The sequence below is a fragment of the Triticum dicoccoides genome, chromosome 4A (genome assembly GCF_002162155.2).
Source record: "Triticum dicoccoides isolate Atlit2015 ecotype Zavitan chromosome 4A, WEW_v2.0, whole genome shotgun sequence".
Classification (NCBI taxonomy): Eukaryota; Viridiplantae; Streptophyta; class Magnoliopsida; order Poales; family Poaceae; genus Triticum; species Triticum dicoccoides.
The window spans coordinates 515,431,601-515,503,689 of NC_041386.1; positions in this window are offsets into that span (position 1 = coordinate 515,431,601).

Here is a 72,089-nt window from a genome sequence, read left to right on the forward strand (position 1 = left end):
AATAGATCAGTTCCGCTCAGGAAGGATTTGAACTACCATGTCTTAAATGCCTTGAGCGTGATAACCCTACTTCTGTTGCCGAATGTTCTACTACTGCTACTGTTGCAATATCTTCAACTTTTAATGTGGTAACTAACCCCTCTGCTGAGGATGCCACTGCTATTGCTACTGAAAATGCTAGGTTGAAGACATTGCTTGAAACAGGGATGTACAAAAGTCTCAAAGGGCATCAAACACTATGTGATGTCCTCAAAAGGCAGATTCTGAACCGAAACCCTAGGAAAGAGGGTGTTGGGTTCGAAAGGAAAATGAATGTTGATCGCTCTTACTAGAAGCCTGAGCAGTACCCCAAAACCACATGGGTTGCTGCAAAGGAACCTTCAGTGGATCCATCCACCCTATCTGGCTTCACTTGTGCTAATCCTATTGTCATTGATGAATCCTTTGATGCAAACTATAAACTGTTTAAGAATCACAATGGTGAAGTGTTTGCCAGGTATATTGGTACTAACTGCAGGAATGGATCACCTAAAAGTATGGGTGCCCAAAAGGTGTCTGGAGAATCTTCTTATGAATGTCGTCATGACACCACAAGGGAAGAAGACAAACCCCAGACCACATGCTTCATATGGTCCAAAGGCTTCATACAGACAGAGGACTCACCCGAGTCGCACTAACACAAATGTTTTGCAGGGAAATCATACCCAGGCCTATGAATATGAGCGTGTTTCATCAAACCGCCATGTTCATAAGACCAAGAACTACTCCGCTTATTCCTATGAGTATTATTCACCTCCTGCAAAACTATTTGCCAGGGCTTCAAAGACAAAGTTCTCAGATGCTGCACTTAGACTCATTGCTTCGAAGCCACCCTTGAAGATGTGGGTGGCTAAGAAAGCTTAACTCTCTTTTGGAGGGAAAGGTCTCCAGCTGAAAATCAAATGCGTCTGAAGCTATTGCGGGGGACCTAAAACATCTTGTAGGGCGCAAGATCAAATGCCCAAATGGCCTTATTATGTATTTTGCTCCTGAGTCTCTTGCTATCTGTCCTATCAGTCCTAACCTCGATCTAAGCTTTCATAATACACTTGCACGTCAAATGTTTATGCTTCACAATGCTCTTCATGAAGCCTATCCCCCTAACTGCACTGTAGGTTATGACACAAGCTGCTTTAGAATGGATTATTGATAGTGGATGTACTAATCACATGACTGGCGAGTGAAGTCTTCTCATGGACTCAACCTTAGGTTCATCTGACAAAAGTCACATCACATTTGCTGATACTGGTAAAAGCAAGGTATTGGGTCTAGGTAGAGTCGCAATCTCAAAGGATCAGCACATGGATAAAGTAATGCTTGTTGAATCCCTTGGTTTCAACTTAATGTCTGTCTCAATGCTTTGCGATTTGAACATGATTGTGATATTTGGAAAGTATTGTTGCCTTGTTCTAATGGAATCTTACAAGTCTCTAGTCTTTGAAGGGTACCGAAAAGATGATTTGTACATGGTAGATTTCTCAGCGGGACCACAGCTTGCCGTATGTCTTCTAGCAAAAGCTTCAGAGTACTGGCTCTGGCATCGGAGGCTAGGGCATGCCGGCATGAGGAACTTGCATACTCTTGCAAAGAAGAAGCACGTCATAGGCATCAAGGACGTCAAGTTCAAGAAGGATCACTTATGCGGTGCCTGCGAAGCTGGAAAGATGACGAGGGCCAAGCATCCCTCAAAGACAATCATGACAACGACTCAACCCTTCGAACTGCTACACATGGACCTCTTCGGCCCTACTCACTACTCTACCCTTACTACTACTGCTTATCTCTATGGCTTCGTCATTGTTGATGATTATTCAAGATATACATGGGTACATATAATCCTCTACAAGACTGAAGTGCAGGATATCTTCAGACGCTTCGCCAATCGAGCCATGAACAACTATGGCGTCAAGATCAAGCACATCAGAAGTGACAATGGCACTGACTTCAAGAACACCGGCCTCGACACTTATCCTGATACATTGGGCATCACTCATGAGTTCTCAGCTTCGTACACGCCGCAGCAGAATGGCATCGGGGAATGCAAGAGCAGAACACTCATTGAGATGGCTTGGATGATGCTCGATGAATACAAGACACCAAGAAAGTTCTGGCCTGAAGCTATTGATACTGCATGCCATGTAATCAACCGTGTTTATCTTCACAAGCTTCTGAAGAAAACATCTTATGAACTCCTCACTGGTAAGAGGCCAAATGTCAGTTACTTCAGAGTATTTGGTGATAGGTGCTGGGTCAAGGATCCACATCATACTTCAAAATTTGCACCGAAAGCACATGAAGGTTTTATGCTTGGTTACGGAAAGGATTCGCACTCCTACAGAGTCTTCAACCTCTTTCACTATAAAGTGGTTGAAACTACGGATGTGCGGTTCGATGAGACTAACAGCTCGCAAAGAGAGCACCTGCCAAATGTGCTAGATGAAATTCCACCCAGTGAATCCATCAAGCTTATGGGAACTAGAGAAATCATACCGTCTAAAGTACAGCATGAAGAGGAACTTATCATTTCTGAACCTAATCAGCCTGAAGACAATCCTTCAAATGATGACAATGATCAACAAGAGCAAAATCTTCGTCCAATTCATCCTTGTGTTGCAAATGAAGTACAGATTGAGAAAATAATTGATAGCATCAATGCACCCGGTCCACTCACTCGTTCAAGGGAAACACGGCTAGCAAATTTCTGTGGGCACTTTGCATTCGTCTCAATATCTGAACCCAAGAAGGTTGATGAAGCCTTCATGGAACCTGAATGGATTCAAGCTATGCAAGAAGAACTTCAATAGTTTGAGCTGAATAATGTATGGGAACTAGTCAAGTGTCCTGATCCTCGTAAACACAATATCATAGGCACTAAATGGATATATCGCAACAAGCAAGATGAGCATGGTCAAGTTGTCAAAAACAAGGCTCGTCTCGTTGCTCAAGGATACACTCAAGTTGAAAGAATTGACTTTGATGAAACATTTTCTCCTATGGCTAGGCTTGAAGCTATTCGCATACTGCTAGCCTATGCAAATCATTATAACATCCTTCTGTATCAAATGGATGTGAAGAGTACCTTTCTCAATGGCAAGATTGAAGAAGAAGTGTATGTTGCACAACCGCCTGGTTTTTAAGATCCAAAACATCCTGACATGGTTTACAAGCTCAACAAGGCACTGTATGGCCTCAAACAAGCCCCTCGTGCTTGGTATGACACACTCAAATACTTCCTGAAGAGCAAAGGCTTCAAACCTGGTTCCCTGGATCTCACACTCTTCACGAAGACATATGATGGTGAACTGTTTGTGTGCCAAATATATGTGGATGACATTATCTTCGGCTGCACTAATCAGAAATACAGCGATGAGTTTGGACACATGATGCAAGAGCAATATCAGGTGTCCATGATGGGTGAGCTGAAGTTCTTCCATGGTCTTCAAATACGGCAGCAACGCAATGGCATCTTCATATCTCAAGAGAAATACCTCAAATATTGCCTGAAGAAGTTTGGAATGCAAGACTGCAAAGGTTATACGACACCAATGCCAACCAAAAGTCATCCGGGTCCTGACTCCAATGGTAAAGAGTTCGATCAAAAGTATACCGCTCCATGATTGGTTCTTTGCTTTATTTATGTGCATCTAGGCCAGATATCATGCTTAGCGTTTGCATGTGTGCCCGACTCCAAGCGGCACGAGAGGAATCGCATCACTTAGCTGTGAAGCGAATTCTTCGATATTTGGCTTACACCCCAACACTAGGATTATGGTATCTAAAGGGCTCAGAGTTTGATCTAGTTGGATTCTCGGATGCTGATTATGCTAGTGACAAGGTGGATCGCAAGTCTACATCAGGCACATGTCACTTTCTGGGACGATCACTTGTGTGTTGGTCTTCAAAGAAGCAGAACTGTGTATCTCTCTCCACTGCTGAATCTGAATACATTGCTATTGGATCTTGCTGTGCTCAGCTTCTATGGATGAAGCAAACACTCAAAGACTATGGCATTCATCTGAAGCAAGTGCCACTCTACTACGACAATGAAAGCGCCATCATGATTGCCAACAACCCAGTTCAGCACTCGAAGACAAAGCACATTTAGATCTGTCATCACTTTCTCAGAGATCATGTCATGAAGGAAGATATTGATATCATTCACGTCGACACTGAAGAGCAACTGGCAGATATCTTCACAAAGCCCTTGGATGAGAAAAGGTTTTGCAAGTTGCGGTGTGAGCTAAATACCTTGGAATCCTCAAATGGCCTGTGATGAGGCACACATCCTAACCCTTATGCATGATTGATCACTTAGATGTGCAACACATGAACTAACATATATCTTCAATTAATGAAGACTTACACTCTGAGCGTGAATACATTAACGCGGAATTTGAGTTCGGAGCACCACGACAATTGTGCGCCATGTCTGGGTCTAATACTTCATATATGGTGGGTAAAGCCACCACCAAACTTTTGTTTGGAGTGTTTTCTGTTGGCGTTACATTTGCTATGTCTTCACATTTGGTTTGTCTTCAAATTTCAACATGCCCTCATGTTTATCTTCACTATTGAGTTAGTCTTATTCGGATATATTCATATACTAGCATTCTGTCCTCTATAGCATTCACTTATAGCTATTTCTTCTCGTTTTGAATTTTTTGAACTGAGTGAATGTGATCGGAACCTAACCTTTCTATGCTCACATCTCAAATCTATCTATTCAAATCATATGCATTCTATTGAAACTATCGAATGTCTTCTCTGCGTCCTTGTCAGCAGAAGATACAGAGACAAACATTAAATCTGTTTTAAATGCTCAATCCTTTTTGCCTGAAACCCGGAGAAGCAGGAACGACCACCCGACAATCTAGGCATGCGTGGGAACATGGAACAACCTCCAATGTGTTGCATGTTCGCCACATGTCCTTCAGATGTGAACCGCCAGGGGCACCTGCGTAATAACGTTGCGCTGTCCCTTTCCTTATAAATACAGGCCACACCCCAGTCATTATCTCTTCTTCCACTTCTCCTTCTCACACGAACCCTAGCGTTATCACTAGCTCTCGACGAGGTCGGCGACGAAGCGCTTAACTGTCGCGACCTCACCGACGCCGTCCTCACGCCGGCCGCGGGCATCGTCTTCTCCGTCGTCGCCATAGGTGTCCTCCGTCGCCAAGTTAGCACACAGAAGATCGAACTGCTCGGCCTCATCTCCTACTCTGTCTAGCAGTTCCTCGAGTGGTAAATAAAAACTCTTTTTACAGTCCTTTTTGATCCGATAGATTCATCTTTTTCAATCACAAGTGGTTTCTGTCCCAACAAATTGAATCTATCCTTTTCTGCATCTCATAACATGCCTAGTATGTTCACTTATGCTTCACAAAGTAATTAGATTCCTCGCTTCTACTTATTCGTGGATTCGTACAAATCTGGAACCAACTCTCTACATATGACTGAATGTCTTCGCACTATGAGGTCAATGTCTTCTAAACTGATTTATCTTCAAAATCTTCTGAGAATGCATATGACCTCTTCCCCTTCCCTCGCATCTCTAATGCTGTCACAGGTACATGTCTGTGGGAGAATCCCTTGGTTCTCATACTCTGCATTCATTTGCAGAGTTCTTACAGCGTCACATCAATTCTCCCGAAGCTAATTCTTGTCTGACCAGCAGAAGGAAGCCTTTGCACGTTCTGAAGCCTTTTAGTCTGAACTTCATGGCAACAGAAAAATCTGTCAGGAAGGGCGGCAGACAGCGCCGTGAAAACACTGCCAAGGACCTGCCATCGGATCTCTATGATCTATACAAGTTAGATCCAGAAGAGACCTATGGGGAACGCAAGAACCGAATCCAATGGATTCGAAGACATTGGTTAGAGGAATGGTTCAAGTATAGATTTGTCACTGACGAATATGCTGAAAAGAATGCCATCAAGGGCCCCTGGGGAGATATTATATACAAAGGTCTTCAGCCCAACTCGAAGTCCGAAGCTATTGCTCAAGGCTTCTACCCCTGCATGATCCATAGACCTCAGCCTGCTAATGCCGACCCATCCTCTCTGTTATGGTGTCGTGAGGACAATCTCTTTAAGCGCAACTTCCAGTTTGCCAAAACTTCTGCCGAAGAGAACAAGTCACTAGGGTTAGACTTCAACCCCGGTCCCTCTGCTCCTCGTGCTGACGGCACACGCGATGCTGAGCCCAATATTTTTTCCCTTCTACAACCTTGAAGGTCTCATCACTCACATTCAGGTTCAAGGGGCAACCGTGGATCACTCTGCAGATGATGCTGGTTCTGACGAAGCGCCTGCACCACCGAAGCCTGTGAAGCAAAAGAAACCAAAGGCTTCAAAGCCCTCCTCTGCACCAAAGGTCTCGCGGGAAAAGCCTCTGGCCACTGCACCTCCTGAAGACAGTGTGCAGTCTGAAGATCTCTCTCGCATCTCCAAGTCTGACAAGATGAAGAAGCCCATGCAACCAACTGGTCAAGCATTGACCCCTGCTGTCGTTCTGATGTAACAGCCCCAAAATTGGGTTACAAATTTTGGTGCTGTTATTCCTTCCTGGCACTCATCTTCAAAATTTTCTCCTGAGTTTTCTGGATGACTCTGAGAAATTTTGTCATTTCCAACCTTTCGAAACTCTGTTCATGTCTTTTTCAGTGGGCCAGCCCTCATTTGCATCAGCTCAAATCCTTTCAAACCCTAATTCCAAATTTTTGGAATTTGGATATGCCCTTTGTGCTTACAAAGGAGCCATCATTTTCCTTGATCTGTTGATCCTCCCAATTGTTCCCAGAGGTCACCCTATCTTTCTGAACTTTGGATATGCAAAAATATTGCCAAGTCCCATGCAATATTTTTGAATTATGATTTATTCCTTCTCTTGCCTTTCTGAGGGATAAAATCAAAAGGCATAGCTAGCCATCTCCTAAATTCATGAGGATTGGTGGATTTGATACTTATGCCTAATCCAAGCTCTGGTAAGTATATTGGCCATAATTAAATAAGGAAAAATTGCCTTTTCCTATTTAATGCCAATATTGCATTTCTGCCAATTTCCAAAGGAACTACTATTTTTATAGCAGAGAAAATCCCCACATAAATTGGGGAGCTTGTCCTTGCTATATAATCACTAGTTCCATCCTCATATCATGTTCCTCAGTTCAAAAATTTGGCACATGATCCAATGCAAGTTTCTACCTTCTCTGTGATTTTGCAAAGGAAGTGCTTTATTCCTAATTCCAATGGAGCTGCAATTTGGCAGGGTGATTAACGTGGATAAATAAACGAAGGATGCCAAATATGAGCTCAATCCATTCAACCTAGCTCCCTGTACAATTTGCAAAGTTTCTGACCAGAATACAAATCTGTGAAGGAAGTGCCTTCATAGAGCTTCCAAATGGGATGACACTTTTCCATACTCTCAAGTATCGCAAATCATTAGCTTCCACCCAAATTCAGTTCATTTCATTGAAATATGTGAGCACAGGAGCAAATTTTGATTTCTGTCCAATTTTTCAGTTTGTGTAGCAAGTATATTTTATCTTGCTCCATTATGGCTGAAAATATTCTCAAGTCTTCTCATATCCTTATAACCGATCTCCTCAAGATTTGGGCTCATTTGATCTAGCCAATTGCCCTGAGGATTTTTCTGAAGTTTTTGGACAGAAATGATAGCTGTGAAGGAAGTACCATTTTGGTGAGTCCACTTGCTATGAACTTTTTACAGCATCATTATATGTCCAAATCATCAAGATTTCCCCAGTTTTAGCCTAATCCATCACTCCGAGTGAGTGCTTCATCATGATTCAGTTTCTGGGTTAGATTTGGTGGTTGTGCAGCAACTATGGTAAATAGTTGTCCAAATTACCCCAAAATTTACCAGGACCGTAGTCCTTTCTACCATAAGCCTCCCAAACAACCATTTTACCTTTTACCCTCTCTGGTTTAATCTCTAGAGTGTGGTAAAGTTTGCAACAGTAAACTTGTGGAGCTTGTTTTACTCAGCTCCATTTCTCTCTACCCGATCCTTTACCATAGTAACACTTCACTCTGGAAGGACTACGCGGTAGACATGATATTACATCAGTAAAAACTCTAGAGCGCGCCATGCCAGTGGTGACTACGAGGGCAGCCAGCCAAAACGGTGGTCTAGCCACTGTTCTCGTCGGCAGCGCTGCTCCGACCGTCTCTGGCCTCGCCATTAATGTCCTACAGTTCCCCCTCGCCGTCGCCTTCCCCCTGGACCTCTGGCCCCCTTCGTTTTCTTCTCCGGCAACCGTGCCAACGCTCGAACAGTGCGTGCCCGTTGGCTCATCCTCTTCCTCGCCTGTGTCCGCTTCCTCCTCTTGTCCTCGAGCCTTGCTCGTCTCCGTGAGCCTCTGGCGCTCGTCCTCACCCTCCTCATCGCCTTCCCGTATGCCCCGTGACTACTGCGGCCGGCAGAGCCGTGGCCGGACTCGCTCGGCGATGACCGGCTCGGTGCTCCCCGCCTCGGCCTATTTATAGCCCGCCCGCGACCCTCCCCAAGCAAGCCAGCTCTCTCAAACCCCTCCCCCACCTCCCGCCAGAACACTCCAGTGCCCGTGCCCAACCAAATCCCTCGCCGGACCGCTCGGATTTCCGGCGAGCCCATCGCTCGGCCTCCGCGCCAAACCCCTCCCTCCAGCCGTCCCCTGCCCCGTCCAAGCCCTCCACTAGATACGCCACTCTCCGGTGGCCCTTCCCCAGCCCTCGCCCGTCCGTGTCCCCCACCGGAGCCCCGTGTCCACCGGAGGCTGAAGCCCCTCTCCACCGCGGGCCGGGTGGCTCCCTCACCAGTGCTCGTCGCCAGAAACGGAGACTACCCCGGGGTGCGCCTCCTCCTCCTGAACCCGTGGGTAGGTCGCCCGTCGCCTGCCGTGGCTGGACGCGCTGGCGAGCGCCGTCGGGGCTGGCGTTCCCCCTTGGCCAGGCGTGCGTCGAGCGGGAGGAGGAAGAAGCCAGGCTAGGCGGGGCCCTCCTCGCGCGGCCCCACCTGTCAGCGACCGACGGGCCTGGTCCAGTGCTACCGTGGATAAGTGGTGCGCCCCCGCCGCGCAGCCGCTTTCCGTACGCGAAAGCGTATTTCAGGAAGTGCGCTTTCAGTCGCCGAAAGCGTAGTCTTCCTCTTCTTCGGGCCAGATGCACTTTCCTCTCTGGAAAGCGTATTTCTGAGAAAGACGCGGTCTGTTTTTCTGCCAGGGCCCAGTTTGTAATGATTTTCTTTACTGATAGGCCCCTGGTAGTTAAACAGTCATATATTTTTACCCGTAGCTCCGAATCAGGTGATTCCAAAGCCCACGTCTTCGTTTCGTCGATCCCGTCTTGTTGATGTCATGTTCATAATATTTTCACCCAGTGAAAATGACCATTTTGCCCTTGCCCGTAAACAGCCCCCTCCGAGAGAGAACTGTTTCCGGCAATTCTTTCCGCAATCGTTTCCCACTTCTTCCCGGAGTATTTGTCGACCCCCAGGCAAGCCAACCTCTTATCATGAGCCCCGAACTTGCATCTTGACTTTGCTTGCACTTTGTGTGTGTAGTTGAAGTTGTTTCATATCGTTTTCATCTGTAGTTATTCCTTTGTGCCTGTCATGCATGCTTGCGTTTTCATGATATCTTTTGCCATGCTAATTAAAATGTTGTTATTGATAATGCCATGTCACTACTATACTTCATGTGCATGTCATCATCATAAAATGTTATGAGGATTGTAATGCACCGTCGATATGCTATTACTTGGTATTGTCATGTTCTTTATGCTATAGTTGTGCACTTGAGAAGTTCGATATTTTGCCATGCATTTGTATGCTACATGCTCATTGTTGCATTCATGTTAAATATGCTCATGATGATGGAGAAGTTATTAAAATGACTTAATAATAACAAACCTCCTCCGTCATCGATGGGATCAAGGCATAGTGTCGCCAAATCGAACTTTTTCAGTGCAGCCACATTTGCCTTTCCGGGAAGGCCTTAATGCGAGCTAGTGGCGTGCCTCTCACCAGTGCCTCCCACTAGGGAAGGTTACGGGCATGCTTACCCTGATCAGGTAGGTAGACATAACCTTGTGTGCCCGTTGTTAAATTTTTGGCACCGGTCCCCGTGAGGGACGTTTTGGCCACGACGGTGGTCGGAGTGTCTTTGATTGACACGGGGCCAATTGGGAGTGTGTCGGAGTGGCCGGGAGAGTGTCATGGCTGTAGGTCTATTTCGTCAGAATGCCGTTGGTCCACCCAAATGGGATGATGAGGCCATGGGTTCCGTGGTGTGGGTACAGTGTGCTACCTCTGCAGAGTGTATATTAAGTCTATCGATAGCAACAGTTCGTAGTAGGTCCCACTATCAGGTCTTGGTCGAAATTGAGGATAAACCTGAAATAATTAAGTTGGTAAATAAATATGTGATAACGGGAATATGGTGACTTGGACTATGAGATAGTCGTGAGAAGTCACGACGATGTTTTGATATGATCATAAGACGAGGTCTCGGTGAGTGCTGGAGACCAAGTGTTGGTCGTGGTTGTGATTGCCGGAAAGATCACCGTTCGGTTGAGAGGCAACCCGTTGGTAAGAGAGTCCGCGGGACTCGGTGTACAAGTTGAGTTGCACTGCATGAGTAATATGTTGCATTTAAAAACCAAGGCAGAACAAAAGATGATTGTATAAGGTTAACATGCTATGTCTGCAATTGAATATTATTGGTAGTTTATTTTTAGCATAATTTCATGATGCTATGCCATGCTTTGATTGATACGTTAATTTATGCCATGATTGAGATGATATGATATGTTTTGCCTTTGCCATGTTAGAAGCATGATCTGATATGCCATGTTATTGTCATGTTAGTAGATGCTATGATTTTTGTTCATGCTTAGTTGATCTTTATCATGCCATGTTTAGTAATTGATATGAGATAGGATGTTACATGCGCTCGGTTCTTTCTTTGTCTTCTACTTGTTTGGATGCTATATATTTGGTTGTCTTGCAAGTATATTCAATGTACTGACCTGGCGTGTCATGCCAGTTTTGTAGGTCGTACCCGTATTGTTCGCTTGATCCGTCGTGCTAGGCCGTAACCTTGCCAGTCATGTGAGTTGTGGAGCCTAGCCAGAGTTGTTATGCAGCCAAATCAAGACTTCTGCCGCCATTTTTAATAGACTTCCGCTGCCATTTAAATAGTCGTAGGGCTATGCCAGATGATTGTATTCATCAATGATGTAAGCATATGCACATGTATTTGATGAATATTAATGTACCTGGAATGCTGTATTATGGACATGTCGTGCGTTAGGTGTTATCCTGGGCTGACATACGAAGGCTCCCTGCTCCATGTGGATCAGGGTGCCATAGGCACGGTATCAGAGCAGCCAGGCTGGCATAGGTTATCCTAGTCTTAGATTACCGCTACCAGTAAACCGTAATTACCTAAGGGATTTGACTCAACCCTGGCATCCGGCATGGCCACTGTTAATCCACAAGTGGCGCAGTCGGGACCGACATGTCCTCACCCCGCTGTCCCCGCCTAGTTATCCATGGAGCAAGTAGCAGCCACATCCTTTCTGGTCGGCCGCACCGCTTGCCCTTCGCTATTAAGGGAAAGGGGCCACACCATGCAGGCATGTCCCGCATAGCTGCCTATAAAAGCCCCCTTTTCCGCTCGCCGTATCGCTCACTCCTCATTTAGCCATGTCCCTGCAGAGAAGCCTAGCTAGTAACACTCCAGTCATGACTAGCACCCTCAAAACTACTAAGTTCCACAGCCGCACCAGCGCCGTCAACCATGTTGGATTTCCACCCCTTCTTGCTGAGATGCTCACCCAAGCCTTTGGCTATGATGCTAGCCCCGACTACCTGCTGTTCCAGTCAACACCCGTTCCTCACCTTCATCGCTATGATGCAAGGGTGCACATCAGCCCCGGTCTCACAGGAGATGGCCAGCCATTGGTTTTTCAGGGTAGAGCCATGCCTACCACTGATTTGGCCATTCAGGCCGCTGCTGTGGAGGCGATCATATACCTCCGAACCAAGTTCCCGCAAGTGGCAGATCGAAGGGAGTTCTGTTTCTTCCCCATTGTTTCAGCGTCAGGAATTCAACCACCCCCCTCTATCCAAGGGAATGACCCCGCAATCGTTCGCCTGGTGTAGTATATTACTGCCCAGGGAATGATGATTTCAAAGATGCTTGCCGAATTCAGAACTTTGGACAACGATGCGGTGCGAGTTGTCAAGGAAGCTTACCGTGAGGCTCGTAAGTTCGCATCTCAAGCGGTTCACCCAACGCTCTCCGAGCCTGTGCTATCCTCTCAGCCGGTGTTATGGCCTCGGCCAAACATCATCACCCTTGACAAGGCTCTTTTCCGGATCCACCAACAGCATATGCTTGGATCAATTTCAGCCACACCTCTAGTAGCCGAACCCCAACCCATAGTGATCTCGGATGATGAAGATGGAGATTGGCTCAGTCTTCGTCCGCCCGGAGAGCCCCAACAAGGCAAGTCCTCTGCATGACCTTAGTCAAGTAGAGAGATGTGCAGTCTGCTGGTTCGTCCCCGGTATGAGGATAGAACTATGTACCCCGGTATGAGTAGTTTCATTTAGCGCGTAGAGCGCTTGTGCTTGGTTGTATGCTTGCACTGTTGTAACTCGTATGATGTGTTATTGCTTGCTTTCTTGCTTTTGATTGTTGTGTTGGTTTGTCTCTCTGTCAAACAGAGATGCTTGATAGGGTTGGCAATGTGAGTTAACAAGATTTTATTCAGCAGAGCACCTACACTAAAAACAACATTGACTCATCCCGAGTCTTTAATCAAATGCACGCTGGTTTAGGTATATATATACCAGGATTATATATATACCCACTAGCATTAAAACACCTTAGAATGATTTGTCTGCTGTGTTTTTCATTGCATGATTATTGGGTCTGTCTGTTTGTTAGTTTAGATTACTGCATATTACACGCATACCCAGTTCACCCACGAGTACCTTCGGGCAGTACTCGGAGGAATGCAAAGTCACTTATCCCTCTCTATCCGTGCATACCCCGTGTGTCGGAGTTTCAAATCCAGAACCCCGCAGAGGCATTTCCTCCAGGAAATTCCTCGTCTTAAATTCTTTTTCCCGATTTCATTTCCGGAGAAACACTGCCAACTTTATTTCCCTTGATCCAGTACATCTACCCGGATACAGATTTCAACTCCGATTCTACCTCGACACCAACTTTTCGTGGAGCAATCCGCGAAATTTTTCCCGTACCCCAGTGTGCTTCCGGAGCTGGCGCAGCCACCTCTCCTACACCTGGACCCCACCCCCACCATCTTCTGTGCCTTGCGTGGCGCAGGCAAGTCACCACCCGCTTCACCGCCGCCCACGATTACTCCGCCAGTGTAAGGCGACGGAGGATCAAGCGTGGAGGAGGACCACGCAGTGCACCACCTTCTCCCACATCTCGAGCACCCGCACCCAGCCCCGCGTTCTCCCGAGCCCGATCATTCCTGATGAGTATCAGCAGGAGGATCGACGAGCCGATGAGCGTTCCCAGCAGCGCCGCGAGGAACAACCGCAACGCCGCCAAGAACATTTCTTCGCCGAAGGAGCTCGGCTCAATCTCGTCCAAACCAAAGAGGTAGTAGAGTGGCATTGTATTGGTATGCTGGAGGAGAGTCGCGCTGCCATCTTTTATAGCCCAACCCCGATGTACGGTGAGCGAGGTCCAGGAGAACCGCTCGTCGCTTGATCACCGGCGTCCAGCAGGCGAATCCACGAGCAGTGCCGACAAGGTGCTGGCCCGCGACGTGAGTGCTCGCTGCACCGGCACCGTGCACGCCGCGCACAATGGCACTAGGGTCCTCATTGCCCTAGGAGCTAGATGCGTGTTGCGCTACGCTGCACGCGGAGCAGCGACGAAGAAGAAGCAGCAAGCTGGAGGTAGAAGAAGGAGGCTGCCAGTGGGCCCTGGACCCACGTGTCAGCAGGTGAAACCACTGTTCATTGGGTGCATCTAGTATTTTTTGTGAGTCTGATCTCGAGTGTCCCTAGCGGTGGATATATCCAGGTTTGCCATATTCCTCCCCGGGTGTACCAATTACCGGTGCCCCAACTCGTTTGAATTTGACCAAAGGGTTAAAAAATTAACCCAGAGGTTTTTCCCTGGAATGGTTATTCTTTCATTTGTGTTGTAACCCTAGAAACCTCGAGGACGAGATTCTTTTAAGGGGGGAAGAGTTGTAACAGCCCCAAAATTGGGTTATCAATTTTTGTGCTGTTATTCCTTCCTGGCACTCATCTTCAAAATTTTCTCCTAAGTTTGCTGGATGACTCTGAGAAATTTTGTCATTTCCAACCTTTCAAAACTTTGTTCATGTCTTTTTCAGTGGGCAAGCCCTCATTTGCATCAGCTCAAATCCTTTCAAACCCTAATTCCAAATTTTTGGAATTTGGATATGCCCTTTGTGCTTACAAAGGAGCCATCATTTTCCTTGATCTGTTGATCCTCCCAAATGTTCCCAGAGATCACCCTATCTTTCTGAACCTTGGATATGCAAAAATATTGCCAAGTCCCATGCAATATTTTTGAATTATGATTTAATCCTTTTCTTGCCTTTCTGAGGAATAAAATCCAAAGGCATAGCTAGACATCTCCTAAATTCATGAGGATTGGTGGATTTGATACTTATGCCTAATCCAAGCTCTGGCAAGTATATTGGCCATAATTAAATAAGGAAAGATTGCCTTTTCTTATTTAATGCCAATATTGCATTTTTGCCAATTTCCAAAGGAACTACTATTTTTATAACATAGAAAATCCCCACATAAATTGTGGAGCTTTTACTTGATATATAATCACTAGTTCCATCCTCATCTCATGTTCCTCAGTTCAAAAATTTGGCACATGATCCAATGCAAGTTTCTACCTTTTTTGAAATTTTGCAAAGGAAGTGCTTTATTCCTAATTCTAATGGAGCTGCAATTTGGCAGGGTGGTTAACATGGATATATAACCCAAGGATGCCAAATATGAGCTCAATCCATTCAACCTAGCTCCCTGTGCAATTTTTCAACGTTCCTGACCAGAATACAAATCTGTGAAGGAAGTACCTTCATAGGGCTTTCAAATGGGATGAAACTTTTCCATCCTCTCAAGTATATCAAATAATTAGCCTACACCCAAATTTAGTTCATTTCATTGAACTATGTGAGCACGGGAGCAAATCTTGCTTTCTGTCCAATTTTTCAGTTTGTGAAGCAAGTGTATATTATCTTGCTCCATTATGGCTGAACATATTCTCAGGTATTCTCATATCCTTATAACCTATCTCCCCAATATTTGGGCTCATTTCCTCTAGCCAATTGCCCTGAGGATTTTTCTGAAGTTTTTGGACAGAAATGATAGCTGTGAAGGAAGTACCATTTTGGTGAGTCCATTTGCTATGAAATTTTTACAGTATCATTGTATGTCCAAATCATAAAGATTTACCAAGTTTTAGCCTAATCCATCACTCCTAGTGAGTGCTTCATCATGATTCAGTTTCTGGGTCAGATTTGGTGGTTGTGCAGCAACTATGGTAAATAGTTGTCCAAATTACCTCAAAATTTCCCAGGACCGTAGTCCTTGCTACCATAAGCCTCCCAGACAACCATTTTACCTTTTATCCTCTCTGGTTTAATCTCTAGAGTGTGGTAAAGTTTGCAGGAGTAAACTTGTGGAGCTTGGTTTACTCAGCTCCATTTGTCTCTACCCGATCCTTTACCTAAGTAACACTTCACTCTTGAAACACTACGCGGTAGACATGATATTACATCAGTAAAAACTCCAAAGCGCGCCATGCCAGTGGTGACTACGAGGGCAGCCAGCCAAAATGGTGGTCTAGCCACTGTTCTCGTCGGCAGCGTTGCTCCGACCGTCTCTGGCCTCGCCATTAATGTCCTACAGTTCCCCCTCGCCGTCGCCTTCCCCCTGAACCTCTACCCCCCTTCGTTTTCTTCTCCGGCGAGTCGTGCCAACACTCGAACAGTGCATGCCCGTGGGCTCGTCCTCTTCCTCGCCGGTGTCCGCTTACTCCTCTTGTCCTCGAGCCTTGCTCGTCTCCGTGAGCCTCTGGCGCTCGTCCTCACCCTCCTCGTCGCCTTCCCGTGCGCCCTCGTGACTGCTGCGGCCGTCAGAGCCGTGGCCGGACTCGCTCGGCGGTGACCGGCTCGGTGCTCCCCGCCTCGGCTATTTATAGCCCGTCCGCGACCCTCCACAAGCAAGCCAGCTCTCTCAAACCCCTCCCCCCTCCCGCCAGAACACTCCAGTGCCCGAGCCAGACCAAATCCCTCGCCAGAGCGCTTGGATTTCCGGCGAGCCCATCGCTCGGCCTCCGCACCAAACCCCTCCCTCCAGCGATCCCCTGCCCCATCCGAGCCCTCCACAAGATGCGCCACTCTCCGGCGGCCCTTCCCGACCCCTCGCCCGTCCGTGTCCCCCACAGGAGCCCCGTGTCCACCGGAGGCCGAAGCTCCTCTCCGCCGCGGGCCGGGTGGCTCCCTGTCCAGTGCTCGTCGCCGGCAACGGAGACTACCCCGGGGGTGCACCTCCTCCTCCTGAACCCGTGGGTAGGTCGCCCGTCGCCTGCCGTGGCCGGACGCGCCGGCGAGCGCCGTCGGGGCTGGTGTTCCCCCTCGGCCAGGCGCGCGTCAAGCGGGAGGAGGAAGAAGCCAGGCCAGGCGGGCCCCTCCTCGCGCGGCCCCACCTGTCAGCGAACGACGGTCCTGGCCCAGTGCTAGCGTGGATAAGTGGCGACGCCACAGCCGCGCAACCGCTTTCCGTACGCGAAAGCGTATTCCCAGAAGTACGCTTTCAGTCGCTGAAAGCGTATTCAACTCTTCTCCGGGACCGAATACGCTTTCCTCTCCTGAAAGCCTATTTCTAAGAAAGACGTGATCTGTTTTTCTGCCAGGGCCCAGTTTGTAATGATTTTCTTTACCGATAGGTCCCTGGTAGTTAAACAGTCATATCTTTTTACCCGTAGTTCCGAATCAGGTGATTCCAAAGCACACGTCTTTGTTTCGTCGAGCCCGTTCTGTTGATGTCATGTTCATAATATTTTCACCCAGTGAAAATGACCATTTTGCCCTTTCCCGTAAACAGCCCCCTCCGAGAGAGAACTGTTTCCGGCAATTCTTTCCGCAATCGTTTCCCACTTCTTCCCGGAGTATTTGTCGACCCCCACGCAAGCCAACCTCTTATCATGAGCCCCGAACTTGCATGTTGACTTTGCTTGCACTTTTTGTGTGTAGTTGCAGTTGTTTCATATCGTTTTCATCTACAGTTATTCCTTTGTGCCTGTCATGCATGCTTGCGTTTTCATGATATCTTTTGCCATGCTAATTAAAATGTTGTTATTGATAATGCCATGTCACTACTCTACTTTGTGTGCATGTCATCATTATAAAATGTTATGAGGATTGTAATGCACCGTTGATATGCTATTACTTGGTATTGTCATGTACTTTATGCTATAGTTGTGCACTTGAGAAGTTTGATATTTTGCCATGCATTTGTATGATGCATGCTTATTGTTGCATTCAAGTTAAATATGCTCATGATGATGGAGAAGTTATTAAAATGACTTAATAATAACAAACCTCCTCCGTCATTGATGGGATCAAGGCATAGTGCCGCCAAATCGAACTTTTTCAGTGCAACCACATTTGCCTTTGCGGGAAGGCCTTAATGCGAGCTAGTGCCGTGCCTCTCCCCTGTGCCTCCCACTAGGGAAGGTTATAGGCATGCTTACCCTGATCAGGTAGGCAGACATAACCTTGTGTGCCCGTTGTTAAATTTTTGGTACCGGTCCCCGTGAGGGACGTTTTGGCCACGATGGTGGTCGGTGTGTCTTTGGTAGACACAGGGCCACCCAGGACTAGCCCAATTGGGAGTGGGTCGGAGTGGCCGGGAGAGTGTCATGGCAGTAGGTCGGTTTCGTCGGAATGCCGTTGGTCCACCCAAATGGGATGACGAGGCCATGGGTTCCGTGGTGTGGGTATAGCGTGCTACCTCTACAGAGTGTATATTAAGTCTACCGATAGCAACAGTTCGTAGTAGGTCCCACTATCAGGTCTTGGTCAAAATGGGGGACAAACCTGAAATAATTAAGTTGGTAAATAAATATGTGATAACGGGAATATGGTGACTTGGACTATGAGATAGTCGTGAGAAGTCACGATGGTGTTTTGATATGATCACGAGACGAGGTCTCGGTGAGTGTTGGAGACCATGTGTTGGTCGTGGTTGTGATCAACGGAAAGATCACCGTTCGGTTGCAAGGCAACCCGTTGGTAAGAGAGTCCGCGAGACTCGGTGTACAAGTTGAGTTGCACTACATGAGTAATATGTTGCATTTAAAAACCAAGGCAGAACAGAAGATGATTGTATAAGGTTAACATGCTATGTCTACAATTGGATATTATTGGTAGTTTATTTTCAGCATAATTTCATGATGCTATGCCATGCTTTGATTGGTACGTTAATTTATGCCATGATTGAGATGATATGATATGTTTTGCCTTTGCCATGTTAGAAGCATGATCTGATATGCCATGTTATTGTCATGTTAGTAGATGCTATGATTTTTGTTCATGCTTAGTTGATCTTTATCATGCCATGTTTAGTAATTGATATGAGATAGGATGTTGCATGCGCTCGGTTCTTGCTTTGTTTTCTACTTGTTTGGATGCTATATATTTGGTTGTCTTGCAAGTACATTCAATGTACTGACCTGGTGCGTCATGCCAGTTTTGTAGGTCGTACCCGTATTGTTCGCTTGATCCGTCGTGATAGGCCGTAACCTTGCCAGTCCTGTGAGTTGTGGAGCCCAGCCAGAGTTGTTATGCTGCCAAATCAAGTCTTCCACAGCCATTTTTAATAGACTTCCGCTGCCATTTAAATAGCCGTAGGGCTATGCCAGATGATTGTATTCATCAATGATGTAAGCTTATGCACATGTATTTGATGAATATTATTGTACCTAGAATATTGTATTATGGACCTGTCGTGCGTCAGGTGTTATCCTGGGCTGACGTACGAAGGCTCCCTGCTCCATGCGGATCGGGGTGCCACATCTGAGGAACGAGAACGAAGCCATAGATCTGTCTAGGGGCGACGATCTTGGCGATGATGCTTTTGAGCTGCTTATAAAGAGCAAGCAAGAGGCGGAAATCTTCCATGATCTTCCCCTCTTTGATGTGGAGATCCTGTACAAGTTCATTGATGAGTTGTTTGACAGCCCAGACCTAAGTTCTGATGATCTTCAGCTCCCAATTGGCCTCAGTGTCTCCTTCCATGGAGCCATTGCTCCTGAGCTGGCTCTTGCACAGAAAATTGTTGAGCTGAAGCACAAGATTGATTATGAAAAGGCTCAGTTCAAGAAGCACATGGCCAAGCTCAACGTGGAAGACGTCCAAAACTTCAAGGTCATGTTGCATGAGCTCAAGGAGGCGTTCCACAAGAAACATGAAGAAGCTAAAGGTTCTCGAGAGTGCATGAAACACCTGGCTGCCAAATGTGTTCAAGGCTACAATGAAGCTGAAAAGCGCAAGGCTTGGGGGCGACCAGGCATCGACCCCAGAATGGCTGCCAAGAAAAAGAAGAAGCCTGCTGTGACCCAACCAGAAGCATCAAGACAGGAAGAACCTCGCATTGTCTTCCCGTCCAGTATGACAGGCTCGAAGCCTGAAGTCCCCACAGTGGCTTCAGAGCTCAAGAAAACAAGGGCAACTGAAGCCGAAGCCCGAAAGTGCAATACCAAGGCCACCACTGATGATGCTCCATCGACCAAGAAGAGAAAAACCAAGAAGAAAGATCGAGCTGCTCCCACAGAGCCCCTTGTCGTCGAGCCAATCTCAGTTGCTCATCCTGCCTCTGAACACCATGAGCGCCAATTGATAGTTCATGAGCCTGCTTCCACAGAGGCTCCAGAAGTTGAAGACATTCCAGCTGTTTAACCCACCGCAGCTGAAGACATTGGTCATCAATACAATGTTGAAGATGATGAAGTCCTTCCTCAGATCGAACATAATGTGGTATCATCGCCTGTTCTCACGAACAGCAAACTCATCAGCATTGGTCGTCCATTGACACCAATTGCTCAGGATGACTCATGGGCTGATCACCCACAAGGCTCCTCCCGTCGAGAAGAATCACCAAGTACTCCCCCACCTCAAGTTACCTCTTCGGTGCTTGAATACAATGACTTTGTGGCCCAGCCAACTCCCTCTCCAAAGGCGTCTCCCGCACTCCGCAGGCTTCGCAAAGGACCAAGGCCACAGGCCAGTCAGTCAAGTGTTCCAGAAGGAGAGAGTGCCAATCCATTTCACGCCAAGTCTTTCCTGAAGCCTCTCCTAGTGAGACCATCCCCGAGTCTGAAGCCAAAGTGGCTGAAGATATTCCGGCTGCATCAGCCGATGAACAAGAAGAACCAAGCCATGAAGAAGAACGTGTTGCTACACCCCCAACCAACCCTGAAGATGTTCTCGAGGAGAACGTGTCCGACCCTCCAGCTGCTCGAGTGGAGGTTGAAGACTCTGAGGCGGCCACTAACACCAACACTGAAGCCAATGACATTGTCATGGCCGAGGCTAGTGTGGCACCTGAAGTTAATGTGGTGCCAGAAGTGATTACACCTGAAGCCAATCTACAGCCCGAAGACAATGCCACTGCTCCTGTACCGCCTCCGCGGCCACACACCCTTGAGCAAGCATTCTATCAAGGCTAACTCACCACCGTCCGCTGGCCTATTTTGGATCCTCCACCTGCTGCCGGTCCGCAATGTGACTATCATGTGGAGCACAAGCCTCAGGACCAGAAGCCAAAGCCTAGGCTGGCAAGGTTTCCAGGTACTACAACTTCACCAGGATCGTTTAATCTGAATGGCTTCAAGGCACACAACACATTCTTTGACAGTGCAAAGAACCCCTACACAAGGCCAAGAATCTCATCAGATCGATTCTGGAGTTATCAGAAGCTTGGCTACTATTCCTGCATCTTATACAATCAGGGGCGCATTTTCCCTCATATACGTCTGGACAGCGAAGTCATGGCTGGCCTGCCCTGCCTATAAGAAGCCCTTGACTGCTTCAGAGATGCTGGCCTTCTACAATTTGTGACTGCCAAAGAACACTGGAATGAAGAGCTTTTGCTACAATTTTACGCTACCCTTCACATTCGCGGCTACAACAGGGATCCGAAGACTTGGATCCTTGAGTGGATGACATGCGATGTACACCATGAAGCTAAAGCCCAAGACATCGTTGAGCTCACTGCCCTGCCCACTCCTGGCGAACATTATGAACCAGGTTGTCAGCTACACCAGAATGCGTTGGAAAGCATCTTCCAGAAGCCAGAGCCAAACACGAGCCAAATGCTGAGCATGATGAAGCCACTGCCACAAGACACTAACTATCCTAAGGAGTTCTTTGTTGAAGACCAAGAGTATCTGCCCCACACTATTTATCATATTATCAGGCGAGCTCTCTGGCCAGTCAAAGGACATTCTCCTGCAGCGAAGCTTGAAGGAGCAATGAAGACTTTGGTCTTCTGTATCTTCAATGGCATCAGCTTCAATGCTCAAGACTTCTTCATCAGACAATTGGCTGCATCTGGCTCCGATATCTTTGGTCTGAAGTTCTATGCTCCATGGGTAATGCGCCTCATCAAGCTTCACTCTGCTATCAACTATCAGCCATCTGCACACAATCATCTTATATTCTTGCCAGAGGTTGATCAGTCTGTCGAAGCCATTAACCCAGAGCCTGCAAAGGAGCCAATTTATCTTCACAATGTCGATCATCAAGGCTTCACCCAGCCCATTGAATGAGTTTAGGACGTTTCTCGTGTTTATCCCTTGGCTGGCAATACACGTGCTCCTCGCACCCATACTGAAGCCACTGCAAGTACCATCGCCCAAAGACCTCGGAAGCGATCTCGCGTTCTCAATGACCGAGAGCTTCTTGTCGCTCTACATCAGAAACAGGATAAGCATCATGACTGGCTTAAGCGTCAGATGCAAAGCCTCTTGGTGGACGTCAATCGCATCCGCAATCTTGCCACCAAGAATGCCTTTGTTACACATGAAACCTGTCGGAGGTCATGCAAGAGCTTGACATTGCTGAGTGTTGAAGCTGATCTTCAAGACGATGGCTTCACAGAGAGATTCAAGTTTGACTCAACTCCTCCAAGGAATGCTCACTTGCGTCGGACTCCCTCACTCGAAGACTCTGACTATTCCTCCTCAGCTGCAACGGTGAATGCCAGATTCATAGATGATCAAGATGATGCTACTTCACCACCTCCAACTTCAGCACGTGTCGACACTACACCAAGTTCTTATGCACCACCGAACCTCAACGACGACCCTGCTGCATCACCTATTCCTCATGAGAACGTGTAGAAGCTCAATGTCTTCTAACCTTTTTGGTCATTACTGACAAAAGGGGGAGAAGCATATGAGTTGATAGTCTTCAAGCGGGTCCATATGGGTGGTTGCTATACTTATGCTATATTTGCCAAGTGCTTACAACTCTCGCTTTTGATACATTTGGTTCGATTTGAGTTGTAACACTTAAACTTGATGGTCGTCTGCTACCTTTTCGTCAACTATGTGATGCGATGATAAATTCCGCATGTGTGACGATAAATTCCGCACGTAGTCATTTTGCAGACGTCCATTTTTCATTATGCATGTCATTATCTTCATTATATCCTTTCATGCATGATGAATTGTCTTCATAAGTAGAAGAGGAGGTCCGCAAGTACAACCTGCCATGTGCATTTGCATTCAAAAGCAAAATACTTATATGAACATCTTCATGGGGAGCCTTTCTGCTACTTATGAAGACAATACCTAAATCCTTTACAATTTCACATACTTTTATCCCCGTTGAAAACTTCAACCAGTTTGTCAGCAATCACCAAAAAGGGGGAGATTGTAAGTGCATCTAGTGCCAGCCCTAGTTGGTTTTGGAGTATTGACGACAAACCTGGTTGAGGGACTAATGTGTTTGTGAGAATTGCAGGATAACACAGGTAGTAGTCCCTCATTGATTCGATTTACCTACCGGAGATGACCCCTAAAAATGTATGAAGAAATTGAAGACAAAGGTGGTATGTGAAGATATTCACATTGAAGACTATGACAAGAGAAGACATCGCGTGAAGACTATGGAGCGCAAAGACTTAGTTGTTTCCTTGTTTCCTTTTCTTCTTTGTTGAGTCATAGGAACCACCGTACTGTTAAGTGGGGTCCTAGTGAACAAAGTCAGAGTAACTGAAGTGATGCTTAACCAAAATCCTATGTCTTCGAGCGAAGAAAATGAGAGCAAAACTTATCCAGAGTTGGATAAGTCAGCTTTACTTGTAGCCCAAGTAAAGTTGCCGCATGTGTTTGAAATCTGACCGTTGGAACACGTGTCAGTTCCTTAGTGACCTAGGGTCATTTCGGACAAATCAGGTCTGGTTGCCTAGTAGCTATAAATAGCCCACCCCCTACACCATAAATTGGTGGCTGCTCAAAGTTAGTGCACGGTTTTTCTCATTTGAGAGCAACCCACCTCGAAGCCTTTGAGAGAGAAATCCTTGCGAGGACAAAGCCCTAAACACCCAGAGCCAAAGAGTGTTAGGCATCACTGAAGTCTTCCTGTCTGTGTGATCTAAAGACTTGTTAGACTTCAGGACTGTGAATCCTCCAGCCGATTAGGCGTCGCGTTCTGAGCATCCAAGAGTCATTGTGGATCGCCGGTGAACGAAGTCTGTGAAGGTTTGGAAGTCTACCTTTGTAACACCCACGATGCGGCTATATCTCCCATGTGTCGGAGCACGACTTGGAGGCATAACCGCATAGTAGGCATGTCGCAAGAGGGGTAATCTTTACACATCCCATGTACTGAATAAGAAAGAGATAAAGAGTTGGCTTACAATCGCCACTTCACACAATACATAAATATAGCATTACATTATCCAGAATACAATCAAGGTCCGACTACAGAACCAACATAAATAAAGACAACCCCAAATGCATAGATCCCCGATCGCCCCAACTGGGCTCCCCTACTGATCGTCCGGAAAAGACACATAGTAACGTCCCGAATCCTCATCGAACTCCCACTTGAGTTCGGTCGCGTCCCCTGCACTGGCATCGTCGGAACCTGCATCTGGTTTTGGAAGTAATTTATGAGCCACGGGGACTCAGCAATCTCACACCCTCGCGATCAAGACTATTTAAGCTTATGGGTAGGAAAAGGTAGTGAGGTGGATCTGCAGCAAGCACTAGCATATATGGAGGCTAACTTACGCAAATAAGAGAGACAAGAGAAGCAAATCTCGGTCGAGAAGCTATAATGATCAAGAAGTGATCCTAAAACTACTTACGTTCAAGCATAACACGAGACTGTGTTCTCTTCCCGGACTCCGCCAAAAAGAGACCCTCACGGCTACACACGTGGTTGATTCATTTTAATTAAGTTAAGTTTCAAGTTCTCTACAACCGGACATTAACAAATTCCCATCTTGTCGGGGATATACCCCGCGGTGTAACCCGATTGGATGTATGACCCGGATGGATCTTGGTGACTCACTGGTGACCCGACCGGAGCTTGGCGACTCATGGGTAACCCGCCCGATCTTGGCGGCTCATTAGTGACCCGGCGGGTGTTTCAGATGGATGACAAGGCCCAAGGCCCAGAAGACCATCTCATGTTATGGTGGGCTGGCTTAAGAGGAAAGACATAAGGAATATTCTCCTACAAAGGAAGCAAGACTAGGATTCCACTTGTAATAGAGTAATCCTAATCCTACTAGGACTAGTCATGTAACCTGCCCCTCCAACATATATAAGGAGGGGCAGGGCTCCCCAAAGAGGGACAAGCAAGAAGAAACAATCTCTAGGGCTAGACACAAAGAGCAGGCTTCCGGCGACTCTCTCATCAGCATAATGAGATCTAGCCAGAAACAGAATGTAGGGTTATTACCGGATGATGTTTCCCGGGGCCCGAAGATGTCTAAATCCTTGTCTGATGTTGCGTCTCTCGATTCCGCTCAACCCCTCTCAAGCTACCACATAGATGTGTTGTCCTCGCGATTAAGTCCTGACACTAAGGACATATGTTGTGACAATTCCACGACAATTGGCGTCCACCGTGGGACTCGCGCACGGTGGTGTTGAGTTCTTGGAGGGATCTCTCATATGGATCGAGAAGCTCGCGGTTGACTAGATGAAGAAGAAGAAAAGGCTCGCAGGATAACTCGGCATAATATAACTTTGAGAAGAGCCGGTAAAGTTCATCGTTGAGTCGGGATTAAATTTTTGAGTGGGTAGCACAAGGTTAAAGTTCAAGAAAAATTAGGATCGCTGGGCTTATGTGTGTTCGCTGCCGCCGTCCTATGATCTGCCGAGACCGACAAGTGTTTGTTCCCTGTACAATTAAGATATCTAAGCCAAGTCGATCTTGTGGTTCTGCTGCAAGGCGCCAGGAGCAAAGACCAAGACCAAAAGAGATGAGATCAGACAAAAAAATACGTCAACAGATGCAAGCCACGCTTGAGATGACGAGACATGGAAGAAAAAACCTACAGCGACCTGGACCTCGTCTCGGCCTCGTTTTTTGCTGCACCGTGGACAGCTCTCAGCAGCCTCAAATACTGGGTTGGCTAATATTATTAAATTAGATCTAGGGCGAACTACTGTTGGAGCAACACAGGGATTAGTTTGGTCTGATTTTATTAAACTAGATTTACCTTGTTCTCCTCTGGACCGAGGGTCACACGGAAGATGCTGGTCCTCTGGACCGACCCGTACAATTAGCCAGTCGCCAGGGCCTTTTCTTTTTTCCTTGGTGCTACCGATGATACATCTCCTGATTGGAAGGATCGCTGCTACAACCGTTTGGAAGAGTCAAAGGTCATCATTAGAGAAAGTCCTAAAAAAACATCCGATGGAAATCATGCCTTATCATGAGGCTCAAGCATACAAGTCAAGGAAAGAAAGAAGGGAACGGCTTTGACCCGGCTTCAGGATTCGGTCACGACCCGGGCTATGCTTGGTTGCCGAGTCACCCGCAGCGTGCAAGTCTCTGTCGAGATTACCAAGCCGCCGAGACAGTTAATTTCTACTGTGATACACTGTTTTGCTGATTTAAAACCCCCAGGCGTCAACTCACAAGCTGCTGGTGCTACGACATTTTGGGTAAAGGCTGAGGATGATTTCATCAACCACAAGTACTACTTGGTGCTCACGAGGAGTACTAGTACTAGTTGACTAATCTGGTATTAATTGCTGTGAACTGCTACGGCCACTCCACGATACTACGAGGTGCTATCCTTCTTATATATTTTATTAGCACATGTTATTTTTATCAAAGAACAATTATTCTGATCTGTGATATTTTTTCGCAGGACTATTGTTTATTACAAAAGGTGTCGCACAAGAGGCGCGCACTAGCATTATTTTTGCACTAGCACCTGTCCGTGTCGTGCTGCTTGACGAGTACGTGCGCAAGTCGCCGCCCCTGCTACATCAACATGACGCGGCTGACTCGGCCGTCCGCACGACTTACCGCGCCTGTGATTGACTCGCCCGTCCGCACGGCTTACCGCGCCTGCGATTGACTTGTTGTTCGCTCGGTTTACCGCGCCTGCAATTCATTCGCCATCTGCACAGGCTTACACGCCACAGCCGACTCTCCCCGTCCGCACCGGTTTACACGCCACAACCGACTCATCTGTCTAAGCTGCCTCTGATGCTGCAGTCATTTTACTGTCCGCCCTGTGGTCCGGCCTATTCAAAGTACCGGGTTGACTAACGAACTTTACGCACATATCATCTGTCATTCACAAACATCAGGTGATATCCATCTAAATTTATCTTATTGACACTTTTTTTTGTTAAAAGAACAATTACTCTGCCCTATAATATTTTTACACAGGACAATTTTTTATGCTATTATACCATGGATACAGAGTGCATGCACTAGCATTCGTCCATGCCACGCTGCTTGACAGACATGCGTGCAAGCCACCGTTCCCGTGGTCCAGTCCGCATCAACTCGTCTGGACCGTGCGAATTGCCCAATAAAGCACGCACAGGCTGCCGTCCCCCGCAGTCTGGTCTACATCAACATACGGTTGACTCGCCTGTCCGTGTCAGCTCACAATGCCGGTGCTGACTCTCCTCGTCCACACCGGCTTACAACGCCGCGATCGATTCATCTGTCTGCTCCGACTCGTCCATAATTGATTTCAGCTTCACCATGGTGATCATCAACTCCGCGGTGGATATTTTCTGGCCTAACATATCAGGTGAAATCCATCCATTATATTTTTGCATTATACATTGCTTTCTTTAAAAGAGCAATTACTCTGGCTTGTAAGTTTTCCAATGCAGGAAAAATTGTCTACTTCAAAAAGGGATTATTATATCATTGCGTTGTTGAAGGACTCATACCGGTTTATATCACGGTCAAGTATGGAGAGTCTCAAGCCAACTCCTCGAGTAGTCTTAAGACTTGGGGGCTACAATGACATGACTCGGGAACTCCGGGTCATTGGAGGGAATGATAACCCGGTTCCGGAGGACACCGCCATATTGATGAAAATGTAAAGACCGTCAGAAAATTGTCGGTTCAAAATAAAGATTCCGGTTTAAAATCCGGTTCAAGAGATATCTCTCTCCTTCAAAGCTTTGAAGCTCTCAAATCCGGTTCAAACATCCGGCTCAAGGTAAATTTGTCTCTCACAAAGTTTTTAAGCTCTCAAATCCGGTTCAAACATCCGACTTAAGGACAATCTATCTCCCACAAAGTTTTGAAAGCTTTCAAATCCGCTTCAAAGTTCCGGTTCAAAAAGAATTAATCTCTCGCAAGATTCGAGTTCATAGAAAAATTAAAGGTTGCCAAAGAGAACTTACTGCCATGATGTGCGGTTCAAACATGGATCTCTTGCCTTACGGCTTACCTTATTATGGTCACTTGGGGGCTTCCTGTTCAAACATAGGTCGTATTCGAACCAAAGAGAACATAGCTGTCGTAACCCCTTTGATCGGCGCAAAGCCAAACTCACTAGGGGGCTTCTTGATCGTATCCGAATCATAGCTTAACCCTTTTTGGGTCCGACTTGGATCGTATTCGAATCAGGGTCGTTAAAAATCTCTCAGGGTCATTTGGGGGCTTCCTGTTCAAACATAGGTCGTATTCGAACCAAAGAAAACATAGCTGTCGGTATCCTCTTGATCGGCGCAATGCCAAAGCCACTGGGGGCTACATGATCATATTCGAATCCTAGCTTAACCCCTTTGGAATGGTTTACTGATCGTATTCAAATCAGAAACCTCGATTTTTATTTGGTTTAACTTTTTGCAAACAATCTTTTGGGTTCTGAGACTTTTTGCTCATATCTGAAGCATATAAGTGTGGTTTTGTTTAAACCCGGCTTGGCTTTGGACGATAAGTCGCCATCATGTGTCAATCATCATATATTTGGAAGTATTGGCTTCTAAGGATTGGGTTATCACCCTTACTACACAGGTCATGTAAACCGGCAGTACAAATTAAATATCACAATGGTTATATGTGGGATATTATGATCCGCCCTGCGGTAAACCACCAAGGGATCTTGTGATTTACTTATGTGCAGGATAAGACTACATTTGAGTGGTTACCCGCCCTGGATTTTGACGTTAAGTCACCAGGGCATATGTTGTTTAAACTCTGTGCAGGATTTACAGAGATATGACTTACATAAATGATTAAGTTCTAGCCCATCATCAAAGATTGAAATTGGTGTCTCAAAAGGGTTATCAATTCTTGATTTTCTCAAAGGCTATAAGCCGCTGGGTTATAAAAATTCCGGCTTACAATGGAGGCATATTAAATCGCCATTGGCCAAGAGCCATCGGGCATTTAAACTCCGGATTTACTTGTCAACAGATAAGGTATTCAAAGTTGCTTTGGAGCAATGGCTATTATTTTATCAATGGATATGATTTATTCTACAATGGTAAGAATAGTCTCGAGTTGTTGCAGGCTTCCAACCCGGCACTTGGGGGCTACATTATTCAGTTTGAGATTATATCAAATATGCAAGTCCCATGTCACTGCCAGCATGCACCATGGCACTTGGGGGCTAATGCAAAGACAATTTTACTGGCCTTATTGAAGACCCGACTCATCACATCATAATGAGCCGGCTCTTGGGGGCTACCAATTGCTCCTGTCAACAATTCAAGGTACACAAGTTTTATTCCATTATATTAAAGGGTCCACTACTCAGTTGGTAAAGCACAAAGATCTTAACCTTGTGGACGTGGGTTCAAGCCCCATGATGGGGGTTACATCATATGATGTTCTTTTCAAAAGAAGTATATATAAAGTCCCAGCTCAATATTATCTTACTGAGCCGGCCCTTGGGGGCTACACGTTGTTGTTCAAGTCCATATGATCATATTTATAAAGTCCCTGCTCATTATTGGATAATGACCCGGCCCTTGGGGGCTACACTGGTTGAATTTTTTTATGAGTATAAGGCAATTACAAGTCCCAGGTTGTTGCAAGCATGACAACCTGGCACTTGGGGGCTACATATATGGAGTATTCAGTCTTTACTAGTGACTAAGATGAACAACATGGATTTCTTCAAAGTGGCAGTATTTATATTGAAGCAATTCTTAAGTCATCACTTTGTTTCTGCTCATGACTTGGGGGCTACAGGTAATATGGATATAAGGGAGAAAAATCTTCAAATTCTCAGTTTTGAGTAAACCAGATTGACCCGGCGTCACCAATAACTATGACCCGGCATCGGCAACAATTATGACCCGGTGCTATCAATATTTACAAACCGGATATTTTGGCAATGTTAAACCGGCAAGTTCTACAAGCCGGCTGAAAGTCAGATGAGTTTTTCAAGACCAATATTTTTTAAGCCGGTGCTTTGGAAGCCGATTCAAGTGGATTATTTCTTACAATATTTCTCTATAAGATACCAATGTCTGCAAATTGACTCTGAAGCTGGCCTATTGACCCGGGTTTCTCAAAAGAAGTATCTAGATTTTTTACATTGACAAAATTAAAACATATCTTCTAAGGAAGATTTGCTATGAGATCATGGACATGTATATATCAACAAGGAAATGACAAGGTCTTAAGGATGATCAGGTGCCGGCTTACAAAATATTTAACCCGGAGCAGAACCTGTCAAATTTGTTCTTGTGTTTATATCACAGATTAGTTTAACATGGATAAATCCAAATTAAACTGGGGGCTAATGTTGGGGATATACCCCGTGGTGTAACCCGACTGGATGTATGACCCGGATGGATCTTGGTGACTCACTGGTGACCCGCCCGGAGCTTGGTGACTCACAGGTAACCCGCCCGATCTTGGCGGCTCATTAGTGACCCGGCGGGTGTTTCAGATGGATGATAAGGCCCAAGGCCCAGAAGACCATCTCATGTTATGGTGGGCTGGCTTAAGAGGAAAGGCATAAGGAATATTCTCCTATAAAGGAAACAAGACTAGGACTCCACTTGTAATAGAGTAATCCTAATCCTACTAGGACTAGTCATGTACCCCGCCCCTTCAACATATATAAGGAGGGGCAGGGCTCCCCAAAGAGGGACAAGCAAGATGAAACAATCTCTAGGGCTAGACACAAAGAGTCAGCTTACCGACGACTCTCTCATGAGCATAATGAGATCTAGACACAAACAGCATGTAGGGTTATTACGGGATGATGTTTCCCGGGGCCCGAAGCTGTCTAAATCCTTGTCTTATGTTGCTTCTCTCGATTCCGCTCAACCCCTCTCAAGCTACCACATAGATGCGTTGGCCTCGCGACTAAGTCCTGACACTAAGGACATCTGCCGTGACAATTCCATGAACATCTGCCCATAACCGCGGGCACGGCTTTCGAAAGTTCAAAACCCTGCAGGGGTGTCCCAACTTAGCCCATCACAAGCTCTCACGGTCAACTAAGGATATTCCTTCTAGCAGGAAGACCTGATCAGTCTCGGAATCCCGATTACAAGACATTTCGACAATGGTAAAACAAGACCAGCAAAGCCACCCGATGTGCCAACAAATCCCGATAGGAGTCGCACGTATCTCGTTCTCAGGGCACACCGGATAGGTCAAGCTACGAGTAAAACCAACCCTCAAGTTGCCTCGAGGTGGCCCCGCAGGTCGCCCGTTTCGGACCAACACTCAGAGGAGCACTGGCCCGGGGGGGGGGGGGTTTAAAATAAGATGACCCTCGAGTCTGCAGAACCCAAGGGAAGGTATATGGTGGTAGGTAGGCAAATGGTAAAACCAAGTTTGGGCCTTACTGGAGGAGTTTTATTCAAAGCGAACTGTCAAGGGGTTCCATATATAACACCCAACCGCGTAAGGAACGCAAAATCAAGGAACATAACACCGGTATGACGGAAACTAGGGCGGCAAGAGTGGAACAAAACACCAGGCATAAGGCCGAGCATTCCACCCTTTACCAAGTATATAGATGCATTCAAGTAAACAAGATATAAAAATAATATCCCAACAATAAACATGTTCCAACAAGGAACAAACTCCATCATCAACTGCAACTAGCAACGCTATAAGAGGGGTTGAGCAAAGCGGTAACATAGCCAAATAACGGTTTGCTAGGAAAGGTGGGTTAGAGGCTTGACATGGCAATATGGGAGGCATGATATAGCAAGTGGTAGTTATCGCGGCATAGCAATAGAGCGAACAACTAGCAAGCAAAGATAGAAGTGATTTCGAGGGTATGGTCATCTTGCCTGCAAAGTTCTCCGAGTTGACGTAAGCTTGATCCTCGTAAGCATACTCAACTGGTTCCTCGATCACAAACTCGTCTCCCGGCTCTACCCAAGACAACAACACAAGCAAAGGAAACCACAATCAACCACGGTGCAATGTGAAGCAACATGATGCAAAACATGACATGACATGCGGGATGTGATATGCAATGCATATGCGTGCTTCGGAAGGAAAAGATTGAACCAGGCCTCAACTTGCCAAACCAAGTGTGCCTCTAGAAATATGAGTTGATTTTGGTCGAAATCGATATAAAGATCACCGAAATCGGATGCACGGTTTGCAAATGGCAAGTTTAACAATAATGGCACAATTCTGTGATTAACAGCACGATGCCACCTAGAATGCAACAAGAAACTAAGCTACTGCACTCCAACATAACAACAAAGCACATGGAAGTGATCTACTCAATATGCTTGACAAAAGATGAACACTGAGCTATGGCTAAATCACATAAGAGCAGGTTCAAACAAGCATGGCAAAAGGGCAAAAGATATCAACTTCACAGACTTTGTGAAAATAACATGTCAGGAAGCAATGTTTAGAGCAAGATAACAACATGCTACAGGAACATAACATAGCAAACAAAGGCATGGCATGAATCTACTCAAAGCATAGAACAAAAGTCCCTTACTGACCATAAGCCAAAAGGGCACAGAAAATATGATGGCACCCATGTAAACATAGCAAGTTTCTTTAACAGATTCAGACTTAGCAGAATCTGGACATGGCAAACAGAATTATGAAGGCATTTTTGCGAGCTCGATTCCCTCAGCACAAGGCATTGCATGACAAGATAAGCATAGCAATAGTAAGAAGACATGTTCATGAAGCTAACCATGGCAAGAACAATCTCATAGCATGCATGGATCAACTACAACAACCTTGGCAAAATTGATTAACACGTAAACAACCTGCCAGGAACATTTTATAGCAAAAGTAGAGCACGATTGAGTCATGCTAGGGCACTTCATAAATGAAAACATGGACATGGATGGATAGAGCATGGCCATATGTCCAAATCATCCTTACTGAACATACTCAAAAGAAGCATGGATCCCACTGTAGCAACATGAATACATGGCATAAAAATAACAGCAGGGAAAAGACTTAGTGAAATTCTAAGTCCCTGAAAACAGCAATATTACGAGAGCTACTTTGCATGCTTGTTTCACTCATCAAAGTACACAAAGAGACATGGCATAAATACTAGCATGTAGTAGGCAAGAAAATGAAACTAACCTTGGGACAAACACCTACATAGCATGATTGAAATAAATCACACAAAAATGACAAAACAGCCTCATGATGCAAAATGCCATGTTCATGAACTTGCACAAATGCAAAAACCAATGCTACCACTAGATTTGTGGGATTTTCTACCCCAAAAACATATATAATACGTTGGGTTCCCTGTAGAAAAATCCCCACAAATGCTCTAAGATGCCAACTGCCTAAAAAGGGAAATGACGGAAAAGGAAATAACCTAAAACAGAAAACATCCCGATCTGGACTTGCCAGATAAGGAGACGACCCGATTTGGAAAGTCCCAAAATGGCAAACTGCCCGATTGGGTTTAAAACAGGGGTGTGCAGATGACATGTGGGCCTGTGGGTCCCACGTGTCATGTGAGAGAAGGCGTGTGTGAGTGTGCGGCTAGCCAGTGGGCATTGCGGGGCGTGAGGCTAGCATGTGGGTCCGGCTTGGGGCCCACAAGGCAGTGACGCAAGCGCGCGGGAGCAGGGGAAAACAGAGGAGGGGGGTTGGCGGCGACCGAGCGCGGCGGGGGCCTCGCCGAAGTTGCTCTGGTAGCCCTGCGGCATGGCGGAGAGGCACAAAAGGATCGTGGGAAGATCCCGCGCCTGCGAGTGCTGCTAGGTGCACCGGGCGATGACAGAGTCGATGCCGGCGATGAGCTATAGAGGCGGCGACAGGCGCGGAGGAACGTGGTGAGGCGATGGGCTAACGGGTCCGCAAGAGCTAGCGCGACACTAGGAATCTCCTAGACATGGCAAAACGGCGAAGGGTGCCCAGAGCATCTCGTTTGCGCGAGGTCCGGCGGCAGTGCGATCGGGCGCGAGCAGCTAACGGCGACGGAGCGCACAAAACGAGGGGAAAAGGACGGGGAAGGAGCGCAATCTCACCACGAACACCATGGGGTGCTCGGCTTGGTGTGGAGTGGACGAAGACGGTGGTGAGGCGCAATGAACAGCCGCGGTGGCCGGAGTTGAAGATGAGTAAGAAAACGACGCAACGACGGGTACCAGCTCCACGTAGTCGACGTCGTGGACGTAGACGACGATGGGGAAGATGAAGGACACGGCAGGCGACGTCAGAGTCGATGGAGAGCATGCCGGCGACGAGGACGCGCTCTCAGATGCGCAAGGGAACGACTGGATCGGTGGATCTGGAGGGTTTGGTGGCCTGGCGGCGGCAGGGAGAGGGAAAGGGAACCCTAGGGGATTAGGTAGGACAAGGAGGGAGAGCTAAAAGGGCCCAGGGCGACGAGGCGAAGCTCGCACACTCTCGTGCTCGCGGTCCCCATGGCGACAGCGAGAGGAGAGGGAAAAGGTGGGTGCGCGCTACAGGGAGGCACTGACAGGTGGGGCTGAGGCGGGCACGTGGCAAGAGGCTAGCGAGGGTGTGCGAGCGAGCGGGTGAGAAAAAGGAGGAAGAGGGGGGCGAGTGGGCTGGCTGGCGCGGGGGCTAGCTGGGCCGGCCTGGGAGGCCAAGGCCAGTTGGGTGCTGCTGCTGCTCTGCTTCTTTTCCTTTTCCATTTTCTTCAGACAGAAAAACAAAAGGAAAAGAACAGGGGGATTGGGGACGAGGTAGAGAGGAATAAAAATATCCCCATGATCCTGAGTTTGTGTAGCATTTAATAAAATTGCTTTGGTAATTTTTAAAGGTAGAAAAATATTCCAAGTTTGAATTAGAATTCAAACTTGATGCATTTTTGAACCCAACCAAAACAATTCTAAATGAGGTGAAGTTTGGCAGGGGGGTTCAAGGCATGGTGCTAGAATTTTGGGAAAAAGATGAGCATTAAAGGAGGAGGGTAGAGGTGCACTTGCCAAAGAAAGAAAAGAGGGGAAGACGTGGTGATGAGTGAAGGGGAAAGATGATGCTTGGATTCCAAGGATCATGCCACAAAGCAACATGCTAAGATGAAGATGCACATGATGATGCCATGATGCAACAGGATGAACATGATATGAAATGCATGACAAGAACAAAAGCAAAACAAAGGCAAAAACCCAACCATGAATCTCATAACTTAAAGCCGGAAATGGCAAGAGTTGGAGTACAAATATGGTAAGTTACATCTGGGGTGTTACAACACTGTACCACTACGAAAGGATCTCGTCCCGAGATCTAGGACTGAAAGAACTCCGAATATTCAGAACGGAGGTGATCCTCGCGTTCCTAGGTGGCTTCCCGGTCGGAATGGTGTGACCACTTCAGTTTCAGGAATTTGATAGACTTTTTGCGAGTCTTGCGCTCAGTTTCTTCAGAATAGCAACGGGATGCTCATGATAAGACATGTTTTCTTGGAGATCAATCTCTTCGAAGTTGATGGTGCGGTCAGGAGTCTTGAAACAATTGCGAAGCTGAGACACGTGAAACACGTCGTGCACATTTGCAAAATGTTGGATGGAAGCTCAAGTTGATAGGCGAGGTCACATATTTTGCCAATGATCTTGAAATGACCCACGTATCTAGGGGCAAGCTTCCCTTTGATACCGAAGCGACGAGTACCTTTCATTGGAGAGACGTGGAGGTAGACATGGTCTCCGATCTCGAAAGCCAAGTCACGATGCTTGCTATCATAGTAACTCTTCTGACACGATTGCGCGGCTTTGAGATTTTCATGGATGACTTTGCACATTTCTTCAGCCTCTGTGATTAAGTCATTGCCAAGAAGTTGACATTCACCAGTCTCTGACCAATTAAGAGGGGTATGGCACTTTCTACTATAGAGAATCTCAAATGGGGCCTTGCCCGAACTTGCTTGGAAGCTGGTGTTGTAGGAGAACTCGGCATACAAAAGACAATCTTCCCACTTCATACCGAAGGAAATGACACAAGCCCTGAGCATATCTTTAAGAATTTGATTGACTTGCTCGACTTGTCCACTAGTTTGAGGATGGAAGGCTGTGCTGAACCGAATGCTGGTGCCCATGGCCTTCTGGAAGGACTCCCAGAACTTAGAAGTGAAGATGCTTCCATGATCTGAAGATATCAACTGCAGAATGCCGTGCAAGGAGACAATCCTGGAGGTATATAGCTCTGCCAACTGAGCTGCTGTGATAGATTCTTTGATAGGAAGAAAATGAGCCACTTTAGTAAGCTTGTCGATGACAACAAAGATAGCATCATTTCCATGTTTGGACTTGGGAAATCCAGTCACGAAGTCCATCTCAATATGGTCAAACTTCCATTCTGGAATGGCAAGAGGTTGGAGGAGACCAGCTGGCCGTTGGTGTTCTGCTTTCACCCTTCTGCAGACATCACATTCATTCACGAACTGAGCAATCTCGCGATTCATTCAAGTCCACCAATACGACCGCTTGAGGGCACGGTACATCTTTGTACTTCTAGGATGAATAGATAGGAGTGAATTGTGAGCCTCGTTCATAATGAATTTACGTAGATCACCCTTAGGAACCACAATTCGATCCTCGAAGAAAAGAGTATCTTTGTCATCAAGGCGATAGCACTTATACTTGGGTTGGCTCTTGGCAATCCCATTTTTCACCTTCTTCACCATTGCATAAAGAAGTTGTGCCTCACGAATTTGATCTTCCAAAGTAGGAGAGACTTGTAGGTTGGCAAGGAAACCTTGAGGAACAACTTGGAGGTTCAATTTGCAGAACGTTACGCAAATGTCCGGTTGGAAGAGCTTTAGAATTAAACTGTTGCAGTAAGCCTTCCTGCTCAAAGCATCAGCAATGACATTGGCCTTGCCTGGAGTGTATTCAATACTCAGATTATACTCTTGAATCATTTCGACCCAACGAGTCTGCCTGAGGTTGAGGTTGGGTTGAGTGAAGATGTACTTGAGGCTCTTATGATCAGTGAAGATGCCCACTTTCCTTCCCAACAAGAGATGTCTCCATGTTAAAAGAGCATGGAAAACTGCCGCCAACTCGAGGTCATGAGTGGGGTAGTTCTTTTCGTTGGGCTTCAACTGGCGAGATGTATGGGCCACAACTTTATTCTCTTGCATTAACACAGCACCGAGACCTTGTAGGGAAGCATCACAGAAAACCTCGAATGGTTTGGATTCATCAGGAGGAGTCAGAACTGGAGCTGTGACTAACTTCTATTTGAGGGTGTTGAAACCGATGTCACATTCAGGCGTCCACACATACTTCACATGCTTCTGGAGGAGGTTGGAAAGAGGCTTTGCAATCTTAGAGAAATTCTCAACGAATCTTCGACAATAGCTTGCAAGCCCAAGAAAGCTGCGGAGCTGCTTCACATTCTGAGGCGGTTCCCAATTCACAATTGCAGACACCTTCTCAGGATTAACAGCAATGCCCTTGGCGAAGATGATATGGCCAAGGTAGAGAACCTCATCGAGCCAAAACTCACACTTTGAAAACTTCGCATAGAATTGATGTTCTCTGAGTTTGTCCAGCACCAATCTCAAATGATTGGCATGATCCTCCTTGTTCTTGGAAAAGACCAAAATATCATCAAGATACACCAAGACGAAATCATTTGTGTAAGAGTTGAAGATGAAGTTCATCATGCGAGAGAATGTTGGAGGAGCATTGACAAGGCCGAAAGACATGACAGTGTATTCATAAGAACCATAGCTTGTTCTGAATGCTGTCTTGGGGATATCTTGTTCATGAATGCAAATCTGATGATAGCCCATAGGGAGGTCAAGCTTGGAGAAAACTTGAGCACCTTTAAGTTGCTCGAAAAGCTCATTGATGTTGGGAAGTGGGTACTTGTTCTTTATTGTCTTCTTGTTCAATGGACGGTAGTCGACGCAGAGTCGTTCCGTTCCATCCTTCTTCTTGATAAAGAACACCACAACCCCATGGAGAAGAACTCGGTCGGATCAGACCCATGCGCTCTTGTTCATCTAGTTGTTTCTTCAGCTCTTTCAACTCTTCTGGTCCAAGCTTGTAAGGACGTTTGCAAACAGGTTCCGTGCCAGGCTCAAGATCGATGATGAATTCAACTGGTCGGTGAGGAGGCATTCCTGGAAGCTCTTCTAGAAGGACGTCTTGATATTCATAAACGACTGGAATCTGAGAGATGGCATTCAACTCGCCCTTCTCATTGAGAGAAAACAGTCGAATGGTATCATCACGAGCAGCATAGATGATCACATCCTCAGATGAGTGTGTCAATTGAATCTGCCTGGCAGCACAATCAAGCTGAGCCTTGTGCTTAGAAAGCCAGTCCATGCCGAGAATTAGATCAATATCCGAGTCACTAAGAACAATTGGAGAAGCAAGAAATTTGTAGTCGCCCATCTTGATTGACACATCAGGAGCTATCATGTTAGAGCTCAAACGTTTACCCGGAGAAATGACAGCCATGGGTTTAACCAAAAGTGAAGTACTGAAGTCATGTTTGGCGAAAAACGGTCTTGACATGAAACAATGCGATGCACCAGTATCAAAAAGAACTTTAGCAGGAATGGAGTTAACTAGAAGGTTACCCATGATCACTTCTGAAGAGTCCTCTACCTAAGCTGCCTTCATCATGTTGACCTTGGCATGCTTGGGATTATGCTTGACCACTGCATTGCTGGCAGATCTCACAGGAGGAGGAGGAGGCGGAAGGTGCCTGTCGGTGTCAAAACCGGTGGATCTCGGGTAGGGGGTCCCGAACTGTGCGTCTAGGCCGGATGGTAACAGGAGGCAAGGGACACGAAGCTTTACCCAGGTTCCGGCCCTCTCGATGGAGGTAAAACCCTACGCCCTGCTTGATTAATATTGATGATATGGGTAGTACAAGAGTAGATCTACCACGAGATCGGAGAGGCTAAACCCTAGAAGCTAGCCTATGGTATGATTGTTGTTGTCTATGTTGTCCTACGGACTAAAACTCTCCGGTTTATATAGACATCGGAGAGGGTTAGGTTACACAAAGTCGGTTACAATGGTAGGAGATCTGCATATCCGTATCGCCAAGCTTGCCTTCCACGCCAAGGAAAGTCCCTTCCGGACACAGGACGAAGTCTTCAATCTTGTATCTTCATAGTCCGGGAATCCGGCTGAAAGTATAGTCCGGCCATCCGGACACCCCCTAATCCAGGACTCCCTCAGTAGCCCCCGAACCAGGCTTCAATGACGATGAGTCCGGCGCGCAGATTGTCTTCGGCATTGCAAGGTGGGTTCTCCCCCAAATTCCGTGTACCTGTTGAATAAAGTCCGGCTTCTTATAAATGTTGCGCTCCTCGGCTTCTACGCCCAATAATGGCCGTCTCCCACGTGTCAAATGAATATGAAAAGTCTGAGTGTTTTTACATTCACACCCCTAGCCGCGTAAATGAGCCTCCCATTTAAGGGGACGAGGATATAAATCCAAACCACACCTTCTCCCCTTCGCGAGTGTTCATCAGAGCGCATCCGACAAAGGTCCATTCCACCATGGCCAGCCATCGCAACTCCTCCTTTTGCCCTTCCAGCCCTCAGCCTGGATATTGGGAGAGATGCTCCGTCCCGCATAGCAAGCTAGTGATGCTCCAGACCAAGGGATTTCTCCCCCCGGCCTATATGATCTCGGTTCAATCCGGTCTTGCCGTCTATAACAGCGGAAAGCAAGCGGAGAGTGCCCCTAATCCCTCCAAAGGAGAGCGGGTATGCCTCGTCCCTTATTTAATAAGGGGGCTTGGGTTTCCAATCCATCCATTTCTCCGGGGGCTGCTGGAGTTCTACGGCCTCCAGCTGCACAATCTCACGCCTGCCTCCGTATTGCATATCGCGGGCTTCGTAGCCCTCTGCGAGCTGTTTTTGGGTATCGAGGCTCATTCCGGGCTATGGAAAAGGTTATTCTGCCTCGTGCCCCGCTCTAAGGAGGGGTCAATGTATCAAGTGGGTGGAGCCGAAGTGTGGCGCATCGCCGGGACCGGATATCTATCCAGAACTCCAAAGAAGGCGTCCGAAGACTAGCCTTCGGAATGGTTTTATATAGAGGATGTCCCGTTGCGGGATCCTGTTCGGATTGGCCTCCCTGAGTTCGATAGTGCTCCCTTAAAGAAGTGCCTAAGCTGGCGTCCACGGAGCCCTCAGAGGGAAAGTGACAGGTACATCATTTACCTGATGGCCCGGATAAGATTGTTAGCCCATTCCGGACTGACCATGATCGGGGTTATGGCCGAATGCATCATGCGGGGGGTGCAGCCGCTTCAGTATAGAAGCCACCCCATGTGGGACTTCAACGGGGAGGACGACGCCACCCGCTACGGCCGTAAGGGGCCGGATTCAGCTGCCGCTCTACTGAAGATCTTGTCCACTTTGTACAAGGGAGAAGAGGAGGAATTTCTCCGCGTCAACCCACAGGGTGGATTCTCTATGCACAATCCCCCAAGCTGGGTAAGCGATCGCATTTACTTGCCCATCCGTTTTGTATTCCCATTGTTAAATATTCAGTCTAACGACTTCAATGCAGGAATTGCGTCGGGCTGTTAAGGAAATAAACAGCCCTCCTCCACAACCCGAGGACCCAGGACGGTCCCTCGACCCGGCCTCTCAAGAGGATCCGGACATATCTGTGGAGATGATCGATGGAGTGTTCCATCAATTGAGCAAGGACAACGCCTTGGTGGCCATTACGGCCGATTACCCAGGGCTAATCCCGGCCTCCCAGGTAACTGAGATCGAATTCCCAGTACCCCGAATAGGTGTCCGCCCTCTCGTGCTTTCAGTTTCCTGATTACAACCGAGCTTTGCAGGGGAGCTTTTTGAGACGGGAGGCTGAACCTGTGGCGGCAAGCCAACGAGGGGCCGCAGGGCCCCGTGGGCAGAAAAGAGGCGCAGTCCGGACCAAGGTGTCAGTGCAAAGGTATGGCACGCCCCCTTATCCCAGGTGTTACACCTGCGAGGCATATTAACACTCGTGCTCTCTTCAGGACAAAGAGACCTCGCCGGACTATACCCGGAGAGGCTGCCAACCGCGCTTCCACCAGCCAGGCTCCAAAGCCTGGTCCAGAGGCGGAGGCGAACACAAGGCGCGCACCGGACGCTCCTCCGATGGAGGATGTGGACATGTTGTCTACCACCAACTCTGAGGTGGAGAGTGCCATGAACCATAGGCGTCGCCGGACAATTCTTCGTGACGCTTGTTTCTCCCAAGAGGCATTAGATGCCTTTAATTCAGGAGATGCGTACCTACGTGCCGCTCAAAATGGTCTAGCCAGAGCCACGGAGCAATATGTAAAAGACATACGGGTAAGAAAATTTTGGTAATTATATATATATATATATACCAGTAGCCCTCGAGACTTGAAACAGTTAGAATAACTGATTTAAGGATCATTTGTTATGCAGGTTCTTACAGAAAAGAATTCCCTACTGTCCAAGGAGCTGGAAGAGTGCAAAGCCCAACTTGAGGCCGCACTAGCCGCGGTAGGGGAGCCCAAGGAGACCCTCTCTGGTAATATACACTTCAAAAGATAAGTATTTTGCGAAGCACGGCATGGGTGCGAATCTGACAAATGAAATTGCAGATGGCGCCGGATTGAATCCGGAAAGGCAACACCTCCTACGCCAGCTAAAGGCTGGTGAGAAGGTGCTGACAAAGGTGAGGCGGGAGAAGAACGATCTCCAACATGCCAACACCAAGCTGGGCGTCGAGCTGAAAGATGTTCGTGCCCAGCTGTCAGACTCCGTTAAGGAGAATCAGTGGCTTCGGTGCGACATATTTAGTAAGTTGTTGAACGAACCTTTGAAAGAAAGTTCGGCGGGGAAGTCGACTAACAGAGCAATGTCTGTAGGTGTGCTAACAGGTCGTCCTACAGAGGAGATGCCCGATTCTATGGGTGACCTTCTTCCTGAGCTCTCGCAACTGCTCGATTGAGTTCGGTAGGCGATGCAAGGCGTCGCCCAGGCCCTGTGGCCATCCATCTCCATGCCCGAAGGTCTTGGAGAGCTTGCGGAGAAGCTAAAGCGAGCACGGTGGCGCTTCCGATTGTGGAAGATATCGGCCTGCCATCAAGGCGCTAGGGAGGCCTGGGCCATGGTGAAGATGCGGTACACAAAGGCTGACCCCAACCACATGGCCGAGGTCGGTCCTGTAGGGCCCGATGGGAAGGAGATCCCTGTAAGCTTAGTATACAGCCAAGTAGGGTTGGCCGCAAAGTATTCCCAGCAGGACTGTAAATTAGACAGCCTGTTAGATGGTATTAAAGAGGAATACAATCAGTCAGAATGACTATGTAATTTAATTAACATTTATAATGCCTTCTAGCCGGATTGTAGATCATTTGTCATGGCCGACCTTTTCTCTTCAGCCTCGGGACCTGACGGTCTGGAGTGTGTTCGAATTCCCATGCGGTTATATAGGAACCGGGGAATGCATGGGGACCAGGCGTAGGGGTCATTAGTGCGTGAACAGACAAGTGCCCGACTAGTTATGTTATATTACATGGTTAGTAAGAAACATCTTCCAGGGAGAATAGTTCCGTTAGGGGTTCCTTTCCCTGGGAGGCATGCCCTAAAGTGCATGTCCATGCTGTGGAAAGAAACGCAGGAAAAACATCTGGGGGCGTATAGATAAATAAAATAAAAAAAGATCATCTTTAGTTCACCGACCGAATATTCCCTTAAGAACGCTAGCTTTCGGCTTCACCCAGTCTGAGGTACACGTCCGGCTGACCCTGCAGTAACAATCGCAGAGGTGCTCCCTTTACCACCTAGCCGAACAATCGGGAACGTAGGGGTAAGCACAGGAGCCAGGCAACCCAGCTTGGCCAAAACTTAAGTCATATCGATGCATATAATGGTGAATAAAAGGTACATGCGGAAGTGTGACACATGTGTTGGGCATGAAGCCCGTATAAATAAGCTTCTGTTTAAAGAAGCCCCCAGGTTTAATGAGCGCGGATAGCGCGTCACTTTATGAGCCTTTAAAGGCTCTAAGAGAGAGAGAGAGAGAGAAGAAGAGGAATGTAAGACAGAAAGTATATAAAAAATGGACAGAGGAAGGAGACGAACACAGAGTCCGGCGCTAGGCATAGAATCTTCGGACACGGGCTGCGTTCCATGGGTTCGGCTCGAGTCGGTTATCCGATGCATCTTGCAGGCGGTACGCTCCACCAGTTAGGACTTGGTCAATTATGAAGGGACCTTCCCACTTGGGCTTGAGTTTGTCCTTTTTCTTGTCCGATAGTCGTAGAACTAATTCGCCAACGTTGTAATTTTTGGCCCGTACTTCTCTGCTTTGGTATCTTTGAGCCTGCTGTTGATAGAATGTGGAACGGGCTTTTGCCACGTCACGCTCCTCCTCCAATGCGTCCAAGCTGTCCTGCCGATCGAGCTCGGCTTCTCTTTCTTCGTACATGCGCACTCGAGGTGAGTCATGGATTATGTCGCAAGGCAAAACTGCCTCTGCGCCGTACACCATAAAGAATGATGTGTATCCGGTGGTGCGATTCGGCATGGTCCGCAGCCCCCAGAGTACGGAGTCGAGCTCCTCTACCCAGTGCGTGTTAGATTCCTTGAGGGACCGCACTAATCTGGGTTTGATGCCGCTCATGATAAGACCATTTGCATGTTCGACCTGGCCGTTAGTTTGTGGGTGATAGACGGAAGCATAATCGAGCTTGATGCCCATGTTTTTGCACCAGAGTTTTACCTCGTCGGCCGTAAAGTTCGTGCCGTTATCCGTGATGATGCTGTGGGGGACGCCGTAACGGTGTACAACCCCGTATATAAAGTCTATCACCGGTCCGGATTCGGCCGTCTTAACAGGCTTGGCTTCTATCCATTTGGTGAACTTATCCACCATGACCAGTAAGTATTTTTGTTTGTGGGTTCCGCCTTTAAGGGGTCCAACCATGTCAAGCCCCCAGATCGCGAAGGGCCAAGTGATGGGGATAGTTTGGAGGGCGGTGGGTAGCATATGGCTTTGGTTTGCAAAGAGCTAGCAACCGGTGCATCGTTGGACTAAGTCCTGGGCGTCTGCCCGGGCCGTCGGCCAATAAAAGCCTGTACGGAAGGCCTTTCTTACAAGGGACCGAGCTGCCGCGTGATGACCGCCGAGTCCGGCATGAATTTCAGCCAGGAGGTTCCGCCCTTCCTCTTCGGAGATGCACCTTTGAAGGACTCCGGTAGTGCTTTTCTTATAAAGCTCTCCCTCGTGGACTTTGTAGGCTTTGGATCACCGCACTATGCAGCATGCCTCATTTTGGTCCTCAGGGAGTTCCTGCCTAGTAAGGTAGGCGAGGAATGGTTCCGTCCACGGGGCGATAACGGCCATTATTACGTGGGTTGAAGGTGTTATTTCATTGGCAGAGCCTCCGATTGTGTCATAATGTTCGGTGTCGGGCAGTGCGGTTGGGTCCGGGCTATTATTGTTTGGCTCCCCTTCCCATACTATGGATGGCTTGAACAGCCTTTCCAAGAAGATGTTGGGGGGGACTACATCGCGTTTTGCGCCGATGCGTGCCAGGACATCCGCCGCCTGATTATTTTCCTGGGCTACATGGTGGAATTCAAGCCCTTCGAACCGAGCTGACATTTTTAGGATGGCGTTGCGGTAAGCTGCCATTTTTGGATCCTTGGCATCGAAGTCTCCATTTATTTGGGATATTGCGAGGTTTGAGTCCCCGCACACCTCTAGGCGTTGAATGCCCATGGATACTGCCATCCGGAGACCATGTAAAAGGGCCTCATATTCGGTTGCGTTGTTGGAGACCGTGTACATAATCTGGAGTACGTATTGAACTGTGTCTCCTGTGAGGGGACGTCAAAACGATGCTAGCCCCCAGTCCGGCCAACATCTTGGAGCCGTCGAAATGCATGATCCAATTTGAATATGTGCCGTACTCTTTAGGGAGTTCGGCCTCCATCCATTCTGCGACGAAGTCGGCCAAGACTTGCGACTTGATGGCTCGCCGTGGCTTATAAGTTATGTCGAATGGGAGGAGCTCAATGGCCCATTTTGCAATCCGGCCCGTTGCGTCATGGTTGTTTATAATATCGTTAAGTGGTACTTCCGAGGCTACTGTTGTTGTACACTCTTGAAAGTAGTGTCATAGCTTCCGGGATGCCATGAATAACGCGTATGCAATCTTTTGATAATGCGGGTACCGTGATTTGCAGGGAATGAGGACAGTGGACACATAATAGACCGGCTTTTGAAGGGGGAATTTGTGTCCGTCTGTTTCTCGTTCGACGACGAGTACTACGCTTACAACCTGATGTGTTGCTGCAATGTACAATAGCATTGGTTTGCCAATGTTTGGCGCGGCCAGGACTGGGTTTGTTGCCAATATGGCTTTTATTTCGTCGAGTCCGGCCGTGGCTGCATCCATCCATTCGAAGTGTTCGGTGCGCCGAAGGAGGCGGTAAAGGGGTAGGGCCTTTTCTCCCAAGCGGGAGATAAAGCGGCTTAGAGCCGCCACGCGTCCGGTTAACTTTTGTATATGTTTGAGGTCCTTTGGGATATCCAGTTGCGACAGAGCTCGGATCTTGGCTGGATTTGCTTCAATTCCTCTACCGGATACAATGAAGCCCAAGAGTTTTCCGGCTGGAACGCCGAAAACGCATTTTTCCGGGTTGAGCTTGATGTCGTATGTTCGGAGGTTATCGAATGTGAGCCTCAAGTTGTCTACTAGAGATTCGACATCTCTTGTTTTGACGACCACATCATCTACATATGCCTCCACTATTTTGCCGATCTGGTTTGCCAGACATGTTTGAATCATGCGCTGATATGTTGCGCCGGCGTTTTTGAGCCCGAAGGGCATTGTGTTGAAGCAGAATGGGTCGTATGGTGTGATGAATGCCGTTGCGCCTTGGTCTAGTTCTGCCATCTTGATTTGATGGTAGCCGGAATATGCGTCGAGGAAACACAACGAATCGTGTCCTGCGGTAGCGTCGAATTGTGTCCTGCGGTAGCGTCGACGAATCATGTCGATGCGGGGGAGGGGGAAGGGATCCTTTGGGCAAGCCTTGTTAAGATCCTTAAAATCAACGCACAGGCGCCAGTATTTGTCCTTCTTTGGTACCATCACCAGGTTTGCTAGCCAGTCCGGATGTTTTATATCTCTGATGAATCCGGCCTCCAATAGCTTTGCTAGCTCTTCTCCCATGGCCTGTCTCTTAGGTTCGGAAAAACGCCGAAGAGCTTGTTTGACAGGCTTGAATCCTTTTAGGATATTTAAGCAGTGCTCGGCCAGCCTGCGTGGGATTCCTTGCATGTCTGAAGGGTGCCAGGCGAAAATGTCCCGGTTCTCTCGTAGGAACTCTTGCAGTGCGGCGTCTACATCAGGGTCTAAATGTGCCCCGATGGAAGCTGATTTATTGGGGTCCGTTGGATGGACCTGGAATTTGACTATTTCGTCCGCCGATTTAAAGGAGGTGGACTTGGATCTTTTGTCGAGTACCACATTGTCCCTATTCACCGTAGAGCGTAGCACAGTCAGTTCCTCAGCCGCTAGGGCTTCAGATAGTGCCTCGAGGGCCAGTGCGGCTGTCTTGTTTTCAGCGCGGAGTGCTAGGTTCGGATCACTAGCGAGAGTAATGATCCCGTTAGGCCCGGGCATCTTGAGCTTCATGTACCCGTAATGGGGTATTGCTTGGAAGATTGTAAACACTTCCCGCCCTAGCAGAGCGTGATAACCGCTGCTGAACGGAGCCACATGGAACGTGACCTCTTCGGACCTGTAATTATCCGGCGTGCCGAACACCACATCTAGTGTGATTTTTCCTGTACAGCGCACTTCCCGACTGGGGATTATTCCTCTAAAGGTTGTGCTGCTTCGCTCAATGCGGTTCCAGTCTATTTCCATTTTTTGAAGGGTTTCCTCATAAATGAGGTTCAATCAGCTGCCACCGTCCATGAGTACCCTGGTAAGACGAAAGTTGTCCACTATTGGACTGAGGACCAATGCGGCTGGTGCTCGGGCTGTTCGGAATTTAGGTTCATCACTGGCGTTAAAGGTAATAGCCGTGTCACTCCATGGGTTTATTGTTGCTACTTGATAGACTTCGGCAAGGCTGCGGAGTGTCCTTTTTCACATATTATTTGATGCGAAAGTCTCGAAGACTGTTAATACCGTATTGGTGTCTCTGGGGTGGCTTTCTGTGGCCTCCGGAATTAGGAGATTTTCGCCAATTTTGGCCACCTGTCGGAGTATCCAACATGCTCTGAGGCTGTGAGTTGGTGTGGTGTCCTCTGTACTGTGAATTTTACAGGGTCCATTGAGCCATCCTTCCAGTACGGTTCCATGCCCTGTAGAGGGTTTATGATTTTTAGTGCTTGACCCAGGTGTCTGGTGATGATGCACCCTTTTATTTCGGACTGGGTTTGTATTCAGGGCCGGATTGTCCCAAAATTTTATTTCGGTTTTCCAGGCGCTTTCCATCGCACAGTACTTTCGTAAAATGGACGCCAAGTCAGCGAAGCGTGTAATATCACGGCGACTTATGGCGTTGAGTATTCCCTTGTCCGTGCAATTATTGCAGAAGATTGAGATTGCGTCTTCCTTGCGGCAGTCCCTTAGCTTGTTCTTAACCAGGAGGAATCTGGCCCAGTAATGATGTACTGTTTCATCAGGCTCTTGCCTGATTTTGGATACATCGCTTATATTGGGGTGGGTGGGTGGAATTAAATCCGAAGCCTCACCCGATCTGAGGATCAGAGGCCGAGGAATTTCCGAACTCGAAAATTTGGATTCCTGGATATTGTCCAAGGAATCCAGCCCGTCGCCTGACTCTAAGTTCAGGTCTTGAGTGATATCCTCCCCTCCGCGGGTATCCGGCTTGGAGGGATCGGGAATACGGACGTAGAGAGTCCTTAAGATAGATGAAGGGTCGCCGCACTGTCCCTCTACCACGGCAACGTGATGGGTGACTTGGGGAGAATTAATCTCTCTCAGGTCGGGTTTAGGCCCAATCTGGTCGTAATCTGTAGCGACTCCCAGGGCGGCGAAGCAATCCAAGAGCTCGTTTATGGAGAGAGCTCCATTGGATCTAACTGCTCGGCGAGTTCCGAGCTGACATGAAGATTGTTTTCGATGGCTCGAGAGGTCATCGTCGGCGCAGAAGCCGAACAGGCGGTCATAAGAAAACCACCTAGCCGGAGGGTTTGGCCGACAGCCAAAGCTCCCTTAGCAACGGTGCCGTCTTTAAAGACGGGGCGAGGCATCCTTCCTGATGGCGACGATACAGAGGAACTCTCAATGAAAGCACCAATGTCGGTGTCAAAACCGGCGGATCTCGGGTAGGGTGTCCCGAACTGTGCTCTAGACCGGATGGTAACAGGAGGCAAGGGACACGAAGTTTTACCCAGGTTCTGGCCCTCTCGATGGAGGTAAAACCCTACGTCCTGCTTGATTAATATTGATGACATGGGTAGTACAAGAGTAGATCTACCACGAAATCGGAGAGGCTAAACCCTAGAAGCTAGCCTATGGTATGATTGTTGTTGTCTATGTTGTCCTACGGACTAAAACCCTCCGGTTTATATAGACACCGGAGAGGGTTAGGGTTACACAAAGTCGGTTACAATGGTAGGAGATATGCATATACGTATCGCCAAGCTTGCCTTCCACGCCAAGGAAAGTCCCTTCCGGACACGGGACGAAGTCTTCAATCTTGTATCTTCATAGTCCAGGAGTCCGGCTGAAAGTATAGTCCGGCCATCCGGACACCCCCTAATCCAGGACTCCCTCAGTGCCTTTGGTTGAAGCATTTGTTTGCATAGTGCCCTTTCTGCTGACACTTTTTTCAAGTAACCTCTGAGAGTGGACGGTGATACGGAGCACTTGACCTTGGAGCATGAGACGGAGCTTTGTTTTGATAGGCTAGGTTGGGTGGGTGGGAAGATCCATTGCCACCTTTACTCTTCTGTTGATAAGGCTGACAGAACAGAGGAGGAGGAGGCAACCAAAACTTTTGCTTCTTAGCCGCCACTTGAGTTGAAGAAGACAATGGAGTTGCATCCCTGACTCTCTTCTTAGAAGCATCGCACTTGAGTTGAGCAGCCTCTTGCTTTAGTGCCATGTTGTAGAATTCATCATACTCGGTCATATCAAAAAGCACGAGAGCTAGTTGCAGATCTTCTCTGAGGCCACCTCTAAATTGATAAATCATGCTCTTCTCGTCAGGGACGTCTTGTTTGGCGAAGCGAGTGAGCCTCTGAAACATGATGTTGTATTGGTAAACAGACATACTGCCTTGCTTTAGATTGCGGAACTCCTCACGCTTACTCTCAACAACACTTTGTGGACTGTGGTGAGCTTTGAAGTCTCGGCGGAAATCATCCCAGGTAATCACACGACCTCCTCTGGAAACTTTGTATTGTTGATACCTCTCAGCAGCTTGGTCTTTGAGTTGGAATGAAGCAAACTTGACAAAGTCCTCAGACCTGACATTGCTGCACTCAAAATGTTTGCAGATATCCACGAGCCAATCGTCAGCGTCTGTGGCCTCGACACAGTTACTGAAGGACTTCGGCTGGTTTGTGAGGAACTGATTGAGGGTAGCAAACTGAGCTTGATTGTTGCCTTGGCCTTGATTTCCTCGGTTACGCTCTTGCAAGAGTTGCAAAAGCATCTGCGTGTTGGCGTTGGTGGCGGCCATGACAGCTTGTCATGCCTCCGGAGGTGGAGGTGGTGGCGGAGGTTCTGGATTCTAACGCGTTGGAGGAGCCATCCTGAAGAGGGTGACATCCGTTAGCATCTTGAAATACATATATTAAAGCTGAATCAATGGATCGAAATTGCAACATATAGCCTTAACATTCGAACAAGAATGAATGAATGAATCCAAAGTAAATGATCACACTTCCATAAATTGAGAAGCCACTTAGATGGAGATAGATGAATAAAACAACAAGGTACAAACATGAACAAATAATTGGTAAGGATTACCCTATCACAAACCAAATATCTGCGGGAAGAAATACTAGAGCTACATGAATTCCCACCTATGAAACTCCCGAAACTTTCTGGTTATGCAATCAGGTGTTGGGGATACAGGGGAAGCATAATATCTCGCCCAAAACTAGCAAATCCTACATCCAGTTGTATCCATCCTTCAACAATAACCAAGAAACCTTCGGAAATCATTTACCTCAACCTTCGAAAAGCATCTGTTATACGAGTTATGGCAATACTCCCGAACTCTCGCCCCAGTACTGGGTGGCGTCAAGGTTATCTCACTAACAATTGCATAAAGAAGATTTTCAATGTCGGCGAACTCAGGTACTCCAGAACTGTAACAATAAAATTATGACGACAACACCTCGGAGCTCAACTCCCCGGGACACTGCCACAACCCCTAAATGTCAGGAGGCACCAAGAACAATGTTCTCGTCACAAAACCATCGAAACGATTCCAAGATACCCGGGTGATCCAAAAAAAAATCGTGAAATTTGAGGAGAGAAGAGTCAAAACTCTACGTCAGGAGGCCTCATCAGAGCGACGAAGGGACTAAGGAGTAAAAAGAATCCTACTCTCCGATATATATAATCCTATAAGACTCGAAACATTTTTCTAGACTCAACAACGTTAGCGATTTGATCAGGAGGGGGCTCCTAAGTCGGGGAAGGCTCTGATTACCAACATGTAACACCCACGATGCGGCTATATCTCCCACGTGTTGGAGCACGACTTAGAGGCATAACCGCATAGTAGGCATGTCGCAAGAGGGGTAATCTTTACACATCCCATGTACCGAATAAGAAAGAGATAAAGAGTTGTCTTACAATCGCCACTTCACACAATACATAAATATAGCATTACATCATCTAGAATACAATCAAGGTCCGACTACGGAACCAACATAAATAAAGACAACCCCAAATGCATAGATCCCCGATCGCCCCAACTGGGCTCCTCTACTGATCGTCCAGAAAAGATACATAGTAACGTCCTGAATCCTCGTCGAACACCCACTTGAGTTCGGTCGCGTCCCCTGCATTGGCATCGTCGGCACCTGCATCTGGTTTTGGAAGTAATCTGTGAGCCACGGGGACTCAGCAATCTCACACCCTCGCGATCAAGACTATTTAAGCTTATGGGTAGGAAAAGGTAGTGAGGTGGATCTGCAGCAAGCACTAGCATATATGGAGGCTAACTTACCCAAATGAGAGCGAGAAGAGAAGCAAAGCTCGGTCGAGAAGCTATAATGATCAAGAAGTGATCCTGAAACTACTTACGTTCAAGCATAACATGAGACCGTGTTCTCTTCTGGACTCCGCCTTCGCCACCGCCTCACACTCATGTTGTCTTTGGTGGCAGTCCTTCCGGTCAAGGTTCTTCGCCTTGCAAGGAACCTCCAGGCCGAGGAGCCTGACCAATTCCGTCGAGGCATCATCCGTGGTCGTGGCGGCAAACAGGGTTGTCGGCGATGACATTGACGACGATGTGGGGGAAAGGAGGACGGGAGCACAAGGGTTTTGATCAAACAGGAGGAGAAGTCAATTTTTAGAGGATTTGGGATCTCTGGCTTTGTCAGAACCGACGTGGCGGGTGTGTTCAGACGCCCCCTTATCGGACCCAGGTATGGGCTGAATATAGGGAGTGCATCAGTCTACGTTTATAAAGAGTTGCGAGGTCCGGTTGGTTGTGTTTTCCGCATCTAGTTAGTGATTAGATAGCGTGTTTGGTGCGTATAATGAGGGCTACGGTTGTAGATGCTATTAGAGCATCTCCAGCTGTTCAGCCCCCTAGGGGCTTGAAATAGCGCCGCCCTGGGAGCGAACCGACGATAAATTCAGCGTGGGGTGATCGGGCTCCTAGCTGCCACCCCTAGGCACCGATTTTGGCCCATTTTCGGCGCAAATTGGCCCACTTCTTAGCCCAATTTTGATGGAAATTGTCCCACTATCGGCGCAAATTGACAGATTTCGGCCCATATTCAGCGTGCTTCGGGGAAAATTCAACATAGCTATTTTTTATCACATAGTTCATCACAGAAAACCAATAGAAATCAAATAGTTCAATACAAATTATATAGTTCAACAAATAAAAACCTGTATTTCATCACACGTCGAGCTAGGTGTTGCCCTTGAGCCTCCATAGGTGCTCCACCAGATCATGCTGCCATTGTTGATGCACCTGTGGGTCTCAGATCTCCTGACGCATATTGAGGAAGGCAGTCCAGGTTGCCGGTAGTTGGTGGTCAACTTAGGCAAGATGACCCTGCCTGTAATATGGTTCAGTGTCAAACACTGGCTCTTCCTGCTCGCTCTCAATGATCATGTTATGCAATATGACACAACAAGTCATGATCTCCCACATTTTATCTTTCGACCAGGTCTAAGCGGGGTGTCGGACAACAGCAAATCGTGATTGGAGCACACCAAATGCCCGCTCGACATCCTTCCTGCAAGCCTCCTGACACTTGGCAAAGTGGGAGTTCTTGCCTCCTACCATAGGGCTCGAGATAGTCTTCACAAATGTGGACCATCTTGGATAGATGCCATTTGCTAGGTAGTATCCCTTGTTGTAGTGCCGTCCATTGACCTCAAAGTTCACCGGAGGAGAATGACCTTCAGAAAGCATGGCAAAGACAAGGGAGCACTGCAGTATGTTGATGTCATTGTGAGTTTCTGGCATACCAAGAAGGAGTGCCAAATCCAGAGGTCATGTGCGGCCACTACCTCAAGTACCACATTGCAACCACCATTGGCTCCTTTGTACATCCCCTGCCAAGAAAATTGACAGTTTTCCATTTCCAATGCATGCAGTTGATGCTTCCAAGCATCCCAAAAAATCCTCTTGCTACATTCTATGCTAGGATCCGAGCAATGTCTTCAGCATTGGGTGATCACAAGTGTTGCGGTCCAAATACTGCCACCACTGCCCTGCAGAACTTGTAGAAACACTCAATGGTCGTGGACTCCGCCATGCATCCATAGTCTTCCAATGAATCGCCGGGAGCTCTGTATGCAAGCATCCTCATAGCTATCGTGCACTTCTGGAGTGATGTGAATCCAAGTGTGCCGGTGCAATCCTTATTGCACTTGAAGTAGCTGCCGAACTCACAGATTGAATTCACAATCCTCAGGAAGAGCTTTCGGCTGATAATGGCGCCGAAATACTTTGTCGCCATGTAGTGGAGCGTCGCCGAAGAAGTCAGAGTAGAGCAAGCAATAGCTGTCAGCATCCTCGGAACGGGGGTATCCAGACTTGCCTGCCTGTGGCCCAAGGCGTGGCTCATCCAACGGCCTGGTACGGCCCATCTTCACTAGCAACCACCCAAGACCCTCGCAAGGGGCCAAGACTCGTGAGGCGGATGACACAAAGACCTCCTCTGGGGGCCTCCCGAGGATGGCTCCCGAGGAACGGAGATATCTATGCAAGGTGCACCTCGCGAGGTACGCGTGACGCAAGCCATGACGACCAAGGCCAGGCGGGCGCCAGCGGGCGCACAGTACTTGTTTCCTCTTTGGTGCTAAAGGGGCAAGCACAGGCGAGGAGTCCTGAGGCATCAGTCAAAGGTTTCCATATCAGTGCAACAAGACCAAGACCAGCAGGACGGCAGGTCAGAGGTCACCGTGGGGCCCATGGCGACGTCACCACTAGAGCCTTTGGCGGGCAAAGACCATCTTTTGTCAGGATAACTTGTACTAGTTGTCTCCCTTCAGAATTGGCCATTGTGGGATCCCTTCCCACCTAAACATTTGGGAAGAGGACCAGGACCTCTATAAATAGGACTAGCCACCACCTTAGCAAGGGATCGGCTCATCGACAAATGATTGAGACCATCCTCACACACACAAGCTCACCGAGCCAAAGAACACCCCTCCTAAGGAGGTTGTTCATCCCTTGTACTAGTTCATACTCAGCCTACGAGGCAATCCACCACCCCAAACTGGAGTAGGGTATTACACCACAACGGTGGCCTGAACCATTATAAACTCTCGTGTCAATTGTTCCTTGGGTTCGGCGAGCTAGGCCTAGAGATCATTGCAAGAGTGAGCGAGGAAGAGAGAGATCTTCATGCGCACCCCAGTCTTCGAACCTCAAGGGTTTGCAGAAACCCATGATTCGACATTTGGCGCGCCAGGTAGGGGTGTGCTGAAGCCTCTCTTCCGTCAACTGATCCGCCAACACCCCCGCGGCCTCGATGTTTGGTGACCCAAGGACCAACGCCGACCATTGAGCTGCTTGGCCCGTCAGGGCAGCAACGTCCGCCCAAGGAGAGCTCAACTCCGCACTGCAGGTGGCCCGCACACCGCCGAACACCGCAGGACGCGGGCGGCATGGACCAACGCCTTCCACCCTCACACCGTGGTGCGCGTGGGCCGCCGTAAGATCCTCAAGCGACACAGCGGCGATGGCGCCTGATGTCTACTACACAACCTTCTTCTTGTAGACGTTTTTGGGCCTCCAAGTGCAGAGGTTTGTAGGACAGTAGAAAATTTCCCTCAAGTGGATGACCTAAGGTTTATCAATCCGTGGGAGGCGTAGGATGAAGATGGTCTCTCTCAAGCAACCCTGCAACCAAATAACAAAGAGTCTCTTGTGTCCCCAACACACCCAATACAATGGTAAATTGTATAGGTGCACTAGTTCGGTGAAGAGATGGTGATACAAGTGCAATATGGATAGTAGATATAGGTTTTTGTAATCTGAAAATTATAAAAACAGCAAGGTAACTAATGATAAAAGTGAGTGTAAACGGTATTGCAATGCTAGGAAACAAGGCCTAGGGTTCATACTTTCACTAGTGCAAGTTCTCTCAACAATAATAACATAATTGGATCATATAACTATCCCTCAACATGCAACAAAGAGTCACTCCAAAGTCACTAATAGTGGAGAACAAACAAAGAGATTATTGTAGGGTACGAAACCACCTCAAAGTTATTCTTTCGGATCGATCTATCATAGAGTTCATACTAGAATAACACCTTAAGACACAAATCAATCAAAATCCTAATGTCACCTAGATACTCCAATGTCACCTCAAGTATTCGTGGGTATGATTATACGATATGCATCACACAATCTGAGATTCATCTATTCGACCAACACAAAGAACTTCAAAGAGTGCCCCAAAGTTTCTACCAGAGAGTCAAGACAAAAATGTGTGCCAACCCCTATGCATAAGTTCACGAGGTCATGGAACTCGCAAGTTGATCACCAAAACATACATCAAGTGGATCACGTGATATCCCATTGTCACCACAGATAAGCACATGCAAGACATACGTCAAGTGTTCTCAAATCCTTAAAGACTCAATCCGATAAGATAACTTCAAAGGAAAACTCAATTCATCACAAGAGAGTAGAGGGGAGGAACATCATAAGATCCAACTATAATAGCAAAGCTCGCGATACATCAAGATCGTGCCAACTCAAGAACACGAGAGAGAGGAGAGAGAGATCAAACACATAGCTACTGGCACATACCCTCAGCCCCGAGGGTGAACTACTCCCTCCGCGTCATGGAGAGCACCGGGATGATGAAGATGGCCACCGGAGAGGGATTCCACCCTCCGACAGGGTGCCGGAACGGGTCTAGATTGGTTTTCGGTGGCTATAGAGGTTTCTGGCGGCGGAACTCCCGCTCTATTCTGCCCTCTGATGTTTTTAGGGTATATGGACATGTAAGCGAAAGAAGTCAGTCGGGGGAGCCACGAGGGGCCCACGAGGGTGGGGGCGCGCCTAGGGGGTAGGGCGTGCCTCCCTACCTCGTGGCTTCCTCGAAGCTTCCCTGATGTCTACTCCAACTCTCCTAGATTGCTTCCATTCCAAAAATAACTCTCCCGAAGGTTTCATTCCATTTGGACTCCGTTTGATATTCCTTTTCTGTAAAACTCAAAAACAAGGAAAAAACAGAAACTGGCACTGGGCTCTAGGTTAATAGGTTAGTCCCAAAAATCATATAAAATACCATAAAAATGCATATAAAACATCCAAGGTTGATAATATAAGAGCATGGAACAATCAAAAATTATAGATATGTTGGAGACGTATCAGCTCCGCACACCCGACGGGAACAGGCGAACATGCGAGCTGCACTCGTGGTGGCGTGGGAGCTGCCGTGGTGCTGGCTGATGCAGAGCAGCTGCGATGCGTTGCTGGAACGCGTCGCTGAGCTGTTGGATGCTGCATCCAGGGGTACGCCGCCTTTCTGCTCCCTACTTACATCTCAAGTTGTGGCCAGATCACACGGCGGGCCTTGTCGTGCCCGAGTGCTCCGAGGTGCACAAGGAGGGCTCGCCAGCGCCAGCACGACCAACGGTGCCAGACATCCGGTCACGCCTTTGCCTCCCCTGGGTGGCGTAGGTGCGGGCGTTGCTCCTCATGATCCCAATGGGGCGCCACCCTACGGCCACCAGGGGGCGCACTGGGCTCGGCGGTGTGGGGCACAGGGCGTCTCGGTGGGGGTTCCGGAGAAGCAGCTCAAGAAGCCTGTGTGCCCCCACATGGTGGATCTGGAGTACACGCCAAAGGATGACCCTTGCACGTTCCTCGAGCCAGGCTGGGAAGAAGAGATGCTGGAAGGCGAGGCCTTCCACGGACCACCCAGGAACCTCGCCGACCCCACCAACGACAACATCTGCAGGGTACCACTGATATCTCAGGAGTAAGCTTATGCTAACCATGGGTCACAGGTGAACCAGGCCACGGTGGCGGACGGCGACCCCAGTGCGGCGGCCCCGCTTCAACCAGGGGCTGCGCAGTGGGGGCAGGATGGGAGGGGTCTGGAGCCAGGCCCTCTCCTGTGCCATACGAAACAAGGCGTCGCCCGGAGGTAGTTCCTATACCGGGGAGGCGCCGGTGAGCCCTCCCCCCGGCAGAGAGCCCGTGGTCGCCGAGGGCGCCGCTAGCGTCCCCTTTGCCCCTTGGTACCATCCTGGTTTCCAGACGCCCCAACGGTGGTCGAGGATGGCGCAAGGTAGTGCCCTCATCTGGCGATATGAAGCGAGGCTCACACCTATGAAGGTCTCCGCCCGTGATGCTCTCACGTAATAATGAGTGGGGCTATACACCCCCCGGAGTCTCCGGAGAGCCGCCCTTGGGCCTTGGGGGCTCCCGCCCATGTCCTAGTGGAAGCACCATGCTCCGCGCTAGCCGTCGACACTGTCCCCCAATGACTATGCTCATGGCCAGTGAAAGCACTTAGCTCCGCGCTGGTGAGAAGACAAGAAGGCTAGCTAGGTGCCGGACGCAGCCATTTGCTTTCAACCCCTTTTCTGTAGCTTGATTTGTCGCCTTTTGGATTTGAACTTGAAGTTGTATTTTCATTGGCAAGCATGGGGGGCATCTTTTCTCATTCGTGTTGATTTCTTGACTTTTCTAGCTCCGTGCCTTGTTTCGTGGCCCGCGCCTACTGCCCCTCCTTTACGAGCACCTTGCGAGCCGGGGTTGGGCGTGGTATGCGCGCACATCTCGCTAAGATCTCATGCTCATTTCTCATGAGGCCCTCTCGGGCGGACTAGCAGGCTCCTCAGAAGCCCGAAACCTTGCGAGCCCGCGGAGGACTCCCCTCAGGAGAAAGGCACATCGACAACTACAAGACCAGTTTGAGGCCTGCCTAGACTGAGGTAAGTTACTGCAGCAAGCTCGCAGAAGAACTTGAGAACTCACAAAAGCACGCCTTAAGTGTGGACCAGGGAATAAAACAATAGTCTGATGACATGAGGGGCTCCCTGCCCAACATGCTCTTACATCTTGAAGGGTCGTTCCCAAGCTTTTGCATGCAGGTTCAAAACAAGGAGCGCGGGCTCAATCGGACATGTCGCTCGCGGCATCTTCCGAATCGCTCATGGGCATGCTACTGGCATCGTCGCCAACGTCGTCTTCACCATCATCGACCACGCTGTCTTCATCCGCAACGACCACCACTACGTCATCATCATAAGCGAACGCCCTTACCAGAGCATCCACGTTATCATCCACCCAGCGTGCCAGATTATCCGGGATAACTCCCGGAACTGGGGCGAGGGCGGCATCGAAATTGAAGTTGGGGTCGGCATTCTGAAGATGGCTGAAGACGCGGGAGAACATGCGTCCAGGGAGGCCCCGGCTCTTTTCCTCGACAAGCTCGCGAGCCCTCTCGGCCTGGTCCTCCAGGCGCGTCACGACATCGGTGAAGAAGTGAAGATGGCGGGCATAGTCCTCTGCGTGGGGGTGAGGGGCGTGTTCGTCGCAGATGGCACCGAGCGCCTGGTTGGCCCTCACCCTAAGGGCCCATAGCATGGGAGTATACTCGCGTAGTAACGTCTGCCGGCGGAGTGCTTCCTGCATACTTTGCTGCGTGAGGGACTCAACATCAGCAACCCGCCGCTGGAGTGGGAGCAGTTCGGCGCGGGCGGAGGCCAGCTCGGCCTGGATGGAGATCAGGGCCGCTACGGCGGCCTTCTCAAGCTGCTCCGCTTCGTCTAGCCTTGACCTGAGGGCAGTGGTTCTGCCCTCGGCTTTGGCTTCCACAAGATTCCTCTTGAGGTCGTGCCTGTTGGCGAGATCTCTGCTCGAGCCTCCGCCACCCTACGATCGATCTCCTCCTGCATCCTGGCTTCGCGCGCGCTGGCGGCGTCCTCCGCTTGGGCAACCTGGCGCTCCCTCGTCTCCAGTCGTTCAAGCTCGAGGCCACGCTCTATGGCCTCCAGAATCAGCGCCTCCTCGCGCTTCAAGATCTCCTCCTCCTCGGAAGGTGTCCCCTTCATCAACGCCAAGGCAGCCCAGTGCGCCTCAACCTGCTGCTCCAAGGAGGCGTTTAGAGCCCGGAGCTCCCCTTCGTGTTTCTCTGCGACCGCACGGTGGTGGTCAGCCTCCCTAGCCTCCTCCAAGGCTCAGGCGCTGGCCTCGCGCGAGGTGGCAAGGGATGCCTCGGCCTTCGCGTTGGCGCGCTCGCGCTGGAGACGCCCGAAGTCGATGGCCACCTTCAGCTGATGCCATTCGTCCGCCAGCCGAAGGCCTTTGGTTTCAAGGCGAGGTCAACATCCACAAGCTCTTCTCTGAGCCGGCTCAGCGCGCCCATCGCCTCCCAGAAGAGCTCATGGCGGACTACTCCACGCTCACATGCAAGCTCGAACACGCGGCCTAGCACGTCCTCCGCGCCAAGATGTGTTCGAGAAGTTCGAAGCGGCTCACCTGCTCCCGGCGGGGGGTTGGCGGCTGGCGCCTTTCTGGCCGCCCTCCGGACCTCGGCGGAGGCCTGGTGGGGCGGGGCCTCGTCGCTCATAGGTGAGGCCAGGGCCGAGGTCGCCCAGCTGCGGGCAAGCACCATTGGTGGGGCCCTCGGCACACTCCCTGCACCCCAGGCCAAACCACGAAGGAGGGACGACAAGCACCATTTCGTCACTTCGAAGTTCGGTCGGAGCTGGCCGAAGCCCTGGGCGTGGTCACCAAGGCCGGGTGCGGATCGTGTGACTCCTGAGGAGGCGACCTCAGGGGTGCTAGACCACGCGGAGACCTCGGCACCCGCCTCGTGGCGATTCACCAGGGCCTTGGGGGCTCTGGCCTCAGGAGCGTCGGATTGCGTCGTTCCCCCGGCCGCTTCCTCAGGACGGCTCTCCCGGGTCCCAAGGGACGACAGCTCAGGAGCCCCGAGTGGCGCCAGTTCCTCCGCAACAGCGCCGCCATCGTTCGACAGTGACCGCCCCCTGCGCCCGCTTCTGGGGTGGGCATGGCGCTGACGGTAGGCAGGGGGGCCATGAAGACGGGGCTCTCGCGAGGCCCTTCAAGGCCAACTGGGCGCAGTCCCATTCGTCGAAGAGGGGCATCTGCTTCACAAACTCCACCTTGTTTGAGCAGCAGTACAGAAGACAGCCCTCCTCCGACGGGTTGGCTGGCATCGGGTCGCTTGTCAGGAGCTCGAGCACCGTGCGCCGTGCCTCAGGAGGAAGAGCCGGAGCCTAAAGCCTCATGCGGTCCCCGTAGCCGGAGAAGGTCCACATTTGCCGGGAGTGGCGGTGAAGCAGAGTAATGCGACACCGGATGAACTCCTTCACCACCATGGGCGCCGTCACTCCAAGGTCCTTCAGCCTGGCAAGCCGATGCCAGACATGGGCGAGGCGCCGATTAGTGAGCTTCGCATGCCCCCAACCAGAGCTCGGAGCAGCTGGAATCCGTGGGAGCAGCAGGGAGCTGCGCACACCTATGTCCACAAACACCCACCGCTTCTTGAAGCCTTCGATGACCGACGAGAGCCCGAAGTCGATCCCCGAGCCGGCCATCACCGCGACGGCCTGAAGGGATACACACCCTGAGCGCTGGGGTGGATCTGTCAGGTGCAGCGAGAAGAAGTGGCGAAGCAACGCCACAGAAGAGGCAATACCCACCATGGCTTCGCAGAAGAAGGCACAGACACCAAGGAGGAGGATGGATTGGGGATCAAGATGCGGCGCATTGATCTGGTAATGCGAGAGCACCGCGTTGAAGAAATCAGAGAAGGGGGGAATCAGGCCTGCCCAGAGGGCATGAAGATGGATGGGGACCTCGATGGCCGTCCTGTCAATTTCGGCGTGGGAAGCAGGCCATGCCACCATCGCCGCCTCTCATTGAAATCGGCGACAAGCGTCGGGCGCTCCTTGCCCATCGCCTCTTGATTGAGCACCACCAACCGCTCGATGGCGGGCTCGAAGACCGGCATCGCGGGGGCTGAGGTACGGGACTCCTTCTTCCCCTTCTTCTTCTGGCTTGGTGCCATGGCGGCGAAGGGAGTTGGTGTTAGATTGGACCGGGGGAAGAAATCCACTGGCTTTCGGAAGATGAGGGAGCTACGGAGAGAGCTGCCTGTCAAGGAGGCGGAGCTATGAAGACGACAGTGGTTTCCTAGCCAGGCGGAAGTTGAGGCTGCGTGGGGAAGTGGAGGCGCCCACGTCCTGTCAGTCACCACGCGCCAATCGAGGCCACAGGCTATTGGGGCCCACGGCGCTCCGCACTTGACCTTTGGCTTCGCCTCGAAGCCAAGTCCGAGCGCGCCTTGGGCCTGAGGGCTACTGTCGGCGTCCTGGGAATGGGGGTACCCAGACTTGCCTGCCTGTGGCCCAGGGTGTGGCTCATCCAACGGCCTGGTGCGGCCCATCTTCACCAGCAACCACTCAATACCCTCATAAGGGGACAAGCCTCGCGAGGCAGACGACACCAAGACCTCCTCTTGGGCGGCCTCCCTAGGCTGGCTCCCAAGGAGCGGAGATATCTATGCAATGTGCACCTCGCGAGGTCCGCGTGACATGAGCCATGATGATCAAGACTAGGCGGGCGCCAGCATGCGCAGAGCACTTGTTTCCTCTTTGGTGCTAAAGGGGAAAGCGTAGGCGAGGAGTCCTGAGGCATCAGGTAAAGGTTTCCATAGCGGTGCAACAAGACCAAGACCAGCAGGACGGCAGGACGGAGGTCACCATGGAGCCCATGGCGGCCTCACCACCAGAGCCTTTGGTACGCGAAGACCACCTTTTGTCAGGATAACTTGTACTAGTTGTCTCCCTTCGGAATTGGCCGTTGTGGGATCCCTTCCCGCCTAAACATTTGGGAAGAGGACCAGGGCCTCTATAAATAGGACTAGCCACCACCTTAGCAAGGGATCGGTCATCGACAAATGATTGAGACCATCCTCACACACACAAGCTCACCGAGCCAAAGAACACCCCTCCTAAGGAGGTTGTTCATCCCTTGTACTAGTTCATACTCAGCCTACGAGGCAATCCACCACCCCAAACTGGAGTAGGGTATTACACCACAACGGTGGCCTGAACCATTATAAACTCTCGTGTCAATTGTTCCTTGGGTTCGGCGAGCTAGGCCTAGAGATCATTGCAAGAGTGAGCGAGGAAGAGAGAGATCTTCATGCGCACCCCAGCCTTCGAACCTCAAGGGTTTGCAGAAACCCATGATTCGACATTTGGCGCGCCAGGTAGGGGTGTGCTGAAGCCTCTCTTCCGTCAACTGATCCACCAACACCCCCGCGGCCTCGATGTTTGGTGACCCAAGGACCAACGCCGACCATTGGGCTGCTTGGCCCGTCAGGGCAGCACCGTCCGCCCAAGGAGAGCTCAACTCCGCACTCCAGGTGGCCCGCACACTGCCGAACACCACAGGACGCGGGCGGCATGGACCAACGCCTTCCACCCTCACACCGCCGAACACCATCCTCACACACACAAGCTCACCGAGCCAAAGAACACCTCTCCTCGGGAGGCTGGTCATCCCTTGTACTAGTTCATACTCAGCCTACGAGGAAATCCAGCACACCACACTCGAGTAGTGTATTACACCACAATGGTGGCTCGAACTAGTATAAACTCTCATGTCACTTGTTCCTTGGGTTCGGTGAGCTAGGCCTAGAGATCATTGCAAGGTGAGAGAGGAAGAGAGAGATCTTCATCCGCACCCCGGTGTTCGAACCTCAAGGGTTTGCCAGAACCCACGATCCGACAATAGCCTTCCAGTCTATGCCTCTGATTTGCCTTCAGCTGACCCGGCGCCGAGCCACCTCTCCGCGGCTTTGCATTGCTCACGAGAATGCTGGCCAGGACGGCGAGGACCATGAGATGCTCTTCGTCCTGGGCATCAGCATTAGCTTGCTCCTCCAGCAGTGCCATGAGCGCCTCCTCGTCGTCGGAGTCCATCACCGAGCAGATAAATCGCCGAACACCCTAGCGGGCGTGGTAGGCATGCAGCCGCCGGTATTTCGGCCCCGCGTGGTCGTAGCACCGGAAAGCTTGCGCGGGACCAGGGTGGAGGATGCCGCAGCGGAAACCTCTCTTTTCTGGCAGGGGAATGGCCTATGTAGCGGCGGTGGGTGAGTGGGCGGCGCTGGGATTGCAAGGCGGCAGGAGGGCATGCGGGGGGAGGAGATCTGGATGTGCAAGATGCGTTTTCACCTGACAGTGGTGGCCCAGGTGCGGTTTTCCCTTCCGCCAGAGCCCTCAAAGCCACCCCCCAAGTTTGATGGGTTCGGCCTGGGATCGCCGGGCCAAAAAAGGACCGAGCCGATGGATTTTGGTGTCCTAGGAGCGTGACTGGGGTTTTTTGGGCGCCGGCGCGAAAAAAGTCGCCCTGGGGGCCTGTTGGGGGCACGAGTGGAGATGCTCTTAGAGGGCTGCGGACGACCGGCGTCCGGCGTTGGATACACTCTCCGTCGTGGTGATGAATGGTGAGACAAGGCAGGTCGACGGCGCCTCGTTAGACCGGCTGCAAGCGCCGGCAGAGCCAGGACAACCGCTGTCAGTTAAGTCCAGGCGGCAGCGTTCGTTAAAAAAGAAACATGTCCCTCCAGCGGCTCAAGTGAAACTGTTTGTCATGGACATCCCTGAGAATGGATTTGGAGCCATGAAGGGCATCTCAGGACCAGCCACCTCCGCAGCTGCCTTCGCCGCCGCCTCACACTCGTGCTGTCTCCGGTGGCAGTCCTTCCGGGCATGTTTCTTCGCCTTGCAAGGAACCACCAGACCGAGGAGCCTGACCGATTCCACCAAGGCATCATCTGTGGTCGTGGCGGTGAACAGGATTGTCGGCAATGACATTGACGACGGCAGGGTGAAATGAAGGACGGGAGCGAGAGTGTCAGTGTCAAAACCGGCGGATCTCGGGTAGGGGGTCCCGAACTGTGCGTCTAAGGCGGATGGTAACAGGAGGCTGGGGACACGATGTTTACCCAGGTTTGGGCCCTCTTGATGGAGGTAATACCCTACGTCCTGCTTGATTGTTCTTGATAATATGAGTAGTACAAGAGTGATCTACCACGAGATCGAAGAGGCTAAACCCTAGAAGATAGCCTATGGTATGATTGTCGTTTCTACGGACTAAACCCTCCGGTTTATATAGACACCGGAGGGGGCTAGGGTTACACAGAGTCGGTTACAAGGAAGGAGATCTACATATATCTATTGCCAAGCTTGCCTTCCACGCCAAGGAGATTCCCATCCGGACACGGGACAAAGTCTTCAATCTTGTATCTTCATAGTCCAACAGTCCGGCCAAAGGATATAGTTCGGCTATCCGGATACCCCCTAATCCAGGACTCCCTCAGTAGCCCCCGAACCAGGCTTCAATGACGATGAGTCCGGCGCGCAGATTGTCTTTGGCATTGCAAGGCAGGTTCTTCTTCACACTCTGAGTACCTGCTAAATAGTGTCCGGCTTCTCATAAATGTTGCGCTTCTTTGCTTCTGCGTCCAATAATGGCCATCTTCCACGTGCCAAGCGAATGTGAGGAGTCAGGTGTTTTTACTTTTACCACCCCATCTATGTGAATGAACTGTCTATTAAAGAGACGAGGATCCTGAGATCCAAACCACACCATCCTCCCTCAGCGAGCATTCATCGGAGCGCGCCCGAAAAAATCCATCCCAACATGGCTGACCAGCGCAGCTCCTCCTCTCGCTCCCGCAGCCCCAAGCCCGGAGATTGGGAGAAGTGTTCCGTCCTGTATAGCCAATTAGTGAAGCTACAGACCGAGGGATTCCTCCCTCCAGCGTATATGGTCCCAGTTCGAGCCGGGCTCGCCACCTATAATGGTGGGGAGCAAGCAGAGAGCTTTCCCAACCCCTCTAAGGGAGAGCGGGTATGCCTTGTCCCTTATCTGTTAAGGGGACTCGGATTTCCAATCCATCCATTTCTCTGAGGGCTCCTGGAGTTCTACGGCCTCCAGTTGCACAACCTCACCCCTGCCTCCATATTGCACATCGCTGGTTACGTAGCCCTTTGCGAGCTGTTTCTGGGTTGCGAAGCACATTTCGCGCCGTGGAAGAAGTTGTTTTGCCTTGTGCCCCATACACAGAGAGGATCAATATATCAAGTGGGCGGAGCCGAAGTATGGCGCAACGCTGGGATCGGATACCTATCCGGTACCCCGAAAAAGACGTCCCAGGACTGGCCTTCGGAGTGGTTTTATATGGAGGATGTTCCTCTCCCGGATCCTATCCGGATTGGTGTTCCTGAGTTTGACAATGCCCCTCTGAAGAAACGCCTAAGCTGGCGCCCACGGAGCCCAGAGGAGGAAGATGATAGAGACGTATTTTATCTGATGGGCCAGATAAAGTTGCTGGCCAAATCAGGACTGGCCATAACCGAGGTTATGGCAATATGCATTATGCGGGGGGTGCAACCACTTCAATATCGAGGCCACCCCATGTGGGACTTCAACAGGGAAGATGATGCCACTCGCTGCGGGCGCAAGGGACCGGACTCAGTTGCTGCTCTAGCAAAAATTCTATCCGATCTGTATAAGGGGGAAGAAGAGGAGTTCCTCCGCATCAAGCCACGGGATGGATTCTCCATGAACAACCCTCAAAGCTGGGTGAGCTTCCGCTCTTTTTACTTCCATCCAACCCTTGTTTTCGTGATAAATATTTACCTTGCCGTTTCATCGCAGGAACTGCGTAAGGCAGTAGGGGAGATCAATAGCCCACCTCCACAACCGGAGGATCCTGAACGGGTCCTCGACCCCGGCCTCAAAGAGGATCCGGACATATTCGTGGAGCTGATTGATAGGATTTTCTATCAGCTAAGTTGTGATGACGCCATGATGGCCATTATAGCCAACTACCCTGGGCTACTCCCAGCCTCGCAGGTAAATGAGACCGGAGTCCCAACCTTTGAAAAGGATTTCCTTTTATGCCCTTCACCTACCGTATACAAACGGTGTTTTATTGGGAAGGCCCTCGGGACGCCATACCGAGCCCGCGGCGACTCGCCAACAAGGGGTTTCAAAGCCGGGCATGCTAAAAAGGAAGGCGATCCGGACGGAGACGCCGGCACAGAGGTATGATGCAACACCTCACTCCGTGGTTGTCGTCTTTAAAAACATAATAACACCCGTGTTTCCTAGAAGGAAGAACGCTCGCCGGACAATATCCGGAGAGGTCACCGATCACGCCTCTACTAGTCGGGCTCCAGGGCCGGACACAGAGGCGGAAGCTAACACGAGGTACACGCCGGATGCTCCTTCTACAGAGGATGTGAATAAAATATCTGCTACGAATTCCAAAGTGGAGAGCGCCATGAATCACAGGCGTCACCGAGCCATACCCCGTGACGCTTGTTTCTCCCAAGAGGCGTTTGATGCATTCAACTCGGGAGATGCGTACATCTGTGCTGCTCAAAATGGTCTAGCCAGAGCCACAGACCAATATGTAAAGGATGTACAGGTAAGAAAATTTGATGAGTATATATATCAGTAGCCCTTGAGACTTGAAATAGTTGGCACAACTGATTTAAGGATCATTTATTGTGCAGGTTCTTACAGAGAAGAATACTCGACTGTCACAGGAGCTGGAGGAATGCAAGACCCAACTTCGGGCCGCCGTTGCCACATTGAAGGAACCTAAAAAGTCCCCAGCTAGTAACATTTGTTTCAAAGGATGATAGGTACCATATAGTGTGCGGCATGGCTGCAGATCTAACAATAGATAATGCAGATGACTCCAGAGAGAATCCGGAGGACCAGCATGTCGTACGACAGCTAAAGGCTGGCGAACGCGTGCTGACTAAGGTCAGGCGGGAGAAAAACAATCTCCAAGACGCCAATACCAAGCTGGGCGTGGAACTGAAAGATGTTCGATCCCAGCTTGCGGACTCCGAGAAGGAGAATAAGCGGCTTCGACGCGGCATTTTCGGTAAGTGCTTGAACGAACCCTTAAATGGGTGCAGCGGAGAAGCCGGCTAACAGAGTTATGTCTGTAGGTATGTTGATGGGTTGTTCTATGGAGGAGATGCCCGGGTCTGTGGGTGATCTTCTACCCGAGCTCTCACAACTGCACGAACAGGTTTGGCAGGTGATGCGAGGTATTGCCCAGGCCTTGTGGCCATCCGTCTCCCTGCCAGCAGGCATTGGAGAGCTTGCGAAGAAGCTCAAGGGAGCACGGCGGCGCTTCCTATTATGGAAGATATCGGCCTGCCGTCAAGGTGCTAGGGAAGCCTGGGCCATGGAGAAGACGCCGTATACCAAGGCTGACCCAAACCACATGGCCGAGGTCGGACCTGTGGGGCCCGATGGGAAAGAGATCCTCATTAGCTTAGTGTATGGGCAAGTAGAATTAGCCACAAAGTATTCCCAACAGGATTGTAGGCTAGACAGCCTGTTGGATGGTATAAAAGAGGAATTTAGTCAGTCTACATGACTATGTAATTAAAGTGACATGTATAGTGCCTTCTAGCCGGATTGTAAATCATTTGTCATGGCGGACCTTCTCGCTTCAACCTCGGGACCCGATAGTCCGGGGTGTATCTGAATACCCTCTCAGTTATATAAGAACCGGGGTATGCGTGGAAACCAGGTGTAGGGGTCATTAGTGCTTGAACAGACAAGTACCCAACTAGTTATGTTATATTACATAGGTAGTAAGAAACATCTTCCAGGGAGAATAGTCTTGTTAAGGGTTCCTTTCCCTGGGTACGCATGCCCTAAAGTGCATGTCCAGACTACGAGAGGAGACGCAGGCAAAAACATATGGGGGCACATATGGAAAATAAATAAAAATCATCTTTTGTTCACCGACCGAATATTCCCTTAAGAACGCTAGCTTTCGGCTTCACCTAGTCTGAGGTACACATCCGGCTGACCCGACAGTAACAATCGCAGAGGTGCTCCCCTTATGCCCTAGCCGAATTAACAGGAACGGAGGGCATAAATACAAGAGCCAGGCAACCTAGCTTGGCCAAAACTTAAGTCATATCGATGCATATAATGGTGAAGAAAAGGTACATGCGGAAGAATAACACATGTGCGGGGCATGAAGCCCAGATAAATAATTAAGCTTCTGTGTAAGAAGCCCCCAGGTATAATGAGCGCGGTTAGCGCATCAATAGTGTGCAACCAAGGCACAAGTTGGCCCTTGAAGGCCTTGAGAAAGAATAAAAGAAAGAAAGAGAAAAACACAGATAATGTATATGCAAAAAATGGACAGAGGAAGGAGACGCACATAGAGTCCGGCACTAGGCGTAGAATCTTCAGAGCCTGGCTGCGTTCCATGGGTTCGGCTCAAGTCGATTATTCGATGCATCCAGCAGACAGTACGCTCCACCGGTCAGAACTTGGTCAATAATGAAGGGACCTTCCCATTTGGGCTCGAGCTTGGTCTTTTTCTTCTCCGGCAAGCGTAGAACTAGCTCGCCAATGTTATAAGTTTTGGCCCGTACTTCTCTGCTTTGGTATCTGCGAGCCTGTTGCTGATAGAATGCGGAACGGGCTTTTGCCACGTCGCGCTCCTCCTCCAGGGTGTCCAGACTGTCCTGCCGATCGAGCTCGGCTTCTCTTTCTTCATACATGCGCACTTGAGGTGAGTCATGAATTATGTCGCAGGGCAGAACCGCCTCCGCGCCATACACCATAAAGAAGGGTGTGTGTCCGGTAGTATGATTCGGCGTGGTCCGCAGCCCCCAGAGTACAGAGTCGAGCTCCTCTACCCAGTGCGTGTTAGACTCCTTTAAGGACCGCACTAATCTAGGTTTGATGCCGCTCATGATAAGACCATTTGCTCGCTCAACTTGGCCATTAGTTTGTGGGTGATAGACAGAGGCATAATCGAGCTTAGTGCCCATATTGCTGCACCAGAGTTTTACCTCGTCGGCCGTGAAGTTCGTGCCGTTGTTAGTGATGATGCTGTGGGGGACGCCATAGCGGCGTACAACCCCGGATATGAAGTCGATCACCGGTCCGGATTCATCTGTTCTAATAGGTTTGGCTTCTATCCATTTGGTGAATTTATCCACCATGACCAGTAAGTATTTTTTTTGTTATGGGTTCCTCCTTTAAGGGGTCCAACCAGGTCAAGCCCCCAGACCGTGAAGGGCCAGGTAATGGGGATTGTTTGGAGGGCGGTGGGTGGCATGTGGATTTGGTTTGCAAAAAGCTGGCAACCAACGTAGCGTTGGACCAAGTCATGTGCATCTACCCGGGCCGTCGGCCAATAAAAACCTGTACGGAAGGCCTTGCTTACAAGGGCCTGGGCTACGGCGTGGTGACCGCCGAGTCCGGCGTGAATTTCTGCCAAAAGCTTCCGCCCTTCCTCTTTAGAGATGCACCTTTGAAGGACTCCAGTAGTGCTTTTTTTATACAGCTCTCCCTCGTGGACCCTGTAGGCTTTAGATCGCCGCACTATGCAGCGTGCCTCATTTTGGTCCTCGGGAAGTTCCTGCCTAGTTAGGTAGGCCAGGAATGGTTCTGTCCACGGGGCAATGATGGCCATTATTATGTGGGCTGAAGGTGTTATTTCGGTGGCAGAGCCTCCGATTATGTCAGAGTGTTCGGTATCAGGCATTTTGGCCGGGTCCGGACTATTGTTACCGGTGTCCCCTTCCCATACCACGGATGGCTTAAACAACCTCTCCAAAAAGATGTTGGGGGACCGCATCGCATTTTGCACCAATGCGGGCGAGGATATTCGTCGCCTGATTGTTTTCCCGAGCCACATGGTGAAATTCGAGCCCCTCGAACCGAGCTGACATCTTTAGGATGGCGTTGCGATAGGCCGCCATCTTCGGATCCTTGGCATCGAAGTCTCCATTTATTTGGGAGATTGCAAGGTTCGAATCCCCACGCACCTCCAGGCATTGAATTCCCATGGAAACTGCCATCCAAAGACCATGTAACAGGGCTTCGTATTCGGCTGCATTGTTGGAGTCTATATACAGTATCTGTAGTACGTATTGAACTGTATCTCCGGTTGGGGACGTCAGGACGACGCCAGACCCCAGACCAGCCAGCATTTTGGAGCCGTCGAAGTGCATGATCCAATTGGAGTATGCGCCATACTCTTTAGGGAGTTCGACTTCCGTCCATTCGGCGACAAAGTCAGCCAATACTTGTGATTTAATGGCTCGCCGGGGTTTGTATGTTATGTCAAATGGGAGGAGCTCAATGGCCCATTTGGCAATCCGGCCCGTGGCGTCGCGGTTGTTTATAATATCATTAAGTTGCACTTCTGAGGCTACTGTAATTGAGCACTCTTGAAAGTAGTGTCGCAGCTTCCAGGATGCCATGAATACCGCATAGGCTATCTTTTGATAATGTGGGTACTGTGATTTGCATGGAGTGAGGAGAAGTCAATTTGAGAAGATTTGAGATGGATCTGGCTTTGTCGAAGCCAAGTGACGGATGTGTCCGGACGCCCGCTTATCTGCCCCTAATATTCGTCGAAAATAGGGAGTGTCGGTCAGTCTGGACGTTTGGATCAGATTTGCGAGGTCTAGTTGTTTGCGTTTTCTGCGTCTAGTCAGTGATCAGAGAGCGCGTTAGGTGTGGATACGAGAGTCCGGTTGTACCATGTTGTTACTGTTGGAAATATGAGCAATTTACCAAATGATTTTATTAACAGAAATACTAGATAAAGCACGACTAATATAGCAGTGATAAAACAAGTCATGCGATTTGACAAAGAGAAGGTAAACAGCAACTTCATATATGAACTGTAACTAAACACATCTGGGGCAGATAGTATAGCAAGTTGCATATATGAAACAGAGTCTAACATATCTAGGGAAAACACTAGAACAAGAAATTGTAACAGGGCCTCTAATAGAAAGAGTAAGAACACTTACGGGGCAGCAGCAGCAGAAGCGCTGGACTTGGGGTCGGTGTCCTCGCCAGCCATGTCGTCGAGGAGGTTGTCGACGTTGGGGAAGAAATCATCATCGGGGAAGTAGTCATCGGAGTCCGGGGCATCCGTGATGAAGAAGTCAGTAGTCGCGTGAAGCGCTCGCCAAAAACCTTATCACCCTTCTCCCGTACATGACTCAAAAGGTGCGGTTTTGGAGGCCTACTGTCCCGACCTACGGTGCATGCCGTGATGACCCACAAGTGTAGGGGATCTATCGTAGCATTTTCGATAAGTGTGTCGAACCCAACGAGGAGTGCTACCTCTTGAGCACTGCGTTGGTTTTCCCTTGAAGAGGAAAGGGTGATGCAATAAAGCAGCGTAAGTATTTCCCTTGGTTTTTGAGAACCAAGGTATCAATCCAGTAGGAGACCACGCGCAAGTCAGCTCGTACCTACACACACAAATAAGAACCTCGCAACCAATGCGATAAAGGGGTTGTCAATCCCTTCATGGCCACTTGCAAGAGTGAGATCTGATAGAGATAATAATAATAATAATAATAATAATAATAATAATAATAATGATAAGATAAATATTTTTGGTATTTTTATGATATAGATTGAAAGTAAAGATTACAAAATAAAGTAGATGGGAAACTTGTATGATGGAGAATAGACCCGGGGGCCATAGGTTTCACTAGTAGCTTCTCTCAAGATAGCATAAGTATTACGGTGGGTGAACAAATTACTGTCAAGCAATTGATAGAAAAGCGAATAATTATGAGAATATCTAGGCATGATCATGTATATAGGCATCACGTCTGTGACAAGTAGACCGAAACGATTCTGCATCTACTACTATTACTCCACACATCGACTGCTATCCAGCGTGCATCTAGAGTATTAAGTTCATAAGAACAGAGTAACGCCTTAAGCAAGATGACATGATGTAGAGGGATAAACTCATGCAATATGATGTAAACCCCATCTTTTTATCCTCGATGGCAACAATACAATACGTGTTGTTTCCCTTTCTGTCACTGGGATCGAGCACCACAAGATTGAACCCAAAGCTAAGCACTTCTCCCATTGAAAGAAAGATCAATCTAGTAGGCCAAACCAAACTGATAATTCGAAGAGACTTGCAAAGATAAACCAATCATACATAAAAGAATTCATAGGAGATTAAAATATTGTTCATAGATAAACTTGATCATAAACCCACAATTCATTGGATCTCGACAAACACACCGCAAAAGACGATTACATCGAATAGAGCTCCAAGAAGATCGAGGAGACTTTGTATTAAGATCCAAAGAGAGAGAAGAAGCCATCTAGCTAATAACTATGGACCCGTAGGTCTGAAGTAAACTACTCACACATCACCGGAGAGGCCATGGAGTTGATGTAGAGGGCCTCCGTGATCAATGCCCCCTCCGGCGGAGCTCCGAAAAAGGCCCCGAGATGGGATCTCTCGGATACAAAAGGTTACAGTGGTGGAATTAGGTTTTCGTGGTGCTCCTGGATGTTTGGGGGGTATGTGGATATATAT